The sequence below is a fragment of the Centrocercus urophasianus genome, unplaced genomic scaffold (assembly GCF_019232065.1).
Source record: "Centrocercus urophasianus isolate 14NV4802_14NV808 unplaced genomic scaffold, USGS_Curo_1.0 seq_9, whole genome shotgun sequence".
NCBI classification, from domain to species: Eukaryota; Metazoa; Chordata; class Aves; order Galliformes; family Phasianidae; genus Centrocercus; species Centrocercus urophasianus.
The window spans coordinates 39,655,552-39,708,544 of NW_024885532.1; the positions used below are offsets into that span (position 1 = coordinate 39,655,552).

Sequence of the window (52,993 nt, forward strand, 5' to 3'; positions counted from 1 at the left end):
CACACAAGAAGAATCACACAAGAAGAATCACACAAGAAGAATCACACGGTTGGAAACGACCTATAAGATCATCCAGTCCAACCGTCTTCTCATCACCATTGCCACGACTAGTACTAAACCATATCACGCAGCACGTCATCCAGACGCGTCTTGAGCACTGCCAGGGACGGCGACTCCACCACCTCCCTGGGCAGCCATTCCAGTGCCTGACTACTCTCTGAGAGAAGAAGTTCTTCCTTATGTCCAACCTGAACCTCCTCTGATACAACTTGCAGCCATTATCCCGTGTCCTGCTCGTTGCCTGGGAGAAGAGGCCAGATCCCTCTTCACCACAACCTCCCTTCATGAAGTTGCAGAGTGCAATGAGGTCTCCCCTGAGCCTCCTCTTCTCCAGACTAAACAATCCCAGCTCCCTCAGCCGCTCCTCATAAGGTTTGTGCTCCAGACCCCTCACCAGTTTTGTTGCCCTTCTCTGAACACGCTCCAGGATCTCAACATCTTTCCTGTAGTGAGGGGCCCAAAACTGAACACAATACTTGAGGTACAGCTTCACCAGTGCTGAGTACAGGGGGATGATCACCTCCCTGCTCCTGCTGGCCACACCATTTCTAATACAGGCCAGGATGCCGTTGGCCCTCTTGGCCACCTGAGCACACTGTCGGCTCATGTTCAGCTGAGCATCAACCAACACCCCCAGGTCCTTCTCTTCTTCACACTCACCCAGCCACTCATCCCCAAGCCTGTAACGCTGCATGGGGTTGTTATGGCCAAAATGGAGGACCCGACACTTGGCCTTGTTGAACCTCATCCCATTCACCTCAGCCCAGCGGTTCAGCCTGTCTAAATCCCTCTGAAGGGCCTCCCTACCCTCAGGCAGATCAACACCACCTCCCAGCTTGGTATCATCTGCAAACTTGCTGAGGGTGCACTCACTCCCCTCATCTAGGTCATCAATAAAGATATTAAACAAGATCGGCCCCAGTACCGACCCCTAGGGGACAACACTTGAAACGGGTTGCCAACTGGACTTCACTCCATTCACCACGACCCGCTGGGCACGGTCCTGTAGCCAGTTCCTTACCCAAAGAAGTGTCTATCTGTTCAGACCACGGGCAGCCAGTTTCCCCAGAAGAAGCCTGTGAGGGACCGTGTCAAAGGCTTTGCTGAAGTCTAGGAAGACTACATCAACAGCCCTTCCCTCATCTATCAGACTAGTCACCCAGTCGTAGAAAGAGATGAGGTTGGTCAAGCACGACCTGCCTTTCACAAACCCGTGCTGGCTGGGTCTGATCCCCTGGACACTGCGTACATGCTGTGCAATCTCATTCAAGATGATTTGCTCCATAACCTTCCCTGGTACTGAGGTAAGGCTGACAGGCCTATAGTTCCCCGGATCCTCCCTGCGGCCCTTCTTGAAGATGGGAGTCACATCAGCAAGCCTCCAATCCTCTGGGACCTCTCCAGTTAACCAGGAGAGTTGATAGATGGCCGAGAGGGGCTCAGCAATCACCCCTGCCAGCTCCCTCAGCACCCGAGGGTGCAGCCCATCCGGTCCCATGGACTTGTGACAGTCCAGACAGAGGAGGAGCTCTCTGACTGTCTCCACTGGAATTGCTGGGGGCATATTCTGTGCTGTGTCCCAGACTTCCAGATCGGAGCATAAAAAGCCCAGAGGATAACTGATCTGGCTATTAAAGGCAGATGTAAAGAAGGCATTGAGGATCTCAGCCTTCTCCTTGTCCTCAGTGACCACGTTCCCTGCTGCATCAAGTATAGGATGAGAATTATCCTTGATTCTTCTTTTCCCATTGATATATTTATAAAAGGATTTTTTGTTGTCTTTTACTGCAGAGGCCAACCTGAGCTCAAGTTGGGCTTTTGCCCTCCTAACTTCTTCCCTGCATACCTTAGCTACTTCTTTGTAATCTCCCCGAGCAGCCTGTCCCTTCTTCCAGAGGATGTAGACTCTCTTTTTCTCCTTGAGTCTCAACAGTAATTCCTGGCTCATCCACACCGGACGCCTTCCCCTGCGGCTCGCCTTACGGCACTGAGCACAGCCTGTTCTTGTGCCTTCAAGATTTCGGTCTTGAGGAGCGTCCAGGCTTCCTATGCCCCTTTACCCTTGAGAAGCAACTCCCAAGGGACCCGCGCTACAAGCTCCCTGAACAGATCAAAGTCTGCCCTCTGGAAGTTCAAGAAGGTAGTTCTGCTGACCACTCTTTTGACATCTGGTCTACCAGTTGCATAAGGAAGCAATCTTCCACGCAGTCTAGAAACCTTCTGGACTGCTTCCTCTGCGCTATATTATATTTCCAACATATGTCAGGGAAGTTGAAGTCTCCCATCAGAACAAGTGCTGGCAATCGCGTGACTTCTGCGAGCTGCTCATAGAATGCCTCATCCAACTCTTCATCCTGACTAGGCGGTCTATAACAGACCCAACTACGATGTCTCCCCTACAGGCCTTCCCCCTGATCCTTACCCACAGACACTCCACTCCATCATTCCCAACCCCAAGCTCTTCTGCATCAAACCAGTCTTTAATATAAAGGGCCACACCACCACCCTTCTTTCCTCGTCTATCCCTTCTGAAGAGCTTGTAACCATCTATCTCAGCACTTCAATCGTGGGAGTGGTCCCACCATGTTTCGGAAATAGCAACAAGGTCATAATTAGCCCGACTCACAATCATTTCCAACTCTTCCTGCTTGTTGCTCATGCTGCATGCATTGGTACAGATACATTTCAGACTAGTCGTCTGCCTCATTCCCTGCTCGAGCATCTTTCCCCTAGGCTCATCTCTTGAGAGGCCTTTTTTGTCCCCTTCCCCCTTCATAGCTAGTTTAAAGCTCTTTCAATAAGCCCCGCTAGTTCCTGTGCCAGTATTCGCTGCCCCCTTCAAGATAGGTGGGTTCCACAGGCAGACAGCAGGCCAGGGGCCGAGTAAACTGCCCCATGATCAAAGAACCCAAAGTTTCTGGCTTGACACCAGCCTCCTAGCCAATTATTCATCGCTTGTGCCTTTCTATCCCGCTCAGAGTCCCTCACTGGCCCTGAAGGTATAGAGCAGGACATCACTTGAGCTCCCGCTCCGTGGACTAAACGCCCTAAATCCCTGAAATCTTTTTTCATCATGCGTAGGCTTGTCTGAGTGATTTCATCACTACCCACCTGAACTACGAGTAGCGGGAAATAGTCAGTTGACCTGACCAGCTTTGGGAGTTGCCTGGTTACATCCCTGACCCGAGCTCCAGGAAGGCAGCACACTTCCCAACGGACCGGGTCAGGTCTGCATACGGGGCCCTCCGTTCCTCTGAGGAGGGAGTCACCCACCACGACCACCTTTCTGTCTTTACTATTGGAGGCAGTCTCAAGGCGTGGGGGTGACCTCCTTGCCCTGGGCTCTCTCCTAGGCTGATCCTGCAGCGCCTCTCCAGTCACTTCCTCTTCAACTTCCAGCATCTGGAACCTGTTATGGAATCATTAAGGATAGAAAAGATCTCCAAGATCATCTAGTCCAGCCATCCAACTACCACCAACACTGCCACTAAATCATGTCCCTCAGCGCCACATCTACACTTTTTCACATCTAGGTGCAGTGACTCCACCTCCACCCCAGGCAGCCTGTTCCTATGCCTGACCACTCTTTCAGACAAATCAGTTTTTCATTTTTCCTAATACCCAACCTGAATCTCCCCTGGAGCAACTTGAGCTATTTAACTTGTCCTGTCACTGTTACCTGCAAGAGGCTGAACCCCACTTCACCACAGCCTTATCACAGAACCACAGAATTGTAGGGGTTGGAAGGGACCTCCAGAGATCATCGAGTCCAACCCCCTGTCAAAGCAGGTTCCCTACAGCAGGTCGCACAGGCAGGCATCCAGGCAGGTCTTGAACATCTCCAGAGAAGGAGACTCCACCACCTCCCTGGGCAGCCTGTTCCAGTGCTCCGTCACCTCACTGTAAAGAAGTTCTTGCGCACATTTGTGCAGAACTTCCTATGCTGCAGTTTCCGGCCGTTTCCCCTTGTCCTGTCTCCACTCACCACTGAAAAGAGTCCAGCCTCGCCATTCTGCCCCCCACACCTTAGATATTTATAGACCTGGATCAGGTCCCCTCTCAGTCTTCTTTTCTCAAGGCTGAACAGACCCAGTTCACTCAGCCTTTCCTCATAGGAGAGATGCTCCAGGCCCTTCACCATCTTCGTGGCCCTCCACTGGACTCTTTCCAAGAGATCCCTGTCTTTTCTGTACTGGGGAGCCCAGAACTGGACGCAGTACTCCAGATGAGGCCTTCCCAGGGCAGAGTAGAGGGGGAGGATCTCCTCCCTCGACCTGCTGGCCACGCTCTTTTTAATGCGCCCCAGGATGCCATTGGCCCTCTTGGCCACAAGGGCACACTGCTGGCTCATGGCCAACCTGTCATCCACCAGGACACCCAGGTCCCTCTCCGCAGAGCTCCCCTCCAGTAGGTCATCCCCCATCCTGTACTGGTGCATGGAATTATTCCTCCCCAGATGCAAGACTCTACACTTGCTTTTGTTGAACCTTACCTGGTTTCTTACTGCCCAGCTCTCCAGCCTATCCAGGTCTTGCTGAATGGCAGCACAGCCTTCAGGCGTGTCAGCCAATCCTCCCAACTTCGTATCACCAGCAAACTTGCTGAGGGTGGCCACTATCCCCTCATCAAGGTCATTGATGAAGATGTTGAACAAGACCGGACCCAGCACAGACCCCTGGGGGACACCGCTGGTTACAGGCCTCCAACCAGACTCTGCACCGCCAACGACGACCCTCTGCGCTCTGCCAGTCAGCCAGTTCTCAACCCACCTCACTGTCCACTCATCTATCCCACACTTCCTCAGCTTTGTCAACAGGATGTCGTGGGGGACAATATTAAACGGCTTGCTGAAATCAAGGTAAACTACATCCACTGCTCTCCCCCCACCCACCCAGCCAGAGACAACATCATAGAAGGCTACCAGGTTGGTCAAGCATGACCTCCCCCTGGTGAACCCGTGCTGACCACTCTTGATAACCTCCTTTTCTTCCAGTTGTCTGGAGATGACATCCAGCACCAGCTGTTCCATCACCTTTCCAGGGACAGAGGTAAGGCTGACTGGCCTGTAATTGCCTGGATCTTCCTTCTTGCCCTTTTTGAAGGCCGGAGTGACATCGGCTATCCTCCAGGCACCTCCCCCATCCTCCAAGACCTCTCAAAGATGACAGAGAGCAGTTCAGCAATCACCTCTGCCAGCTCCCTCAGCTCCCGTGGATGCATCCCAGCGGGTCCCAACATACTTAATATATTTTAAAAAGCCTTTTTTACTTTCCTTTATCCCCTTCGCCAGATTTAATTCCAGGCAGGCTTTAGCTTTCCTCATTGCATCCTTGCAGGCCCTGACAACATTCCTGTATTCTTCCCAAGTAGTCAGACCCTTTTTCCACATTTCATGGGCCTTTTTCTTTCCTTTGAGTTTGTGCATGAGCTCCTTGCTCATCCACACAGGTCCCCTGCCAAATAAGCCCAGGCAGCTTTCTAGAGATGTCTATGACCCGTGCCCCAGGGAGGCAGCACACTTCCCTCTGGGTGGGGGCAGGTTGACATATTGGGCCATCAGTTCCTTGTAGAAGGGAATCGCCTACAATTATCACCCTCCTTTCTTTACCGGAAGAGGCAGTCTTCAAGCATGGAGCTGACTGCCTCTCCTTAGCAAAGCTCAGAGGCTGTTCCACCACCTCATTCTCAGCCTCCTCACCCTCCAGTTCCAGGGTTTCAAACCTATTACTTAGAGGCACCCGAGGAACCGGGGTAGGTCGGGAAGGGCGCCGCCTGCGTCGCTGAGGTGGGACCTGCTGCCATTCCTCCTCTCCTCTCAAGTCAGCTCTCAGTTTGACCACAGCAAGGGAGAGAGTCCACTACAGGCTGGGGGTTGCAATCTCTGCTTGTTTCTCGCAGAGAGTTACACCACCCATCTATCTCCCTCTCACAGTCTCTAATGGATCTTAACCTCTCCACCTCCTCCCTAAGCTCCACCACGAGGCTGAGCAGCTCATCCACCTGCTCGCACCTCACGCAGGTGACATCCCTCCCATCGTCCCCCCAGCAGACTCAGGCACTCCCTGCAGCCAGAGACTTGAACCGCCGCAGTTCTGGGCAGTCCCTCCATCTGGGTCACCACAGTCTTCTTGGAGCAAGCCCGCCGTCTGCTAGAGACCATGTTTGAACTTACAGCCTCTGGGTCAGCAAGTGGGAGAGCGGTCACCTGAGCAAGGACAAGAACACTGACGCGTCCTGCCGCAAGACCCACCTCCCACACCTACTGGTGCAGCAATGGGCAGCTCACACACTGCCTGCCCTCCCTGTCAGCAGTGGGCAGCAACACCCTTTTTTCACCGGGCACGTTAGGTGGGCAGGAGCTTATTTCAGGGAGTAATAGAATCACCAAGGATGGAAAAGACCTCAAAGATCACCCAGTCCAACCATCCAACTACCACCAATATTTCCCCACTAAACCATGTCCCTCAGTACAACATCTGTATGGTTGCTGAGCACCTCCAGGGACTCTACCAATTCACCGGGCAGCCCCTTCCAGCACCTGACTACATTTTCAAAGACATTTTTCCTGACATCCAACATGAACCCCCCTCCTTCACCCTCAGCACAACCTGAGGCCATTCCCTCTAGTCCTACCTCTACTTATGTGAAAGATGCCAACCCCCATCTTGCCACAATCTCCTTTCAGGAAGCTGAGAGAGCAACAAGGTCTCTCCTCAACCTTTTCTCCCCAGGAGGAAACAATCCCAGTTCCTTCAGCCTCTCCCCATAAACCTTGTGCTTCAGATTCTTCGCAGCTTCGTTGCCCTTCTCTGGACACACTCCAAGGCCTCAATGTCTTTCTTGTAGCGAGGGACCCAAATGTAAGCACAGCACTGAGATGCAGCCTCATCAGAGCTGATGATCACCCCCCTGCTCCTGCTGGCTGCACTGTTTCTGATACAAGCAAAGATACCACTGGCCTTCTTAGCCAGCTGGCACACTGCTGGCTTGCATTCAGCTGAGTGTGGACCAACACCTTCATTTTCTCCATGCAGCTTTTCAGCCACTCTGCCCCAGGCCCGTAGCACTGCACAGGTTTGTTGTGATGAAAATACAGGACCCAGCCCTTGGTCTTGTTGAACTTCATCCCACTGTCCTCAGCCCAGTGATCCAGCAACTCATAATTCTCCTGCCTCACAACAGCCCCAAGCTCCTCCTTCCTGCTGCCCTCCCTTCTCCGTACTGGTGTGGACACAATCCAGCTGGGCTATCAGTCTCGCACCTAACTCTGACATGCTGCTCCTAACCTCATCTCTAAGGGGAATGGAGGTAAGACCAAGAAGCTCCTTCAAACTTAGTTGAAAGCCCCCTCAATGAGCACTGCCAACTCCTGGGCTGGAATCCTTTCCCCCCGTTGAGACATCTGTCACCAGTAGGCCTTGTTCTGTATAAACTGCCCTCATGATCAAAGAAAAAAAATCCACTGATGACACAAACCTCTTAGACACATGTTGAACAGTTGTGGTTTCCTGTTATCATCTTTCCTTGCTTCTGAAGGGATCAAGGAAGACACCACCTCAGCTCTCACTCCTCCAGCTAGTTGTCCTAGTACCTTAAAATCCCTTGAAACCCTCAGACCTCTCTGCACCATCACTGCTGACTTAAACAACTAAAAGCTGGTCCTTGGATTATTACCTCACAAGACCAGGGAGGTTCCAAGTGGCCTTTTCCCTGGGGAGGGTCCAGTCAGTATATTGGGCCCTCTGTTCCCCTCAGAAGGGAGTTGCCTATGACAACTACCCTTCTTTTGTTCCCACAATTCATTCAACAGGCGAGCTGGCTTTATTATTTTTCAACTGTATAAACAGATAACCTGGTCTTCTATGCATTAATAGGAAATTCTTTACATTATTAACATAATAAATAACATTTACTCAGCTGTGTGAGCACACTACTACCAAAATAGACCTCTCATTAAAGCATGTATTTCAAGTTAAAAGCAAGATGCCAGGACCAAATAGCATGACTTGGCATTTGCAGTTTAAAACATGTTTCATCTCCCTCCCTTACCACCCAAAGCCATGGGCAAGACGAGGGGATACTAACACCACATCCTATAGCCTTTTCATTAAATATGAGCTCTGAAGAAATACCTCACCCTTCAGAATCAAAGCAATCCCATCATTAAAGCAAAAGCATCTGTCAAGTCACTTCTGCATACTCAAGCATCCATTGCCATTCATGCTGACTAATGGATGTGCAGGACTAGGAACACTTTTTGAGGAGAACTACAGAAAAACACTTCTGAAGGAGTTTACCTGTTCTCCTTTTTACAATCATAGCTTAAATAATTGCAGCTGGGCACACGACACAACAGACAGAAGCCCTGAAGACTTAAGGACCTGCTGTTGTTTTCAAGAGGACGCATCTGAAGCCTCCTAAAGCACAGGAGTTCCACAACACTGTGATATCACAGTGGCATTTCACACAAGCCAACCCACATACACAGGGGAGTTTGGTATGCAGACCAAAGAGAGAAAAAGGGAGGGACTGGTGGAATTCTAACACAAAGGGAAATGGCAGAAACCCACGCTTAGATCCAGTGGTCAGATACCTTAAAAACGTGGAATGAGTTTTAAACCAAACCATACAATCACCCACAGACGGAAGAATTAAGGATCTCCGTTTCAAAACCACACTTAGCATACAGTAGTCTCTCACATGGCAAGAATGGCAGCTGCTTTATATCCAGAATGTGACTGGGATGGTTTCAGAAACATCTTGTGCACAACAGTCAGTAGTCCCAGCTGATATCATCCTTCTGTAGTGAGGTTTGTATAGTCTGCATGTCTCTCAGCAACTGAAGGTTTTTACGGCTCTTCTCTCCAGGTTTCACTTTGATGGGACCAGCATCCTTTCCTTTGGTGGTTACAGTTGTTGTTACTTTAACCTCACTCACAGGGAACTTGCTGTCTTTCCTGTGCTTAGCAGAAGCCTTTTTGGACTTGCATTCTCTTTTAAGTCTCTCAAGCTGAAAGTAAAGCCCAAATGAGAACATTAATCACTGACATTGTTTTGGTTTTTTGGCAATTCTTCCAGACAACTGGGAAATCCCACCACTCAGCTCGGTCAGCTACACAAACAGCTTCTGCACTGCCCTGAATAAGCAGCATCTTATTTTCCTTACATGGCACTGCTATATTCACATCTTCAGAGCAGTGTTCAGATTATAGTCTGAACTATAAGGTTCACTCTTTAAAAATCAAAAAGTTGATTATGGTTTTATGGGGAATGCCTCCACCATGAACAAAAAAGACAAAGTATTGATTTTTATAATCCAGTGATTAAAAAACAGACAAAGGATTTTCCATATATGTACTTCTGATCTTAGCAGCTTGTCACTGCCAGAGGATAGAGCTTCAGGGAAAATACCAAGACACCACTTAGACAAAGAACTGGTATCCACACAGCTCTACAAATCACAGGCATTCTCAGCAACAGTTAGCACAAGGTTGTATGGCAACTGGACAGTCCAAGGTGCAGACACATTCACACCTAACTGCAGAACGAGCTGTATCCTTAGCTCCCCCACATTAGATAGAGGTCACCTCCCCCCACCCAATTTATAATAATCCACATTGAGGAGAGTCAGTGAAAGCCCATGGGAATCAGCTGAGCTTATCAGAAGTTTAGAGTTTTCTTCAATGCAAAGAAAGAGCATTGCATGAGGCCACATGCAGCTGGTTGTCACTATGATCCTCACACAAAACAGTTGCTGTGCTGAGATGTATGCTGAGAGTGAGAGTGGGACTGATCCAAACATGCAGCTACCTGGTGTGCCAGAAATACCTCCCAGACTGAACACTGAGGTCCAGCACCTCTCCCATTCCATTCCCACTCCATACGCTCAACTTGCAGACCATTCACCCAGTTTACATGTGAGACTTAGAGACTTTAGAGACTTAACAGCTGTGAAAACTTGCTATTGTACTGCAGGTGATCTTTTCCCTGTTGTGCAGATGAGAGGAGTATAAAAAGTCATGTAAGATCAGATGCAAAACTCTGCCCAGGACAGAATGGAGAGCGGGCAGATGGGTAACATGGTAAGGCAGAAAGCATCTTCTGCAGGATCGGGGACCTGATCCAGGTCTACAAATATCTGAGGTGTGGGGGCAGAATGGCGAGGCTGGACTCTTTTCAGTGGTGAGTGGAGACAGGACAAGGGGAAACGGCCGGAAACTGCAGCATAGGAAGTTCTGCACAAATGTGCACAAGAACTTCTTTACAGTGAGGTGACGGAGCACTGGAACAGGCTGCCCAGGGAGGTGGTGGAGTCTCCTTCTCTGGAGATGTTCAAGACCTGCCTGGATGCCTACCTGTGCGACCTGCTGTAGGGAACCTGCTTTGGCAGGGGGTTGGACTCGATATCTCTGGAGGTCCCTTCCAATCCCTACAATTCTGTGATTCTGTGAATACTGGAATAGAAAGATAGCAGCATGCAGACTGACTTCGGGATGCGAAGCTAAGGCTAGGTGCTATGCTATAATAGTTATTTCTGCTTCACACTATGGCTGCTACATTAGAATGTACAATACAGTTATAAAGATGCAAATTCACAGAAGCATGATCATAGGCAAGTAACTCACCTGCAGCCAATGCCTTCGGACTTTGCTGATCTGATCTGCCTTTGCCTCCATCTTTCCCACTAGTGCCTCCAGTTCCCTTTCCAGATCTTCCCTTACTGCAATGGTTGGAGCTTCCTGGACAAGCTTAGACAGCTGCTGGTGATCACTAACACAGAATACAGACAGATCAAAGCTTGCATTAGACTTAGTGCTGGTGTACACAGCCACAGTAGCAGCAGCCCAACAAGTTCTGCATGCCATAATGAACCAATAAGAACAGTTTCGTGAGTAGCATCATTAATTTTGCACGCCCTGGCAGCAGGCTGCTGCAAGATGAAGCTGTCAATAACCAACAGTTTCAAACTTCTACATGCACATTTAAAATTAAAATTAATGACCCCTTAAGAAAGAGAACTCAGCACTTGTTCAGTTACTACTTTACACATTTATTTCTACTGCTGCTGGGATGTCAAACAATTCATAGTCTGTTAGCCAGGATGAGCAAGAGAGCTGGTAAAGCTGTCTTTCCGTGAAATGTTTGTCCAATGCATTGGGGGCTGTTATACTTCTCCCCAACCCCTCAAAAACATGATACCACTGCACATAAACACGCATCTGGAGTCCCAAGATTACCAGAATCAATCTGTAACTGCAGAAAGAAAGGAAAGCCTCTGCAGCTACAAGAACAAATAGATTATATGCCACAGACTTCCAAACAAATGCTTTCCCCAGCAAGACTTTCCAACTTCAAAGCAAAAATATAGAACATATGCATTTGTTGTCTGTAGGGTCAAATATATCAAACTTACAAACTCATCTGCCCAAACTCATCCTGTAAAGTCAGCAGAACTTCTGAGAGCTCTTCTTGTGATGAAGAATAGTTCTTTGGCAGAGGTGGCTTTCTGCTTCTGCTGGCAGGACGACCAGCAGTGATGGATTTTGCTAGTGGAGTATCATTCACCACACGATTGTTGCACAAAGCTTTTGTGTGATGCTTCATGAGGTGTAGGACGTGTTGTACATTGGCACCAACTGAATGGCTGGGACTTGTAGACTAGAAGGAAAATACCTCTTTTAAGTGACATTGTCATCAACCTACTTATCTTAATGAAAAACACAAATTAGGATTTATTTGCTGCCAATGTACTTTTAACTTTGAGTGCATACGCATAACAGGAATAGCCTGACCAGCAAGCAGCACAGAAGACCCATGTTAGGAAATAGCAGTTCAGCAAGCTTTTTGAAGATAAACTGGAATAAAAGAGCCAAAAGAAAACAAGATCTGACCACTGGGTGTCAGGAGTGCACCATGCCAAAGCCATTGAAGGAGCTGCAGCTACTGAGCATTAAGCTTTGGAATTCGGCAGCTCACCTTCCCAGCTACAAAGGGTACATCACCCAGACACAGTCTGTAATGGGGCTGCGTAGTGAGATGGCTTGTAAGAGAGCATTTCTGAAAGGAAAGAAGAGAGAAATGTTTATCAAAGATGACACTACAGCAAACCCACTGTTCCTCAGCTTTCTGATAAAAGAGGCAGCCTACTTTCTGACTGCATGCACACATTTATTTCACTTCTCAGTAAACACCCTTCTCTTTCCCATTACCTTCTCTGGCTGCTTAGTTTTCTTCCTGGGTTTTCTTGCTTTTGGAGAAAGCAGTGGTGATGCTGCTTGAATCAACAGTCTGTTGGTTTCCAGGCCTGTCTGAAGCTGCAATTGAGGGAAATGATTAAAATTATATTAACAGATTATCAGAGAGGAGGTGCTCAGATTGGCAACACAGCAGCTTTTAAAACACAAGCTCTTTGAAAGCAAGGGCTGCAAGTGCGTAGATGCTTCTGCAGCCTAATCTAAACATCAGACATCACTTCCTTCAGTATCACTTCTCATCAATAATCCCAGTAAGTTAAATAATCAGTCGTGCTGAATAACTCCCAAGGATGCAGGTGTCAAAACAACAGCTGTTTTATACTTAACAAAATACTAAGGAATTCAAGTGACCAGCCCTCCTCCACTGATTTTGTGGCATATATGCTCTGCTGCTACTTACAGCCTTAGAAATCATCTCCCAAGCAATCTCAACTAGAAGCAGTAACAAAACATTTATGATTAACTTGAGCTCACCACTTACTGGAAAGGTTACAGACAGAGCCTGCCATGTTACTGAAATACTTTTTCAGCATACAACTGATGAGTATGTAACGACCACAGAAGAAGGCCAGTGTCCTCCTTTACAGATTCACAATCTCTCTTTTTGCCTCCTTATGCAGTGTTTCTAGTTAAAATTATAAAAGGAAGCACACTTCTTGACCTTGATCTATTTAAAGCAGATATCTTCATACACCTTGGCTACAAATTAGTCTGAATTTCTTTTCCAACTAGCTTCTTTTATTAAAAAAACAAAAACAAAAACAAAAACAAAGCTTAAGTGCATAGATGCTGCTAGAAAAAGGTTTGCAAGGCACTCAGATGAACATCAGGTGAGAGGATGGTGTGAAGAGTACATCTGCAATCTGTATGTAGCAGACATTATCAGCAAATTTAGTTGAGAAGTTGATGAATTAGGAAGAACTAATTACAGTGCACAGCAGTACAGAAGAATTTTCCTGCTGTTACCTCAGCTGCTTTTTCCTGAACAAGCTTCCTTGCGTGTTCCTCCTCCTGAAGTTTCAGTTCCAGCTCTTTCATTTTTTTCTAGTCAAAGTTGAATGAAAACAAAGGCATTACTACAAAGCAAATTCTTTCTTCATGAAGTGCACAATACTGAGAGGTTCAGCAGAAGTTTATCAGCTCAACTTGCAATGTTAAGACTTTAAAACTAAAATCGCTGTAGCAGTGTCACCTATATAGACATAAATACAACACTGTAGTGGTTACACTTCAGATTGAAATAGTTTTTCTATTTTTTACTTCCAGAATTGGTATATAAATTTTAGTTGCAGTCTATAGGAAGAGTAATACATGAGGTTGAACTCCAATGATGTTTTTGACCATACAGTCACCTTTTTAATAAAGATTAGAATGGAAAGGCAACTTAACGTCACCCACTCATGACAATGTGTCAGTTTTTGATTCCCACATGGACAGTTGCACAAAGATTTCTGTTTAACCTGCTGCATGTGACAGTTTTAATACACAAATGCTGAAGCAAATCTTTTATTTGAACTGAAGACTGACAGGAAGTCAAACCAGTGCTTTCACACAGAAATGGACCAAGCACCCACTTGGTCAGTTGTCTCAGCTGGAGGGTACAGCTCAAGTTGTGCAGCAAGAATGCATCTCACTACATCTTCAGTGAGAGACCACTGTGCAAATTCTGTCACACTCCCAAAGTATTTTTTTTTCTTCCCTACAGTCAAACAGTATTCTGAAATCCACCTTCCAGGCTCAGCTCTCACAACAGTTACATCCCACAGGCAGTGTAGAATCCTGGTCTATGACCAAGAAGTAAGCAAGCCAGTGGCCTGGCTAGTGGAAACACAGACCTTCCCTGACCACATTTCCCATTGCGTAAGGTAACAGGACTACAAGCTGGCACCAAACTGATTAAAATGCTCTGCTCAGTCACTGCTAACCATTAAAAAAAAAAAATCCACATGTAAAAATAGGAATTATTTTAACATGTTTTTGTCCATTTTTGAAGTTAACTGAAATTTCATGTGACCACCATACACACACAGTCACTGAAGTCAGTCTCAAAGGACTTGAAATGGAAAGGTATGAGAGCTCAATGATACAGGATGCCTTCACTCCCTAGTAGTTGGCTGCTAAGACAAACACCCAGCCATATCTACCAGACAAAAAACACCCGTGGTGTGAAAGCAGCTCCCACCTCTGTGCTTCACTGCCCTGCAAATCAGCATTTGCTTGGCAGCTGAGCAGCCAGCACGTGCATAGCTCCAGCAGGACAGCTGCTGCTTCTCACCACCTGGCAATTAAGGGAAATAAGAAAAGCAGGAGGAATAGGTAGCACGTAGCCACAACACGATGCTCATTACTTCTGCTGTCCATTCACAGAACAGCATTCTGGTTTTGTCTCACGGTTAGCATTAAGACGACTAGCAACAATTCTTCAAAGCATATGACTTGCACATATATTCAAATTCTAGCTGACATGCAGAAAACCAGAGCCCTTGCCATGCTTGTAGCCTCCACCATCAGACACAGGCATGCTCAGATCCTCTCAGTCAGCTGTCCAGGCACTGCAGGACTACTGTTACACCGTTCTTACACCACACACTTTTGAGTTAAGGACTCTGATGAGGAGAACATCAGATGAATGCGAATCTCAGTATCTCCTTTTTACAAGCAGTAACAACATCTTCATGTGGCTTGAAAGCAATACTAGGTAACAGCTCTACAAATCTTGGTGATTAAAAACCACACAACTTCTGCTCTGTCAGAGTCTGAAATTAGAGGCAGGGAAATCATTGCTCACTCAGAACCTCCCCAATTTCATCCTCTTCAGTACACCATGTATGGAAATAGCCCCTACTTCTCACATCAAACGAAGTTTGCAGATGTTTTTGTGGTCTTGCCACAACTAAAGCAGAAACAACAGCTGCAACTGTTAAGATAACACTTGCACAGCAAGGTTAAAGCAGAAACATGGCTGACAAGCAGAAGCAGTCCAAGCTGCTGATCTGGGAACAATCCATGACAGCAAGAGGATCACAAGGAAAATGACCTTCAGAGCTAAACCCAGATTTCTCTGTTCCAAGAACTGATTACTGTGTGAATTTAGCATCTTTGATCCAAGAGAAATAACTAAATTTAATGCTGAAATTCTGTTCAGCAGCCAGTTGCAAGATAACAAATAACCCCACCAAACTTCAGCTGCTCCCAGTCCAACGCTTGGTAAATGCTCATTAGAAGCAATTCCTGTTGTTGAACCTCTTATTTCAACCTTGACTCTGGAGGAACCTACACAGGAATACTAAATATGGGCAAGAATGCCTGGAAGACACTCATAGTTTGACCTGGGTAAAGAATAGACTTCTTTTTATTCTATAGAAGGAGCTCACAATGGGGTGTCAAGATCTTGACCAACTTCCTACAGCTGCCTTGGAACAGAGTCTGTCAGGAAGAGCTGTGCTGTCTAAAGATCCGTAGAATCTTCAGCTGGATGATTTGCTATCTTACACACTTGGAAAAGCACTATATCAGCACCTGGTGAGGGCTGCACGCAGGTGGCAAGCTTACAAATTTGCTGGAGTCCAGAACTATCCCCAGTACCACATCCCAACAACATCCTGTCTGCTCTTGAAGGGGACAGAACGTCAGTGGTTGGAAGCCTCTCCCTCGTTAAAGCCTTCTGTAGTTCCCATACTTCAGCCTTGTGGTGTCTCTCCAGCAGCAGAAAGGATGCAGATTGGATTTCAGGAGCCAACAGCAGGGATGGTACACAGAAAAAGATACGACGGAACATGGCCATACTGAACTTTTAAAAGCTATTGGTTCAAACTGTATCTTGAAAAAGCAGATTAAATGCATTGACAACCAGCCAGGGCTGGAGGGCAGGCAATGCCAGACTGCAACAGGCAATGCCAGAATTCTGCCCACAAAATAATTGCATTTCTTAAGACAAAGGTCAAGTGGCAAAACAAAAAACAAACAAACAAAAAAAAAAACAAACAAACCAAAAAAACCCAACAAAACGAAACCACCAACAACCCCAAACCAACTAAAACCAAAACTAACAAAAAGCCAACCACACTACACCCTCAAGTCAAATCAGCTAACATCCAGTAGGGTGCAAGGTACCTCAAGGAAGTCAAGAGTTCACAAACATCCACAATCCTACATGCCAACCAAACACAAAAGAAAAATACCAACAGATATGGTGAAGTCTAAACAAAACCCCAAGTGCTGCAGGGTGCAGTGACCTACAGCCTGACTGACCATGAAGACTTCCATTTTTACAAAGATCTTTACCTGTTCTTTTTCACTACAGGACATTCTATTACTCAAGTTCTGTTATTGTTATATAGCTACGAAGTGCTGCATACAATAAGCAAGATTTATCTGTTACAGCACACACAACAGACCTCTGCTATGGACTGCATTGTAGTAAGCCTGGTGTATTCTTTCTCCAACATATCCAGCTTCTCCAGTTTCAACTGAACATGTGACTGATCAAGCCGTTCTCTCTCCAATGAATCCTTGAAGGGAGAAGTAAAAAGGAGAATGATTATAAGCACAGCAAAACAAGCACATACATAGCAAGCTTTATGCATGCAACATGAAGAAGGACCACAAAAGAACTACTTCATCTGTCTGATTTTAAGTGGTGCAACAACTAAGGAGCAAATAAGCATTGTTGGCACACCTGGGAACTCTGTCCGTGCTGGGACCTCAAACCCAGCCAGAATGAGAAAAATTCTGCAGCCTCCCTTCCATTCCATTCCAAATAGGACAAAAAAACTCCATTTTATTAGTCAGTAATTAGAGGCAATTTTCTTTATTTCTTCAGTAAACGTTTAATAGTCTGAAATAGGGGAGCCACAGAAGCCAGTGAACAGAGAGCCCTAGGTGATCCACATACCTACAAAAGAAAGTTTAAGCTCATTTCTGACATAGGGCAAATCCCCACAATAACTGATGATAGGAAAAACAATTCACCATCATTTCTACAGAATTAATATTTCAGATCCAGTTTCTTTCAATTAGTACTTTCCCTGATAAAATCTCAATAGATTTGAAGACCAATCACAAAAGGGAAGGTTTGTCCACTGACAGTCAGTTATACTCCAAGGCATACGGATGAGCTTAGGCAAGTGAGAATTACTTGCTGGTATGTGACTCACTAATACCAGAGCCTTTAGTATTGCCACAGAGACAGATGCACAAAGGTTAAAAAAATAAAATACCAGGGTCCTAATAATACTGAAAACGATATAAAGGCCAGCTCAAACAGACACCAGTGCTTGAAGGCATTAACTCTAAGAAGTCATGACACAGTTCATACAATTATGTTTCTCCCACATTTAATCCTGAGAACACACCTGTTTCTCCAAGAGCTGTGTCTTCTCCCTTTCTGCATGCTGGATCATTTTTCTCATGTAGTCCAGCTGTTTCTCTAACAGGCTGTACCGAGACTCAGCAGCTGCCAGCTGAGAAGCCAGTTCTGAAGGTAACAGAAGGCCAAAAAGTGAAATTAAAGTGCTGCTCGTAGGGGCTGTTTTGGGACATTTTCAGGACACTTCAAAAACAAGCAAGGAAAGGCTCATCTAAAACTCAGACGAAGCTGAATCAACTCATACACGCAGCAAACCCCCAGAACAAAGTTTGCTTTTAAAACAACTGCTTCAAAACTCCATGCTTCACTACAAAGTAAAGAGACTGAACAAAGTCAGCTAGAACAGCTTCACGCTCTGGTGAAGCCCGGATTTCATCCACATCAGTGTTCAGTGTTACCTACAGCAACCAACCTTGATTTTTCTTTGACACTTCAGTTCTGTCACGCTCTCTGTGCTGCATTTGCTCACTCAGTACTTTCTTGTAGTCTGCTGTTTCTCTGCTGAGGTGTTTGACATTCTCCTCTGCCTGAAGCCGTTCCAACTCCAGCCGACGAATTTTTTCCTGAAGATTCTTCAGAGCAGAAAATATTGCTGTAATTGAGTGAGCATCTTTTGTTAGTTGCTTTTACAAGCACAATTCAAGTTTGATGTTACCTTGAAAAATGTGCTGCGCAAGAAAGCCAGAGCTCCTTCCCACCAGCCAGGACTCCCTCCATGAATTATTGCTCAGGTAAATATTCTGCAGATTAAGTGCAAACAGTGCCCCTTCTGACTTCTGTCAGCTGGAAATTTAAAGTGACAGCTGAACTATTAAAGCAGTGGCAACTTCTCCATACGTTTGTTATGCCTCCACAAGCACACGCAGAAAACATTCCTATTAGTGACCACAGAGGAGTATAAAGGTCAGAAAGTAAGAGTTGTTTATTTCTCCAAGCAGGAGCTAACCTGTTATACCTCTGCTATACCTTTATACCCCTCATGCCCACAACACACGTACCCTCTCTGTGCTAACCAGCTTCCCCTTTTCTGTTCCCTTCCCTACTCCAACAATTGCTTAAAGCCCTTCTACACTCATCACAGAAAAAAAAGCAGCTGTAACATAACTCTCACCACCTTGCCATCACACCACCTGTCTGTTAGCTGTATTATTTCATTCTGCAAAGGGAACCACAAACATAAGCTCCTTTCCCTACACAGTCCTACTGAAGTATAACATGAGAACACCAGCACAGACAGCTGATAGAGCAGATGTGATTCATGTTAGCCCACTCCCTTGTGCTTAAACCTGCCCTAGAGAAAGGAGGCATGAACACAGGAAAAAAACTGAAACTGCATTTTTGGTTGGGCATCACATAACAAGAAAGGAAAAAAAAAAAAAAAAAAAAAAAAAAAAAAAAAAAAAAAATAGGATGTGTTTTCCAAAGTGAAAAATGCATCAAAGCTTGAAATGCAGAGAACTGAGCAACCAGCCTGCTTGCTATAAGGCAGTTTAAATGGTTCAGAAGGGAATGACAGCAGTTACAGCTAAGGAGAAAGTTGTAGATGACCTAATCCAATTTGCAGGACCAGAATCACCAACTATACCCTCTTCTCTTGATATTACCATTAACAGGCCTCAGGTGAAACTGGCATAGCTGGAGCTATCAACAACTGTTACATAATCCCAAGGGCTAAATTAAAACCTCGAGTATTTACAGTAACTAGAAGCAAAATAGATCAGTGAAGCAATTTGAGCAATGAATGGATAAAGGTGGAATCCTACAGGATGCCAAGTATCACTTCAGAACAAAGAAATATCCAAGGAACAGTTACTTTGTACCAGCCTTCCCGATCAGAGTATGAAAACAACCACCTACCCTGAAACAAACACAGAGCCCTAATCAAAACAAGCAGAATTTACTCTGCATAGTTTCCAGGTTTCAAATACGAATTTTTAGAACAGGGAGGCAGGAGCAGTAAGGAAACTTAAGAACAACCAGATCTATCCTCCCATTTGAAATTAACTCCCAAATCTTTATCCTTTCTAGAATATATACTCACAGAAATGTTAGGCCTTGTAAAGTCTACACAGACAAAAAAAGTAAGATATTTGAGAAACTGCCTGTTTGATTTTATTATTTTCTATATGCACTCCTATTTACATATATACACATTTAATAAACCATATCCCTTTTTATAAGTTGTCCCCCTACCTGCATTTGTTTCCAGAGTTGCAGATTACTTGCTTGAGAAAAGTTGGAAGTAAAAACTTAAGCACCAAAAACTGATCAATACGAAATACCATGTACAAAAACACACCTGCATCACTTACAAGTAAGCTCTTTGCTGCACATCCAGTTTTTGTGTCATACAAGTCCTTCAGCTGAGCCAGCAGCCCTCTCAAACTGACTGCATTCTGCATGTCAGAGCATATACTACCTTTGATCCAATAGATCATTAACATCCAGGTCTCTAAACTCCGAAATGAATTACAACATTGGAACAAGTACTTGAGCCTATCATGACTTTATTTTCATAAACTAACTTAAGGTTCATCCTAAATCTCATTCCCTTTTCCCTTCACAGGGAAGAAAACAGCAGATCTGTCACAGCCTCTGTGCAATGCCAGTCTCCAGGGGGTGTTTTCTCAAGGAGCCTGTGCCAGGCAGCTCACATAGAATCATAAAATGGCTTGGGTTGGAAGGCACCTCAAGGATCATCAAGCTCCAAACCCCTGTCACAGGCAAGGTCACCAACCACCATATCTAATAGTAGACCAGGCTTCCCAAGGCCCCATACAACCTGGTCTTGAATACTTCCAAGGTTGGGGCATCCACAACCTCTCTGTGCAGCTGTTCCAGCCAGGCTGAATGTGGCTCTGGGCAGCCTGGTCTGATGGTTGGTGACCCTGCAAACAGCAGGGAGGTTGAAAGGAGATAATCGTGCTCCTTTTCAAGCCAGGCTATTCTATGACTCTATGATTCTTACCTCTGCTGTTGCTCTCAGGATAAGGAACCACAGGTTTGTGCGGGGAGCGCAGCAGATCGGAATTGATGAAGGGCTTGTGCTTTGGGTAGTCCAGGTAGGAAGCTGCAGAGAGTCTGTCTGTGGCCGATGCAGACTTCGGAGCTCTGCACAGCTCACCCTGCGAACAAGAAAGAGCCGTTACGGCACGCGGGTGTCTGTTCCTCGGTGACAAAGAAGGCAGACCGAGATGATGAAGCGCGGAGAAGCCCCGCCACAGCACATGGCAGCGGCTCCAAGGCTGCATTCCTCCCCTGGCAGCCTCGGGCTGCATTAATTACACACCGCAGCCTCCTTCCTGCCAAAAAACAAACACCTCGAAGATTAAGTTCTTCAAGCTAGCTTTTAATTCCTGCTTTTGCGCCGCAGTATTGCTTACAGCGGAGCCCCGATCCAGAATCAGCCGGGCGCGCGTTACAGGCACGGACATCAGCGCAGGAAAAGGGAAACGGACTGAGCGAGGGGACAGAAACGTACAACGGCCGCTCGGAAGCGACAAGTACCAAGGCGCAGCCCCAGCCTCAGTCCCCGCGGTGCCCCGCCGGCCTCACCGTGCGCTGCAGCCCCCGGGCCGCCGCCATGTCCACCGGAGCTGCGCGCGCTCAAGCACGGCCTTTTCGCGCACAGCCCTTTGAGACCGCGGCGATGGCGCCGCCCGCTCTTGTCACGTGACGCTTGAGCGGCGGGGCGGCTCGCCAATGAGAAAGGAAGAGCGGAGGTGAGCACCGCCCCCGAATGCTCGCCGCGTAGCGTCACGCATTCAGATTTGAGTGACGTGCCGATCATCCAATAAAAAAGAAAAACAACGCTTCTCAGCCAATCGAAGGACACGAGGCTGTCGAGGGGGCGCGGACTCTCTTCACCAATCGCGTGAGCCGAGAGAACGAAACCGGGAGGGGCGAGCGGCCGCGGGATTTGTGTGCTGCACGAGAAGCTCTCTGCGCACGCGCAGCGGGCAGGTAGCGGAAGAGGACGGTCTTTGTCAAAGTGAGCCCCTAAACGTCGGCCAATCAGAAAGCAAGAATCCCCCAGGCGGGACCTATCAGTGCCGCGAGCCGCGGGCCATCCAATCGGCGGACAGCGCAGGGCGGCGCGTCCGCGTCCGGATTGGCGGCTCCGAGCGGCGCGGGGGCGGCGATTGGGCGGCGAGTTTTGAAGGCCGGTTTGGCGCGAGGCGGTGATTGGCTGCCGCGGGAGCTCCGAGTCCGGGGTGGAGGGAAGGGCGGGGGGCGCGGGGTGACGCCGACACCGACACAAGGGGGAGGCGGCGCGGCGGCGGCGACGGCGCGCGGGGCCTAGGGCGGCGCGGGGCGGCGCGGGACGGGCAGGAGCGCTCCCGGGCACGGCGGCGGGAGGGGAACGGGGGGCGCGGGCGGCACCTCGGCTCCGGGCCTCGCCCCGCACCTCCCTCATCCCCTCCCTCGGGCCCGCCCGCGACCGCCCCGCCGGCAGCGGCGCGGATGGCGGCGGCGGCAGCCCCGGCTCTGTACGCCTGCACCAAGTGCAACCAGCGGTACCCGTTCGAGGAGCTCTCGCAGGGGCAGCAGCTGTGCAAGGTGCCGGGGAGCGGCGGGAGGGGCGGGGGGCGGGCGGGCGAATCCGCGTCGGGAGGCGCCGCTGCACGAGGGGCGCCGCGGGCGGGACGTGACCGCTGTTCTCCCCCAGGAGTGCCGTATCGCCCATCCCATCGTCAAGTGCACCTACTGCCGCTCCGAGTTCCAGCAGGAGAGGTAGGGCGGCGGCCGGGCCCTCTGGGGCTGGAGGGTGGGCGCTGAGACCGACTGCCCGCACGCCCGAACGCGGAGGCGGCGCTGCATTCGGGGGGTGCTGGCGCGGAGCCCCACTGACGCTGGTCTTGTCTTTAGCAAAACGAACACCATCTGCAAGAAGTGCGCCCAGAACGTGAAGCAGTTCGGAACGGTGAGCGGCGCCGAGAGCACGGGGAGGGGGGGGGGAGTTGGGAAAGGCGGTAAGGAATTTTGGAAAGGTGTGGAGGGAGGTGGATCTGACCCTGTGACCTGCCGTGCTGAGCTCACATCTATAGTGCTCCGTCTGGGCTCCCCAGTTTGGGGGGGGCTGTGTAGATGATGATGGGCCTGGAGCATCTGTGTGAAGAAAGGCAGAGGGACCTGGGGCTGTTCTGCCTGGAGAAGAGAAGGCTGAGAGGGGATCTCATCGCTGTTCATAAGTGTCTGAAGCGTGGCAGTCAAATGGATGGGGCTGGGTTCTTTTCAGTGGTGTGCAGCAACCAGTGAAGGGGTAGTGGACACAAACTGGTACACAGAAAGCTCCATGCAAGCACAAGGAACAACTGCTCTTCTGTGAGCATGACAGAGCACTGCAACAGGCTGCCCAGAGAGGCTGCAGAGCCTCTTTTTCTGGAGATATTAAAAACACACCTGGATGCTTTCCTGAGCAACCTTCTGTAGGGAACCTGCTTTAGCAGGGAGGTTGGGTTCAATGGTCTCTGGAGATCCCTTCCACCCTCTGTGATTCTATGATTCGAAGGTGAGAAAGGTTACTGATAGATTTCCTTCCTGGCTTCCAGTTTGTTTTGTTTGCTTTTAAGTCCCTTGTGGTTAAATGCAGCTTAACAGTCATTTATAATTGCGGTATAGTTAGAAAAAAACAATGTTAATTCACTTCGTGCATGTAAAGAAAGTCTTTGCCTGTTCTCACGAACACACGCTGACAGCAGAAGGGCCGTTAGCTGCCTGGGTTGTTTATGAGTGCTAAATGTGTCAGTCTAGTCACACTGCGTTGTGTAAGTCTGAAAATTGCTGTGTTAATCATATTAAGCTACTAAGTAGGACAGATTTTGAGTGTTAGCTGTATTCGTGTTACTTTAGGTTTACTTGTTTTAAATGTCAGCTCCAGTTCTGCTAGAGAAGTTAAACTTTTTAATAGGTGAATGCACACACTGCATCTGTGTGCCCTGCAGACACAAGTTCATGGAAGGTATCAGGATAATCTCGTTTGTGAAACAAAACCTCATAACTTCATCTACTGTAGATGAAATTTAGCTTATTGGAGAAATGTATCAGCTGTTGGCATGTAGGCAGGCGTTTAGTGAATGTAAATGTAAGCCAAACAAAGCACAGTATTTGAAAAGCTTGAGATGTAGCATGGTAAAGTACAGTGCAGATCCAACGTTTGTACCTGGGTTTTCATGGCAATTCCAGGATGGTTTTTGACCTTTGAAGGATTATCTTTGTTGAGAAAAAAGTAAGTACTGGAGAGAGAGATGGTTGGAAGAAAGGTTTAAGATGCATCATATGGAGCCACTGGAGTTTGGAAGCGTCCTCATCCTGTGATTTGAATTAACTGTGCTAATGCTTCACAGTTTCTTCAATGAACTAACCTCCATTCAATTTGTCTGTTTTTCAGCCCAAGCCTTGTCAGTATTGTAATATTATTGCAGCATTTATCGGCACAAAATGTCAGCGCTGCACCAACTCGGAAAAGAAGTATGGCCCACCTCAAACATGTGAGCAGTGCAAACAGCAGTGTGCTTTTGATCGAAAAGAGGAGGGAAGAAGGAAGGTAAGCTTTGTTCTGGAGCTGTCATGGCTTAGGTTGACAACAGATGTTCCCATTTCATATGAGACATCTTAATTGTGTGCGATGGGTTGAGAGAGGTTACATGTTGTCTAAGCTGAGAATGATTTGCCCCCTAGAAAATGTATTAACTGTATTAACTCTTCTGTGACGTAGAGTTTGTCCCATATTTGCTAAGACTGCCTTCTGGCATAATTCCCTATTACACAAAAGAAGTGGAGTAAGATTCGCTTTACTTGTACGTACTGTAGTGCTGTTTTATACTGAAGAGATGTTTGGATTTTTCCTAAAGATAACATGAGTTGAAACTTTTCTTTTTTTTGCAAGTATTAAAATATATATTTATAATGCAAGTGTAATTGGGAGAAAGAACTCTTATGAATTATTTCCCAAAAGGTCGATGGAAAGTTGCTGTGTTGGCTCTGCACTCTGTCCTACAAACGAGTGCTACAGAAGACAAAAGAACAGAGGAAGAGTCTAGGATCTTCACATTCAAACTCCTCAGCTTCATCTCTTACTGAGAAAGACCAGCACCATTCAAAACACCACCACCATCACCACCACCACCACCGTCACAGCAGTGGTCACCATAAGTAAGTATTTCAAGAAATAGAGTGGTTGGAGGTACGTTTTCCAATTGTGTGCTGTCAGGACTGAGGTGAAATGGAAGGAAATAAGAAAGGCTGCTTAACGTATGTCATCAGAAGTAGGAGCAGAATGTTTTTCTCCCATTGTCTGTGGAAATCTTTGTATTCCAACAATTTGGGTGAAGAGAGGACAGGGAGATGCAGAAATTCTCAGCAACCGTCAAACTGCTTGATGTTAAAATTGATAACAGAGAAAAGATACCCACAGGATGGCCACAGAAAAAGAAGTTACTTAGGGATAAACATGGATTTCTAAGCAGTAATTACCGTGTGCCAACTGCTATTTTGCATGCATTTACCATGGGCTAAAAGGTGTATGTTAGCAGATTATTATTACAGTAACTGCTTCGCTCAAAATCCCCACTCTAACTTACTTAACTGTGCCTCATTTGTGTGCTCATAGTTGTGAAATGGAGAAGCAGAAGTAAAGGTATGAGATCACCATCAGCCTAGGACCAGCGTGCATCTCTTTGCTAGTGATAATCAAATCCTGCAGGATTTCATTATGCAGGCATAGGAAAATAGCACTCAGTTCAGTTACACAGAGAACAGCTCACATGGTTCTTCCCATCTCCTGCAACATTTTTCTGTACACCATCTCTGGCTGTGGTAGAAGCAGCATGCAGCCTTTAATTTAGATACTCAGCTTAACAAATCACAAATTCCAAGATTGATTTGTTTCTCGTACTGTGGTAATAGTGGCCATGATTTTTATTTTCATTGATAGGCTTTGGGCACACTTCAGAACTGCTTGATTTATCTTTGTGTCAGATAACAGCTAGTATGGCAGCAGTGGTGATGACCCCATCACAAGAACAAACTTCCATTCTAAGCTTTGCTTTCCCTTTTTGACTGAAACTTGTTTGGTTAAGTATGGCTTAAAAAAAAAAAAAAAAGAACTGCAGTGGTATTGAGAAATGTAAATATGCCCAGTTAAAAAAAATAATCTGGATTTCTTTAGAAACCTGAAGAAAATTCTTCTTTTCCTTCAGAGAATTACTGTAGTGTTTTCTCTAATCTGTGAAAGCCAAGTTGCAGCAAGCTAAACCTAATGTAATGCATGAGGTACAGTAAGAGTTTTATAAAGTTAGCTCTTTGTAGTATGGAGCTTCTAATGTTCTCAAGAGTTAACAAAATGAGCATATTTCTATACAGGTCGTAATGTTGCTTGTTTGGCACCTTTTTTCTGTAGGCTGCCCTGGGTCCATTGCTTCTGGTCCAATAAATAAGACTTTTCCTATCCGTTTCAGTTATTGTTGAGGTGAGAGAATAACACAAGGTAGAAATGAAAAATCATTGAACTATTTGATTCAACGTGGTCTTCTCAGTTTTACTGTTCCTCTGTCAGTGGCATTAAGTGAAGTTACTTTTCAAATGATTGAAGACAGACGTTTAGACTTGAAAGATAGATGTTTTCAGGGATCTAAAATTGAAGGCTGCTCATATGCCATCATTAAGCACCATTTTAGGCTATGCTCACTTTAGAGTATGGGAATTCCGAGACAGACTGGTGTTTTAGACCAGCTTGCTGAACACAAGATTAGCCATAGAATGTACACAGAAATTGGGAAATACGAGGAAAAAAAACATCAGTCATGAAATCTTGCATGTTGTAGTAATGTAAATATTTAGACAAAAAAAAATTTCAGCATCTTGACATTATAAAGAGGGGTCATGAATGGGACAGGTAATGCTGTCCAGCTGAATATTTAAAATAGGTAATTTTTTATTTAAAGAAAAAAAAAAAGGTTGGGGGTGACTTTTGTTAAGTACAGATATGATTTATATAAACTTAGAAATAATGGTACTTTTGGTCAGTTATACCAAGGATGTTTTGTTTATTTCAGAATCAGCAGTCTGAGTCCAGAACAAGATCAGGGACTATGGAAACAGAGGTAAATATGGTATTATTTGTTGATTTCTTCTTAATTTATCTTGCCATTTTTACTTAAAGGACTTTTTTTTCCTTGCCTTTCTGGCTAGTCTCTAGCATTACAGCAAGGAGCATGAGTTAGTGATATTACATGTACCAAATGGTGAATTAGAGGGTTATGTAGCACGAGGCTTTAGGTTTACATTTTGTTTGATTTCAGCCATAAATCCTCTGCAGCTATTCAGAATGAAACTCCAAAGAAAAAGCCCAAACTGGAATCCAAGCCATCAAATGGAGATAGGTAAAGTTACATTTTTGTAAAGCTGAGGTGTTTCAACCAAATAGAGCACTGATTTGTTGCCAGCTGCTTCCTTTTTTTTTTTTTTTGCTGTCTGAAGAGTGAGGGAGGTGCACCTTGTCCAGCCACACAGATTGCTGGGTGGCATCTGAGTGCTGTCTGTCAGAAAACTGGCACTGCCTTCCTACTTTTAAGCTGCTTGGGACAACATTAAATAAAGGTGAAATAATGAGGCATTGGTTACCAATTAAATGCTATTCCCTGACCTTTTTTGGATTAGATGCAGGGTTGAACCTGTTGCTTAATGCTGAGCTAGTATCCAGAGAAGCCTTTTGGGCCTTAAGGTGTGAGACTGAATCGTTGTTCTGTTTCTGACCAAACAGTTGGGATAAATGTAAAAGGGGCTGCTTCAATCAAAAGGTATTTCTCCCCCTCAGAGCTAATACTGAATTATATTTCTGCAGGTGTATGTAATGTGTGCCATTAGTAAGGTAATTTGCCAGTTGCATCCAATTCTGTCAGGTACATACTTTTTTTGCATCAGTTCTTAAGGATGTTTGTAGAATTATTAATTGTCCAATTTGAACTTTGAAAAAAAATGTACTGCTTCTTTTTTCTATTGATGTCATAATTAACTTTTTCTGTTTTTAGTAGCTCTATAAATCAGTCAGCAGACAGTGGGGGAACTGACAACTTTGTCCTCATAAGCCAGCTGAAAGAAGAAGTAATGTCACTTAAACGCCTTCTGCAGCAAAGAGATCAGACTATCCTAGAGAAAGATAAAAAGGTAAAAATTGCATTTGCTTAACGAGAACTGCATCACTCTGTTGTCTGTTTTGTGGGCTCCTACTTGTGTGAGAAAACAAAAATTAGTTGCAGGTTTTTTATATAGTAACCAGATCTTACCTTTTCAAGGACAAGTCTGGGACTTCTGTCTCATGAATTCCTCTTTGACTCAGAGCCAAATTATATTAATCTTACCTAAACTGCCAGCGGTTTGTGTGTTTTACATGTTTGAAATTGAATCATAGCAGAGGTCCCAAATGATCTGTGTGGGCTGATGGGCACACGAGATAAGAGGAGGAATACGAGTAGTAAGTATTTCAAGCTTAGCATAACCTTAGTTTTAAATTAAAGCTACTATGCCATAATTCATGAGATGATACACAAATTTACATGTACAGTTTATGTAAAGCACATGTTTGGATTTTAAAATACTGGTAGTATGTGTGTTGTGCAGGTTATCAGGTCTTGGTCTGTGGTCGATGATGTGGATAAGCTTGATGATAAGCTTGGATTAGGTGCCTGGCAGTCAGGAAAAGTTAAGTGAAATACAGTTAGGCTCAAATGACTGCAGTCAAAACTCATAAAAGAGATTCAGCTTTCAAAAACAAAAAAATATGTACTGTGATTATCCTTTATTTGAGCTTATTTCTTTGCCATCTGATTAATTAGAATCAGAAATGGCTTGGGTTGAAAAGGACCACAATGATCATCCAGTTTCAACCCCCTGCTATGTGCAGGATTGCCAACCACCAGACCAGGCTGCCCAGAGCCACATCCAGCCTGGCCTTGAATGCCTGCAGGCATGGGGCATCCACAGCCTCCTTGGGCAACCTGTTCCAGTGTGTCACCACCCTCTGAGTGAAAAACTTCCTCCTAATATCTAACCTAAACCTCCCCCGTCACAGTTTAAGACCATTCCCCCTTGTCCTGTCACTGCCCACCCTCACAAACAGCCATTCCCCCTGCTGTTTATACGCTCCCTTCAAGTACTGAAGGCCACACTGAGGTCTCCCTGCAGCCTTTTCTTCTCCAAGCTAAACAAGCCCAGTTCCCTCAACCTTTCTTCATAACTAGGTGCTGTTAAGACACTGACAGTGGTTCTAGATTATTCAGTGTTGAGGAGGTTATGGAATTGTATTGAAAATAATTTACATTTGTAATATTTTTCAATTCAGAATTGATTATAGGTATGCATGGTGGTTTATCAAAAGTTTAATGGTTAAGACCGGCTCGCTGATCCTGGAAGAAAATCATTTCCAGTTTTAAACCATCTGCAGTACCTGCATTTCTACACTTGAATCTACTGTGTGAGGGATATTGAAACTCTTCATTTTGTACTGCTCTTACAACATGCCTCGTGTTACTGCTGTTGGAAATACTTGCAATTTCAAACCTTTAAGTGCTTAATGTGAATGAGCTGGGTAGCCTGTCATGAAGGGCGTAGGTAGTTTCTTCAGAGGACAAGCATTAAGCCCTTACCTCTCTCTTATAAAACCTTTAGAAGGTGATGAGTCAGGAGGAAATGCATTACCTATTTTTAAATTTCATCTACTGGGTAAAGCTATCAAAAACTTTGGGTAAGTAAATGTCATCAAACTTCTGTATAGTGACTTGTTTTATGCTGTTTCCATAGGGAGAGCATCTAATAGTGTTAATATCCCCATTGCTAAAACTGACATAATCGTGAGACATACCTGGAGATTGCAGTTGTAAATAAATACCGTAGTTCCTGAGATTCCAAAAGATTCCATAAAGATTTCACAGGCTGATTAGAAGACGTACTGCAGCAGTCCAGGGAATCTTCATGGAATTTATGTTTTCAGTTGACAGAACTGAAAGCAGACTTCCAGTACCAGGAATCAAACTTGAGGACAAAGATGAACAGCATGGAAAAAGCTCACAAAGAAACTGTGGAACAGTTGCAGGTAAGTGGCTGCTTATTGGTGCTAGAGAAGGGCTCGAAAAGGAATTTTTTTCTGTTCTCTGGTATTTCATCAGTTGTGAGCGAGCTGCTGGTCTGATTTAACAGTTGAGTGTAACACGACCAACTGTTAAGCATATTGGGTTAAACTACATGCCTACTGTTAAGCAGGAAAAAGTCCTCGGAGAGCTGTCTTATTAACCACAGAATGAAGAACTATTCAGTACAGTGACTCCAGTCCTGCCTTTTGCTGTTCAGGAAATGGTCTGGTATTGAATGTGGAGGTTGGTGGCCCTGCACGTGGCAGGGGTGTTGGAGATTCACGATCCTTGAGGTCCCTTCCAACCCTGGCCATTCTGTGATTCTGTGAAAAGTGGTTGCCTTTTGTTGGAAGGTGGAACATACATGTTGAGGCTCTGGAAACAATCATTATCTTTGAGCTTTCTCAACATACGCATTTGGAAAATCTGTTTCCTAAATGCAGTGAGGAGTTAGCACGTTCCAATACGGTCTGAGGCTTCTGCTCATTGATAGCACTTCTTTTGTCTGTATTGCAGGCCAAAAACAGAGAGCTGCTCAAGCAGGTCGCAGCACTGTCCAAGGGTAAGAAGTTTGATAAGAGCGGCAGTATACTGACGTCTCCTTGAGGAGGTGGTGATTCGTGGCTCTGCTCAATGGGAGTTGAGTAATTCTGCGAAGCCCTTAAAATCCTGTGTAGTGGAAGAACTATTTTTGCACACCAGATGAGTTGGCATGTTTCCTACACGTTTTTATAATTAATGTGCAGCTTTTTTTAGTTACCGTTCGGATAGAACACTTCAACTGGCTTGAAGAATGTTTTTTATTTTTTTTATATTGGAAACTTTTTGCCAGCAATAGTATTAAAAAAATGTGTAGAGAACGTAGCAGTGTTCTCTCTAAAAGGACAACATGCAATAACAAACTAGGTGTACTTTTTACGAAGCAGCAACGGATGTTTTTAAGCTATAGTGATGTCAGCCAAATGTTTATGAGTCTCCAGTTACAATGAATGCTGGTTTCTGGCAACTGTTCTTTTACTTTGTATCAAAAAATAAATTTAGGGCGGAAATCATGGTGCTCAAGTGAAACTAAAAAAAGGCTTATATGTATTTGTAAATACAGCTGTAACGGTTATATTCTTAGTTATAACAGTTAATTAGTGTTTTACATTCTTGTGATAGGGATTTACAGAAAGACTATCTATTGTACAGTAACAGAGGCAGTGTGGTTTTTGTAAGATTTACTGTAGATTTTTCTTGCAAGTGCCTTTCTCCAACTGTTTATTTATAGGAATGTTGGTATTTTGTACATAAGGTTTTTATGTTTTAAAATCATGTTTAATAAATGTTTTATGTAAATATAAATGTGTGTACAGAGGAGTCGGAATCAAAGATCAAAGTGCAGCGCTTGGAGCAGCAGTGAAATTAGCTCATAGACAGGCAGTGAGTCTTGGCTTTAGATAACCTTTGTAGCTTGGTCTGTGAGGTGTGGAGTTTTGGTAGTGCTGCTCATGCCAAACACTTCCCAAACAAACAAACAAAGAAATGCTTTTTTGCCACACCGAAGTTTGGTGGTTTGTTTGTATATTTTTCCATTTGACACAGCACTGGTTTTAAGTCCTTAGCAGACGTTGCACCCCCTATGTTGCAGCCTTCATTAGTGAGACACACTCAAATTTAAAGTAAATATACTTGTGTGCATTCACCATTGTCTGAATTAATTAGTTACTTAGTTGTCACTTTTGATTACTCTTAATGAATTGCGAGGTTCTCATCCCCTGGTAAAGATGCACAGCGTGAAAAGAGCAGCCAAAATGAATGGCCTTGAAGTTAAGGGAGTGGATATGGTGTCAGAAGGAGGGTTTGGGGTAGATTTTGGTTCTAAATGACATCAGTTTAGGTTTAGCTTTGCTCTTAATGGACATCAGTCATGTTCAGGAATTTCTATTCAATGTAGCCTCGTATGCCCTGCTGTCTCTGGTCAGGAAGGTGAGCTACAGCTCAGCATAAAGTGCAGTAGGCTTAGGTGAGTGAAGGCTTAGCTCAGCTCTGGGTACAGCTTGGTACAGGGTAACTGCTTGTATTCCAGTAGGCTTCATTGTGTACAATAAACTACAGGCTTCCAAATAAATGAACCAAAATGTAACCTTACTTGGCTGTCCACCTGCCTGTGAAACCTCTCAGTCATTGGAGCAAGTTCCAGCAGTGACAGACTACTGAATAATTTGAAAAACTGTGCTAGCTTGTTTCATACGGTGTGTGTTTTTATACATTTGTACATTGATATCAACTTTGTATGTTTAGAAATGCTCCTTCATTAAAATTGTTAAACTAGGGTAGAGAATTCTGCTATCCTTTTGGGATACTTGTCTTTTCTCCTTTGTAAGATACAAATTTATGACTTTCACTAATTCAGAGTAATATTTTGATACTGTTGTTTTTTTTCCCCACTTGAATGGTGACCCATATTCAGTGAAATTGGTTTTAAAACACAACCACACAGAAGTTCTAAAAAAGCTCCAAAATGCCCACTGAATCCCAGAACATCCTGTCCTGAAGCTGTGGATTATTAACAGAGTAAACTGATGTTGTTTAAATGTGGATCTGCAAGGAGATTGTTGTAACATATTATGGTTTCCAGCCTGTTCCCAGATGCTGATTATCACTGACCAGTAATGGCCATTTTGGATCAAACTGTTGATATCTTTCAAGCCTGCAAATATTGCAGCCCCCTCTTGGATGCTGCATCTGAATACATGCTCTGCAGTGAAGCTATTCAGCTGTCCTCATGTATAGACCATTAAAACACTGTACTGGCACACATCTGACTGCTGACATTTTGTACCTTTTCTAAATCCAATGTTTCACAATAAAATCTTGTCAAAACGTGAATTTGTCATTTTAAAATTACTCTTAAATCTGTATTTCTCGTGTCTTAAATTCAGTCAAAAAAAAAAAGGATTTAACTGCTATCTTATGGAATTTAACATTTTTTAAAACAGGTTTTCTATCTTAAAATGAGGAGGTAAGATAAGCACTCGTATTCAGTAGTGCCTGAATTTCTGACTTTGCTAACTATAAGGTTGTTCTTTCTCTACATGCACACAAGTCAGGTGATTCTGAGACTGGAAGTGAAGCTGAGAGTTTCTGCACCCATTTCAAGGAGGGAGGCACCCATAACAACGTGCTGCACTCTGCATTGGTTAAGTCCTGGTCTTTGGATTTTATGTGCTGCAATTCATGGAACTTGTTCTTGTGTTTCTCTCGGGTATAGAAGCATAGCATCCTTTGAGTTTGGAATGGACCTCTGAGGGCCGTCTAGTCCAACTGCCCTGCAATGAACAGGGACACCACAACTAGATCAGGTTGCCCAGGGCCTGATCCAGCCTCACCTTGAAAGCCTCCAGGGATGGAGCATCAACCACATCACTGGGCAGCCTGTTGCAGTGCCTCACCACCCTCACTGTGGAGATTTTTTCTTTATATCTAACCTAAATCTACCCTCCCTGAGCTTGAAGCCATTTCCCCTTGTTCTGTCACCACAGATGTGGTGATGTGCAGTTCCTGCTGCTTTCCTCATGGAAAAAGTAAAATGACTTCTGTTGTCTCACACAGAAGAAGTAGGGGAAACCAGGCAAGGGGTTCATTGGGGTAGGAGGCAGAGAGGTTTGATGTGTTCCTGCAAAAACAAGATAAGGACGAACGGTAAGAGGCATCTCTGAGGTGTTACCCATTTAAGTGCTGTGCTGAATGAGGGCTAGTTTTCTTCAAGCCAGCTGTTATCTGTGTGTGCTAAAATGGCAGTTCCTTAAGGTAAAATGTGGAGCTGCTTACGGTGTTTTGGTTTTGTTCTTCTTTTCACAGTAGGAGAATAAAATTCAAGAATTAAGCAGAAGGAATGAGCTTAAAATAGAAGGATGTATGATGTAGAGCACATAGGAGGTTAGCTGGTACTGTGCAGGCCTAGAAAAAATAGGTGAAACAGTAACGGAGTACTGTCAGAAACATGGAGACGTGGCACTGAGGGATGTGGCTCAGTGGGCACCGGGGGGTTGGGTTGGCAGCTGGACTAGAGGACCTGAGAGGTCTTTTCCAACCACAATGATTCTGTGATTGCTGTAACTGTCATGGTAGAAGATTCAAAGTATAGCTTGAACTCATTTTGTCTGATCTGACATATTGGACAGAAACAATCCTCAAACACAACGGTAAATGAATCAGTGATGTTTTCCCTTGCTTTAACCCAAACAGAGAAAACAAGCCTGGATTTGCAGCTTTTCCTGTTTAAAAAAAATAAAAATTCATTATGGTATGTTGGCACTGCTCCAAATGACCTTCTTTCTCCTGGGAATTTCTCTTTGGTGTCTCTCCTTTTGGTGAGTAAAAGCAGTTTTGCATTGTGACTGAATGGATGCTGATGTACTAAACAAGCCAAGTGGAAGCAGGTTTTGTTTTTTTCTGCTGGTAAGACTTCCTGACTTTAGGAGCGCTTAGATAAGTGCCTTTAATTTTAGTTTGCAATTAGAAGAGCAACCTTCCAACTTCTCAAAGATACTAATGACTGAAGATAAACCTGCATCATCTTTACATGTTTAAGGGTTGGTATTGGAGGCATCAGCAGAAGATGACTTTTATGGTGATGGGTTTTGATTGCAGAATGCTTGTGGACAAACAAAAGTGAATGGAACAAATATGTCCAAACAGCTTTGAGCCTTGTGATCGTATTATGGGTTGGTTCGCAGAAATTTGGAGCATTCCTACTGTGGCTTTTACAGGTATTAGAATTTGCAGCCTAAGCTGATGCTTAGCTCCAGATGTAATTCCTTTTTCAGTAGCTCACATAGCAATTTATTAACTGAATGCTGAAAACCTGGAGACACTTTCCTTTACTTGAATTAACAAATAAATGTTTTACTTTATTTTAACAAAAGAAAAGCAGAACGTTCACAATTTGCCCTTCATTATTTACATCAGTTAATGTCTTTTCCCCTTCGTCTTATGGACATTTTGGGGGTGAGTTGTATTTATAAATTGAGAAACTTTTAAAACTTTTTTTAGACTACTCCTTATTGCTGCACGCTTGCAGAATTGTGTGCTGATTTCCTTCTATATCTGTATGCTCAAAATTTTGTTGCAACATAACTGATAAAATTATTTCCTGGGATGTTTTTGTCCAGCTGTGGTCTGCTCTTGAAAGTTTTATATGCCTACATTGATTGGAGCTTAACATAATTTACTATGATAGAATCACATTTTGGGTTGGAAAGGACCTTTAAGATCATGTAGTTCCAACCCCCTGCTATAGACCAGGTTGCTCACAGCAACTGGCCTTGAATGCTTCCAGCTCTGCTGTGTTAGAGCATAAAAACAAAACAAAACCTTCCAAAAGAGGAATACTTATAAGGCTGTGTTTGCTAGAATAACATAAACCATTGTAGAATGGCAAGTCTGTCAATCTAGCTGACATTTCACTAGAGCAATTTAGGAACTCTCAAGCAGCATACAGTGCTGTAGTTGCATAATATCTTACTGAGTGCAGCTGGTAACAGTAATTTCAGTCATTCCTTCAGGATCTGCAAGAAGTTGCTTGCTGGTGACTTGCCTGACTCAGGGTGTATTATTCATAGAAGTTACCTTGGTGCAAGTTATCTTTGTATCTTACAACAATACCATCCACAAAATATTGAGAGTGAGTACTGGATTCTTATTCTTCCTGGAAAAGCATGAGGTTGTTTGGGTTTAAATAGAAGGAAAAGTGGCCTTGGAAGAGACAGTTGAAACTTTTTTCTCATATTCCTCAGTTTAAGATCCTTCAGTCTTTCTTCCTGTAATAACTGTGCCGGTTTCTTAGGGTGTTCCTTTTGTTTTGCATTAAAGGTAATTATATTTAAGATTTTTGTTTTAATGCAAACACACCTTTGGATCTTGTTCATAACAAGGAGTGAACCTCTTTCCTTTCTTCCTAAATACCACACTTATGGACTGAATCTAGAGCTGAATAGGAATGACTGCCTACATAAGAGTAACCACTAGATGCTGCTTAAACCACAGTTTCTCAGAAGTATATGGCTGTAAATGCTTTTTGCATGCAATCTGGCAGTTAAAATGGATGGCTCTTCCTGTCCAAATGCAAACTGGTGCCATTTGAACTACTAAAGTGGTTGCATTTTGGAATATGTTTTAGCAAATATGAAGCATATTAAGAATACTTAATTTCATTAGGTATAAATATATACGTAATTGGAACTATGTTGTGATTTTTCTGACTGATTTACCTTAAGAAAAAAGCACCCCCATTTTATAGGTGAGGAGGCTGTTCCATGGAATGCCTCTTGACTGCTGTCCCACAAAAGACAGTGTTAGAATGCTCCAGGACATCCAAATACTGTGGAGACTGGATATGCTTTTCCTTTGAGAAAAGAACTGCTCTGGGTAAGTTAAAGTCTTACTTAGTCAATGTAGATGCTTAATATATCCATAGTGTTGGCTGACTTAGCATCTGAGTCTTAAGGTCATTCGTGTAAATGATTTATTTGTACTGCAGTAAGCATACAAAAGTGAGAAAGATATACTTTTGACTTGGAATAATGAGATTTTAACTATACTGTTTTCCTCTTTCTCTGAGCCTGACACACTGCTGATGCACATTTTTCCCAAGTCTGATGCACTTGAAATCTTGCAACTTTGTAGTGAAAAGAGAGAGGTCACTTCATCATTTAAAAATTCAAGCTGTCTTGGATTCATAAAGATCTAACTAGTGAAGGGAAAAAGGGTTTTAATTTGTCCACTCCATGGGCATTCTTTTCATTGTATTTATTCATTCTATAAGCAGTAAGGCCGCTTAAGAAGGAAGATCCAGGGAACTGCAGGCTGGCAGTCAGCCTCACCTTGATCCCTGAGAAGGTGATGGAGCAGTGATTCTGCAAGGCATTTCCAGGACAAGAAAATCACCAGTAGTCATCATCCAGAATTCAGCAGAGAGAGGCTATGCTTGTCCCACCTTCTTGACCCAAGTTTCTGCAGTGAAATGAACAACCTGATGAATGAGGGAGAGCAGTGCAGAGGTCTGCCTGGACTTCAGTAAGGCCTTTGACTGTCTTCCAAGAGGTCTGAACAAATAGTAAGCTGTTGTTTGGACTGCAGTGAGGAGGACTGAAAACTCACTGAGTGCTGGAGATCTGAGAGATTACCTGCACAGAATGTTGTTGGAGGCTGTTGGAGGTAACTAACTGTACCTCAGGGATTAGTGCTGGTTCCAATCCTATTTAACATCTTCGTTAATGATCTAGATGATGTGGAATAGTGTACCCTCAGCAAGTTTGCTGATGACAGAAAACTGAGAAGAGTGGCTGAGAAGTGGGCCGTGCTGTCAGCAGGCTGGAGAGGTGGGCTGGAAAGAGTCTCATTAAGTTCAACAAGATGTGCAGTCGTGCAACTGGGTAGGCTGAACCCCTGGCACCAGTATATGCTAGGGATCATCCAGCTGGAAAGCAGCTCTGCAGAGAAAAACCTGGAGGTTCTGGACACCAAGCTGAACATGAACCAGCAGTGACAACACTGGCAGGGGTTGCCCAGATAGGCTGTGGAGTCTCCTCCTTGGAGTTTTCCAAAGCAGCCTGACATGGCCCTGGGCACCCTGTCTGGGTGTCCTTGCTGGAGCACGGCTTGGAGCAGGTGACCTCGAGAGGTCCTTTCCAACCATTCTATGATTCTTTGATCATGAAATCCAAACAGGGTAAACATATTTTTCTTCATCTAAACTCTTAAAATACATGCCTTTGATGGGGGAAGAATGGATAAGTCATTTTTTCATGTTCTCATTTTTCATTGTGTTCAGTTTAATAGAATTATAAAAAAAAAAAAAAATCACCTGTTGTGTAGTGGAGTGTTGTGTAGTGAAATATTTTAAGTCAATGATTGTTTTGAGATCACCAAGATAGTTTGCTGAGCTTGTAAAATAAATAGTTTTGCATGAAGAGGCATTTCTGTAAGTTATTTTGGGAAACCAATTTCAAGTAAACAGAGCAGGGAACAGTAACTTCCCATCTATTTGTTTCCTGTTAGCCTGTTGCCAGCATGATATACTGAATTTAGAGCACGCTCTTTACTATGAGAGTGGTGAGGTGCTGGAACAGCTGCCCAGAGGGGCTGTGGATGCCCCATCCCTGCAGGTGTTCGAGGCCAGGTTGGATGGGGCCCTGGGCAGCCTGGTCTGGTATAAAATGGGGAGGTTGGTGGCCCTGCATGTGGCAGGGGGCTGGAGATTCATGATCCTTGAGGTCCCTTCCAACCCTGGCCATTCTGTGATTCATGTTAATTATTTTTTTCTTTAAATTAGAAAAAATCTGAAAAAAATGGAGTTCCAAAGAATACTCACCTTACTGCCCAAATCTTTCCATTGATTTTTGTTGTTAATAGCATAAGTTTGGTATGTAGACTGCACGGCGTTAAGAATATGTACCATTTTGTGATGTTTTCCCTCTTTCCTTAGTCACATTTCTTATCTTTAATTAAACATGTATGTTTTAATGTAGAGTTGCTTGTGAAATGTTGATACATGACAGCATATACTTTTTGAACACCGTGGTTTAAGAGCATTTAGTGTGTTTTCCCTGTCCTTTTAAAAGGGGTTTTTTTTCCATTTATTCAGGACATTTTTTGATCAGGCCTTGTGTGTTAATTTAAATATAGTTTGCTTATTCATCAAAATGATGGGTCAAACCATCTGAAAATGCAGTATTTTGGAGCTAATGAATTTTACATATTCGTTTTATTCTATACGTTCTATACATAAAAACAAAGTCAAAGTACAGAGCATTTCCTTGCTTCTTTCTTTGTAGCAGGAGAGTAGAGTCCTGGAGTTCAATGTTGAATGTAGTTTTCCCAATAATCAGTTGCTTTGGTAGGAAAAAGATGCACTTTTTTCCCAAAAAGTGTCTCTGCAATAGCATAGAGAATATTGTTCCTGTGTGAAAGTGCAGACAAGTGGAAGCCACAGCAAAATAAATAAATAAATCTTAATCCATTTATAATAATGTCTTACTTGCCATTAAGTTGAGTAAACAAATTGATAGTGGGAAAAATACTAATCCAGATCATTTTGAAAGCAGTAAATAGAAATTTTATGGTGATTCAGAGTGTGTTCATCAAGTTGATTCTGCTGTCATGATTGCTATCAGGCTGATAACCATCTGATCTCTTAAAAACAAACAAAAAAATGACCATGTTCTACAAAACTGCATGACAACACGTTTTCTGTACTTGAACTATAGTTGGGAGCATAGATACTGATATATTATTTACTGGATTATGGTCAGAGCTTGTAACAACAGTAACTTGTGTAGTCCAGAAACATTTCAGTAGAAGGTGAAACATTTTTCTTAATGAATGGGGGATGTCCCTGTCTGTGGCAGGGGGATGGAGCTGGATGGTCTTTAAGGTCTCTTCCAACCCAAACCATTCTATGATTCTGTCTTCAATCTTCTTGACTCTTCTACTGCTCTTAAAAGATGTGTGGTTTTGGGTGCTGGAGCTAATGAAAGAATTGGTCTGCCTCTCTGTGGAAGTGACTTCAGCTCTCAAGTTCCTCATCTCACCCTCTGGGCTGACTGAGGTCTGTGAATCAGAGCGGCGCAGCCTTTGGCAGTTCTCCAGCAGGCTGGCAGATGTGCAGACCAAGCAGCCACAGGTTAGTGTGTGATTGAGCACAAGTGAGGGGAGAGCGGTGAGCAGGGACCCAGGTGTAATGAAGGAGGAGCACAGACTTTGGTGTCTGTGTTTATTTAGTGGGGAGAAGATGCTCTACAGTAGTGGTTCCCCACGTAAATTCTGGAGGCCTGTTGGAGGGCAAAGAGGCAACACAGGTGGTAGAACCATGAGGGAGAGAGCAGCCTGCTCTAGCTGCGACCTCATTAGCCTCTCATCAATGGAGACTTTTTAATGTCCCACTCGAACCTCAGTGGGCTGAACAATTTTAGCACGTTCTTGAGGCCTTCATGCTGCCCACATGAGGAAGACAGTCGGTCCAGGTTTCCCAATGAGCTATCTGATACTTCTAGTGAGCAGTTTAGGGTAAAAAAGAAAAAATAGTCCTCTGGATAAGCCTATTTTGCATTAGTGTGCGTGTATCCCAATTTCTTAATGCACAAAGTGTTAACTCCCAGAGTAGCTTTTCCAATAGGCCTCAGTTTGACATATTAAAGTAGAGCTCCAGGTTTAAATTCTGGCCAGAATATGCCAGTGTATAATTCCTCCTGTATTCCTGCAGGAAATCCTTCTTTCTTGTCACTTTTCCAGTCTTTCAAGACGTGATTGCACTCACTGATGCAATTTCCAGGCTTAAAGGCAGAATTCTGTGCCCTGCTGACCCTGCATTAAGGCTGTTGAACAGATCTTAGCAGAAAAGGAAAAGAGAAAGGAATGGAAAAAAGAAAACAACTGAGTAGCTTTGATTTATGGATATATTGAGAATGTCTGGTTGCCTGTCTTTTTTCTCACCCAAAGCAAAGCTGTTGGAATCAGTATCATGGCTCTTAGTCCTGCATTCTGTTCCTTGTAGGGTTGTTTTCTTTTGTAGTCAGGATGACTCTTTCCACTCAGCTCACCTCGGATCAGTCTTTGGTTTGAAACTTACGTAGGTGGAATAGGGAGTGGGGAGTAGTTTGGTTTTGAAGTTGTTTTCCTGCAAACCTCTCCTTTCCATTTATGAACTGGTCATCCAGTGAAAAATCTCCACGTTATTCCATGTAGACAGGGAGGGACTGGGACCCGGTTGTTACTCTGTCATCTCCGACAAGCATCGCACTGATGACAGTTTCAACACTTCCAAAGCAAACTGTGATAAGCCTCCTGCAGGACACCTCCCCAGTTAAGATGCGAATGGATGAGTGCTGTGAGTGCTGATCTCTCAGTGCACAGGAGATTGCTTAGATAAAAGAGAAAAGTACACGTGTAAAGCCTACCTAAAAGCATCAATACACCTCAGATTAATATTTTACAGTCAGCAGTCGTGTTTAATAAGCCCAACCCAATATCAGAGCTGAAGCATAGCAAAAACTTGATAAGGTAACCCCAAATTGAGAAGGAGGACAGGCTAGCCATGGTGGGGAATGTAGTTAAGAGTTCTCATTTCCTGTATGTCCCAAGCATCCTCTCTCATTGTTAACTCGTAGAATAGAATCATAGAATTGTTGGAGTTGGAGGGGACAATTAAGGGCCATCCAGTCCAACTCCCCTGCAGCGAACAGGGACACCTACAGCTCCATCAGGTGTTCAGAGCTCCATTCAGCCTGACTTTGAATGTCTCCAGGGACAAGGCATCCACCACCTCTCTGGGCAACCTGACTTGCACCCTTATTGTAATATCTTCTTCCTTATCTCCAGTCTAAATCTTCCCTCTTTGAAAGAATTTCTCCTTGTCCTCATACTTACATTTTCAGTCAAGCTGTTATTGGATATGATTCACTGAAAAGTTTTCCTTTGGTGCATTCCTCTTATCTGTGCACAATCTTCATGATAATATTCTTAACTTCTTTTCAATTGAAAACAAAGAAGTGAGCAACCTTTTATTGCTGATCTGCAGCTGCTGCGTCTGATGCTGTGGTTCTAAATACCACAAATTCAGCATCATTGTATCAGTTGGTCATGAGCTTGTGTACTTTAAAGCATTTCTGCTTTCTGCTCTGGGATACTAAACATCATATGTGTTTTGCAGTAGTAGCATATTTCCAGCCATCTGTAATTGCCTCCTACTTGCATATGCTTAGTCACTGCATACAAACATACACCTTCTGCTGAACTTTATAATTATGCTCCCCTCCAGTAAAGCTCATTATGCTTTTAGCCGTATGGTATTCTACAAAGCCTCTTTTGACAATATTAGAGCCCAGTAATCCAGATTTACCACCAAGGAGGCGACAGGAGATAATTTAACCAGCACATTATTTTAAGTACTTATTTTCTCATGTGATCTGGTGACATTCTGACAGTTTTGTTGTTGTCAATTTTGCCAAGCAGCGAAAAAAATAAACAGAAAAAGAAAAGAAGCTAGCAGGGTAGAGCTGAAACAACATCACAGGAATACTTTAAAACAGTGCAACTTAATTACTGTTTTACTTCTTGTCTATGAATCTTTTTTTTTTTTCTTTGTTTTTTTTCTAAGTGGGTTTTTAGGAGGAAGATTTGCCCACCTCTGAAAATATGAGGCTCATAACTACCCAGATTTCTTCCAGTAGTAATTTTTTAAGTTCATTAGCAAGTCTACTGTCCAAGGAAATCTGCCTCCTCCCAACCCAGGGAGGTGGTGCAGTCACCTTCCCTGGAGGTGTTCAAGAACTGAGCAGATGTGGCACTGAGGGATGTGGTGAGTGGGCATGGTGGGGGTGGTTGACTGTTAGACAGGTGATCTTAGAGGTCTTTTCCAACTTTAATGATTCTATGATACCCAATATTTGATTATTTAGCCAAGTCATAGGTTAATGTACTTTGTACTTTGGAAAGTCTGTCTTTCAAGCAGATGGCTTTCTGGGATTTGGACCAACACTTAGAAGTGGGCAGTTTCATCCCAAAGCAGGAGTGAGCGTGCAGAGCTGGGGATGAGGGCAAGGTATGCTCAGCCTCTCCATCAGCACTGCTAAAATAGATTTGCTTGTTCTTTTGATGAAACCATGCTCACAAGCTCTCCCACTTTACTCCAAGCATATGGGGATAATAGCTCTGCACAACAAAAATGTGTTAAGTAAAAAAAGATGGTAAAAAACAAAAGTAATAGGCAATACAAAAGTACCTAAATGGACAGCTAGAGAAGGTTGGAGTTAAGATCCAGTTTTTATGTTGATATTTATGTGAAGTGTTGTAATTATGTTGTGACTTGATCAAACCGCGAGCTTTTCAGAAAGAAAAAGAATAAAACACAGTGTCTCTGCACTGAGACTGTAGAAATAATTCTTAAGATGACGAAGAATAAGCACTCTTTATAATGCAAGAATATGATTAGCTGGCTAAAATAATGAGCTCTTTTTTGAAATTAGAAAGGCATAAAGCAATTCTAAGGAAATAAGAGCATTAAGAGAAATAAATGCCATGCAAGACAGCACCAGACAGAATTTCAGGTTATCCTTCTCTAGGTTTGTATTCATGAGACACACCACTATTAATTTTGTCTGTGGACACACAGTTTTGTTTTCACTTTTACAGAGTAAGACTAAAAATATACATGTATTTTTAGGCAAAGAAGTACATTAAGTACAGTTACACTAATAAAAAATAGGTACCTAGACTTCATTGGTATATGGACTGAGAAACGTAGGAAAAAAACCAAACAGATCTCAGTAAATACTTGACATGGTTCTCCCTTCGTTTTACTGCATTCACCAGTGCAGAAGGAAAACCCTCAACTTTGACATTTGACATCTGCAATGCATTTGGAGAAAAAAGGATTTTCAAAGCTCAGATTAAATCAGATGAGTACACTGATAGCAATAAGATTAACTGCTACTGATAAAGGTAGGAAGTAAGAGGGATTTTTGACATTTTTGTTACTTTAAAATCTAGCTAAGCTACCTGCTGGCTGCTAAATATTAGAGAAATATTGAATATCTGTTGTATTAAATGTAAAGCATTGGAAGAAAGAACTAAAGATGCTCACACTTTTGGTTTGCTTCTCTTTGTTGTACAAAGGCAGAGGAGGATATGGGAGGTGGTGTTTCCAAGAAGCCCCTGAGCACGGGGTTGTAGGTGTAGATTGAAGGGTGCTATGGAGAAGGTGGACGGATCAGATGATACAAAGGGACTGAAGTAGAAAGAAGAGATGGTGCAGAAGCAATCTTGTGTTTTCCAGAATGTCAGCAACTTCATGGCAGTGAAAGTCTGAGAGAGTTATTGATGGTTCTCTGCTCTTTCTCTCTTTTTCATGTGCTCAAACTTCTCAGTGTATACTATACTACACCTCACTCCTCACATCCTGACTCTCATCCTAGCTCAACTTGACATGAATGTTTGGGAAATTGGATCCATGGTTCTATTTCCCTATTTAGTTTTCCTAAAAGGATTAGTTGGCTCGGCTTTGTCTACTTGTCTAATTATAGCCATGAATTGTTAGGTTTTGATACAGGGATGGCTAACATTATAATATGGAGTCTATTCCGTAGAGCTAAGATTTACATGTGTGAAATATCTTTCTTGGTTTTATTGTCTACGTATTTGCAGATGTTGGTATTTGTCACTTTCTGATGGTGATGTGAGAGTATTTTGTGGATCTTGTTTGTGTCCCACTAGAGAAAGGAATACCAGCTTACATTTCAAGTGAGCTTACCTGGTGTTTAAGATTCATTTACCTATTGCACAATGGAATTGATGTAATCTTGGATCTCCAGGTTCCAAAGCACTGGCATTACTTATGTTAATGCAGGTGTATATATTGCAAGGAATCATAGAGTTATAAAGGTTGGAAAAGACCTCTAGGATCATCCAGTCCGACCATCAGCCCAACACCACCATGCCCACTGAACTTCCAGGGATGGTGACTCCACCACCTCCCTGAGCGGCCTTTTCCAGTGCATGATCGCTTTTTCTGAGAATAAACTTTTCCTAATATCCAACCTGAAACTGCAGTAGCACAGCTTAATAATAGCCATGTTTTTGTATCTTACACTGGTATACAGTAAGAAGATGTAGAAGGCTGACAATAAGGTTAGAAGAAAATGGAGGCACCAGCAGTTTCATCTCACACACTTTTCTTCCTCTTAAAGGGCTCATCATTTGCTTATATTCTTTGTACCATTTCTTACCATTCTCTGCAAAGCAGCTATTTGACACTGCCTTGCACCAAAAAGTGTGCGGAGTTGATTTACCTTGGGTATTAATATTTTGAGCCCATGCTACTGGCTTACATTACCTGTATCTACTGCAACACCACAAACAGCTCATAGTTCCCATCACTTCAGTGACTACTCTTGGGATATTTGTGTTCCAGATAAGACAAGGATGTAGGTGTTTCCATGGCTTCTGGACTCTTGAAGCTCTCACATACAACCTAGAAAGAAAGTAAATATAAACCCACCAAACTGCATTAAATTTCTGACCTAGAATCTTATTTTAAAAATCACAACAATCCTTATTGATCTCAGCCCCAGATTTTCTTGCTCCCAATATTCTCTTTATTCTTCTAGTCACTACAGTAAGCACAGTAGACTGAATTCAGCCCGCTGAGAGGAGCCATCATAAGACTTCTGCATTATGTATGTTTCACATGAGTCTTCAAGAACTGCCCTTTTCTACAGAGGTGAATTTTGCCTCACTGCCAAACTATCAGTTTCTTGTACAGCCAGGTCCCTGTGACAATGTTTATAATATCTTTCACATTTACTTTTTCAAACAGTATAGTAGTTTGATCTCCATGTTCTTTTGGGTTGCTGTCCCCTCTGCTCAATTAGCTGTATACTGCTGAATAAATTGGACACATCAGTGTCCAACCTCAGTACCACTGGCAACCACAGTGGTTGGCGTTGAAGAGAGTGACCTGTTAAGCTCTGCCCAGATGTTGCTGTCTTGCCTGGCAAACATTTCTGCTTTGGCCTTGAAGTCATTTGCTGTTCAGTTTTGGCAAAGGCAAGGTTCATGCTTCTTCATCCTTGCTTTTCATTTTCCGTGGATTCTCTGGAAGTGTCTAATACATGTACGATACAGAGATCAACTTTTCCCTCATATCTCAAAATTGGTTTTAATCACATTAATGTGTATGGAAGATTACAGCAGTTTCTATTGCAGGACTTTGAGTCATCCATGCTTCTTCCAGTATTTAGTTTATTGTTCTTTTTTTCTGGTTTCCTGTTTTCCTTGAACTTGAAATCTGATCTTAAATCTTCCAAAATCTTTTCATCTCCAAGATAATAGATTTTGCAATTAGTCATTGCATTGCCAGCGTAATGCACTTACTGGAACTCTCTGGAAATTGTTTTGCTATTTCAGTGTTTTCCTTATGAGTATCCGAAAGGGTACCATATGCTGATCTCAATTATACCTGTTTAAAGACTATGCTGAAGGCAGAGAATACACCCCTCTGTTAAGTTCATGTGTTTAGGATAAGAATCTGGGCCCACCTCATTTTTACTTTAGCCTTCATTTTTTGGAGTGGGAGAATTCACTCTCATATGCAGTAAGTCTTGCATTCCGAAACAGAAAACACATTTGAACAAAAGTGAATAGCTCTTGCTATTAAGCTTTTTCAGAGTGATAGTTTGTCTCAGATTCATTTCTTTATGACAGCAAATCTCTGTCAGGGGAGCCATCATAGCAGGAACTTTGTTACTGTACAATAGCACAATGAGATGCTGATATTTACTTAGCACTTTGGTTTCATGCTAATAAATGGTTGCCTTCCACTACAAACCTGCATTCTGAGCTTTGTGTAAAAGAGAATGTTTCTTTCCTTGGAAAAATGCACTGAAAATGAAAACACAGTTAATTGCTTTCTTTTTGAAATTACCTATTAGAAGGTGCAGAAAAAATTTAAGTCTATTATCTTGACTCCTCAAGGTTTATAGAATCGTACAGTGGTTTGAGACGTCCATCTTTTATTTGGAACATACTTCAAAAACTGTTCTGATAATAGCATTTCAGGCTAGGTTGGTAGTTTAAAGAATCAGTCTCAAGCAATGGATAGAAGACCTCAATTTAAAAATACACGTTTATGGAAATAGAGCAAAATGCCTGTCCACAGATTTCCATGGATGAGGTAGAGATGGTGCTCAGTGTGTTGGGTGGAGGGAATAAGCTGTGGAGCTTGAGATAGACTTGCCCTGCTCACTGCTAGGATGGCAGCAGATGTACATCAGACCATACTTATTGCAGGTTAAATCAGAAGCTTTACTTGTGGTTAATTATTCTTAGATACTTACTATTTCATTCTCTAACACTTTTCCAGTGTTCTCCCGCTCCAACCATGTCTCACATTTCTTTGCAAAGTCCCACTGGCATCAGCTTTCACATGTCATATGCTACTGTCTTCCAAATACCACCTTTGTCTTGGCCTACACTCTTCCAATCCAAATGGCCTCTGCCTATTTTCCAAGGATGTCCTTCCATGCTTATAGGCTGATAATGACAAGGCTGTAGCTAAGCCATGACTGGTAAAATAATTTTATTTTTTATTTAAATTCACACCTCATTATGTCACTAAGACCATGTATTATCTGGAACAGAGGTAGTCATCATGTAATTTCAAGGTTGCTTTTCCTTTTCTCAGCCCTGCACTTCCTTGTCTGTCTGTCTGCACTTATTAGGGTACCAGATCTCACTGTGTAACACACAGGTCCCAGGCCAGCAAAGTACTTGACCGTATGACTAACTTAAAGCATTTAGTAAGGCATATGCTTATGCAGTTTGATGAGTGCTCTGCCAAGTAATTTCTGTGTCTTGCTGGGAAAAGTAAAACGATAATATGCCAAGAGTTTGAAATGACTATGAGATGGTCATTAATGAATACACTGACATGGAATATTTACTTTTCCAAATAGGCTTTCACTGTGCCTTCTCTTTAGTGCATGGAATTTCAGAGCAGGGATTGAGCTCTTTAGCTGATGAATAACTGTGCAGCTTAGCTACGTTAGCTAGTAATCATGTGAAAGATCTCTTTATTATTGCAAGGGGATGGATTGGAGAGAAGGAGAATCAAACATGGAGCAGTAACACAGTGAGCAAGATGACTATTTGTCTTTAGTGGACATCAGTAGAGTGGAATTCTGCCAGTGCCAAACCAGTAACTAAGGAGAATCCAAGCAGTGCTATTTAGAGGATTGCAGTCCAAGATGGATTAAGGTACAGATTTTGTTTGAGCAAGGATTATTGCTAAAGATGCCAAAATTCCAACAAGAAGAGAGCATGTGAGACTGCAGAGAAAGGGGACAAAGTTGTAACCTTATCTCAGTGTCTTCCCATCCATAAAGGAGCAGCTACATTTCATTTCTCTCTCTCTGGGTTGTCCATGGGGCTGGGCTTATGAGAGCATTGTGCTCTCTGAGAGCCATTGCTGCAGAGGAGCTGTGTCCTGATTTTCCCCAGCCCTGGTGCATTCTCTTCTGTATGAGGAGCCCTGGTGGAGCTCTCTCCCCTGCTCCTGTGAATCAGCCTCCGAACAAAGCTATGACAATGAATGGGTCACTTAATTTCTTTTAGTCTGAACTAGTTGCAGCTTGCTACCATGGTGGGACAGAGGAGAAGCAAGAATTATTGTGGCACACTGAAGAATCTTGTGCCACAGTGCCTGGACTATTCCTGAGTCAGTGCAGTTTAGGCTACTTTTCTGGCACCTTGCAGAGACACAATTATTTCTGTCTATTATTGACCTTCAACAACAAATGCTCTAAGGAACAGCATATGCAAAATGATCATCCTAGGATTACCTTATCCCCAGTGCGTAGGCAAGGAATTGATAGAAGGAAGTAGTGCAGTAGCATTGAGAATACTCAACTCCACTGGGATAACAGGTTGAAAAGGGATCATCCAGAGCACACAAACCTCATGAGTTATTAAGGTGAATGCAAACCTTAAATGAAGGAGAAAAAAATAAGAAAAAATGTGTCTTCATGATACAGTTAGCCTCCATAGTGCCCCATCCCTGGAGGTGCTCAAGGCCAGGTTAGATGGGGCCTGGACAGCCCAGTTGGGTGAGGACAACCAGCCCATGGCAGGGGTTGGGGCTGGATGAGCTTTGAGGTCCCTTCCAACTCAAACCTTGCTATTACTCTATTAGAGTCACAGGTAGCACTGGGATAGTAGGGGCGGCGGTGCTTGGTTACCAGTTCTTAAATGCCAGTGTATTTCTTGCTACTAAGAATGCCTGCAGACCCTAAATTGAATCTGTGGGTAAAAAGCAAACTACTGGATTTCTATATCATGTTAGTTAGAATTCATCACTTTCCCCTCAACTTCTTTAAAAATGCTTTTTTTTTTTTTTGTATAAAATGAGAAGGAGCTTGTTCCTCTGCTCTTAAGCAGCTGTATTTAGAAAAATGTTTTCTAAAACTCAGAATAAGAGCAATGTCTTTTCTGGGGCCCTCTTCTTGTATTTGCCTACATAGTTTTTGCTCACTACAACCTCCTTTTCTTTTTCATTTTGTCTTCTTGCACCTGTAGGTCACAATTTTATTTGGGAGATGCTCAGCACCAGCAGTACATCACCAAACGCGTTTTCTCTACACCTTGTTTGGATGTTGGCAGACATCTGGAAACTCTCAGTGCCCGGAAACCACGGCAGTGTGCTGAAGAGCCCTGCATTCAGGAGTATGGGTAAGGCCTACATCAGAGGACAGCAGCTCCTGGAAGCTTCCTTGCCTGTGTGCTTCCTCCGGCCAGAAGCGCTCCAGTTTTTTTCACAAAAACTCTCTTTGATCTAATCCTTTCCAGATGTCTCCTTTACACCACAGTTTGTGCAGCTGCATAAATGACCAGAATCATAGAATCGTTAATGTTGGAAAAGATTGCAAAGATCATCAAGTCCAACCATCAACCCATCACCACCATGCCCACTAAGCACGTCCCTCAGTCCCGTGTCCCTCAGTGTCAGTTCTGTGTATTTCCAGGAGGCTGCAGGACCAGTGTCACACAACAAACGTGAGATTTCCACAGTTTACTTCACCTCATGCTCTTCTAGGACTAGACTTAATGATTTTGCAACTGGGATCTGAGATGTGAACCCAAGTATCTAATGTAGGTTTCTCAGCAGTTGTCTCAATAAATGAGTTAGGTAGATGGTAATCTGTGTGGATGAGTGCTGGCAGAGCCAATTCTGTGCCTCTTGTGATGATTCCTAATGGTGGAGCCATTATAATGAGAAACATAAAGAGTCAGCTTTCTTCCAAAGAAAAGGTATCTTAGGAGGAAAGAGTATCAGTGCTTACAAACATAGCTGTGGTCCAGGAAGAATAGGGTCTGGAGAGAAAAAAAAGCTCACTGAAGTTAGTAGAAGTCTTCATTTTTCTTAGTACAATTACTAATACCCTGGGAAAAAGCTTTATTGACAGTGAGCACTGGGTGAAGATCATACATCTAAGTGATGCCTTTGCAGGCGTATCTACACCACCCATCCTATGATTGGATCAGCCCTGTGTTCTTAAGCCCCAGCAACTTGTATACAGCTTTCACTTCAGCATTTACAGGATCAAGGAAAATATTTTCACTCCCATACTTAAAAAAAAATAAAAAATGAGCATACTTAGGAGAAAGGTGAAGCCTTGGAGTTATGCCTTTAAGGAAAACCAAACTTGGCTGCTGATGATAACTGTGTAAATCTACTTGAATGAGAAAACAGTAAAGGAACTTTATTTCCCTTTCATAACAGAATGCTTGGGCACAAAACCTAGTAATTTCCAAACAAGTCATTAGAAAATGGGCAGAAAATTAGGGCAGGTTTCAAAGGAACCACTATGAAGTTTGCAGCAGGTGAACCCAGCCAAAAAGTGAGATATGGTTGAGGCATTTCACGTTCATAGCTCAGTCAATAACTCCATTCCAGTCAGTTCTTGCACATATTGTGTTGGTGTGGGAGTCTGTAAAATATTGTGGGTTTTTATGGAGTTAAAAACTAGCAGTCACAACCTCAACAACAACACATAGACTCTAAGTCTCTCAGCTCATCATTTAACTTGGTCTTCAAAGATATTTCTCCTTAAAAGCCAATAGTCATACTGGTTTAGTCAAAATATGCAGTGCAAGTCTGCACAAATTTAAGCAAAAAATAAATAGCATTATTTTTTATATTTTTGAGTTGCACACTGAAAGCAAAGAAGTGCAGTAGATTCTTCATCCTTCCGTTATTGCAAATTGGATATGTCCCTAAAATAAATTCCCTGAATACTCCAATGAGGATTTATATGACAGTATACTGCTAAAGCCCTTTGCCATGTGCTGATCTCCAGCCCAGACTTGCTAACTTTCGCTTTCAAAATCTGTATTCTGCACAGCAGATTTAGATTTCTCAGTATGCACTGAATTGTCAAGCAATGACAGACTGACTCCAAATCTTACTGAAATCATAGAACCATAGAACTATTTGTCTTGGAAAGGACCTTTAAAGATCATCTAGTCCAATTCCCCTGCAGTGAACAGGGACACCTACAGCTAGATCAGGGTGTTCCAGAGTGCCTTGAGAAACTTGTGGCCTCATGTCTACCTGTGAAAGGGCTCTGGGAAGGAAAGGGCTCTGGGAAGCACTGCACTGTGCCCAGCTGAAAGTGGCTGCTAACAGCATCACCAGCCTGTGGATGACTAATGAAAGTTGAAGTCCAACTGTGTGGTGATTAGACTGCTGGCTCTTTTTTGAAGTATTTCATGTGAGCGGTGTTAAAGAATCATAGGATCATTAAGGTTGGAAAAGACCTCTAAGATTACCTAGACCAATCCCAACCCATGCCTGCTAACCATGTCCCTCAGTGCCACACCCCCAGGGTTTTTGAACACCTCCAAAGAAAGTGACTCCAGTGCCTCCCTGGGTAGCCAGTTCCAAAGGAAGTCATTTTTAATCTCCATACCAAAAGCTAACCACCAAGAGCAGAAAGCTGCACCAACAAAACATCTTACTGTTACCAACAAGGGCGGCCAGGTTTTCCCTTTCTTCCTTGTTATCATAGAATCATAGAATCATAGAATCACCAAGGTTGGAAAAGACCTAAAAGATCATCCAGTCCAACCGTTCACCTATTCCCAATAGCTCCTACTAAACCATGTCCCTCAACACAACATCCAGTCTTTCCTTGAACACCCCCAGGGTCGGTGACTTGTTCTTGGCATCTGTGGCACTGTGACCCTGAAATGGGCCAATTCAACTTGCTGGCCCCTTCAAAAAAAATCCACTGCATATTGCTAGATCAGTCCTCTACTTGTTTACCAAGATGAATTAGTTCATGGAGATTTTGTATGAATGCTCACAGAGGAGATGGGGTTGCGTGTATTGCGCATAAGATTTAGGAGTGCATCAGTCCAATTTCAGAGCGAGGAGAAAGGTCTCATGCTTGAAGCTTCTCTTTTTCTGAGGATATTGATGAGTCTAATATTAGCTCATATCTCTGCCTATAAACTTTCCTGCTTTATCCTTAGACCATCACAGCTCCAATATTACTCTTCAATAATGCATGCAGCGATCCCTTTAGTCATTAAAGGAAATCCCCAGGAGACATTCTGTGTTGAATAACCTCTGTGAAGACCTTCACAAAAGCGAGTTATTATGTGGAGTGGACAATAAAGGGAAATGAGGTTTACATTTGCTTATCCAAAAGGCCAGAGAGAGTTCATAGATTATTCTTTGCACAGATAAGCTAGACCTAATGTAAACACTCCTTGCTGGAAAGTATCTGCTGTTTGTTTTCCTAACTTTAACCATGTGGCTAGCACAAGCAGAATAAATGAAATGAAAGACAGGCACTTCAATAATACAAAAACAGTGTCTTTGAAAACTCATGTTATTGGCCCTGCAAAAAGTTAAAGTGATCTTTTCTACTCACCGCATGAAACATATGTTGATGTGGCTACAAAGCTTTCCTGTGCAAGAAAATTGATAGGATTTAGATTAGAATTGATAAACCCATGCCATCAGATATCCTTCATCATTACATCAGAGCTAGGCAGCCTTCTTACTTTATTTAAAACTCTGCTTCTGTACTTTTTACTTGGGCAACTGATGTTACATATGTTATGTCAGGTTTTCAGTGTAATTAATGGGACATTTATCCAAGTGAGGTTTAGAGAACTGCAAGGGAAGGCTTTAAAGATTTCCAATTCTACTATAGAAAATTAAGACAAAATGAACAAAGAAACAAAGAAACAAACAAACAAACAAAAAAACAACCACAGACTTTGGTGAATGTAAACCAGCTGAGTACGGCTCTTAAAAATCTCTCCCACTACCCATCTGTATCTTCAGGTTAGCAAATATTTGGGGAAAAGTCTAACTTCTCTATCAGAACTATTTACAGATTATATCAAATCAATCTATGATTGTTTGCTCTTCACTGTCTTATTTAAATATGACTAAACAACTTATACCACTGAAATCTCAACTCTCCACAGAATGCTGTCTGACTGTGCCGAGGTATTCCAGAGCTAACAAGCAAGCATGGCTTTACAATTCTTACTGAGAAAACTTTCTACTCATGTAAATAAAGCTTTTCCTTCCTTCCTTCCTTCCTTCCTTCCTTCCTTCCTTCCTTCCTTCC

General features: G+C 43.4%; 2 protein-coding genes across 3 annotated transcripts; one reads left to right on the top strand and one right to left on the bottom strand.

Annotated features, from left to right (window-relative positions):
- Positions 1–8,008: 8,008 nt before the first annotated feature.
- Positions 8,009–21,316, bottom strand: CEP57 (centrosomal protein 57). 2 transcript variants are annotated; one of them, XM_042838823.1, is made up of 11 exons: positions 21,238–21,316; positions 20,651–20,807; positions 18,095–18,274; positions 17,669–17,790; positions 16,712–16,825; positions 13,281–13,358; positions 12,270–12,374; positions 12,037–12,117; positions 11,474–11,718; positions 10,686–10,830; positions 8,009–9,070 (listed from the first exon to the last, which is right to left on the bottom strand). In XM_042838823.1, the coding sequence occupies exons 1-11, from the start codon at positions 21,265–21,267 to the stop codon at positions 8,834–8,836; spliced, it is 1,494 nt and encodes a 497-aa protein (XP_042694757.1). In that variant the 5' UTR covers positions 21,268–21,316; the 3' UTR covers positions 8,009–8,833. The 2 variants fall into 2 exon arrangements, with proteins under 2 accessions (XP_042694757.1, XP_042694756.1); XM_042838822.1 differs by lacking the exon at positions 21,238–21,316 and adding an exon at positions 21,066–21,168.
- Positions 21,317–22,146: 830 nt separating this feature from the next.
- On the top strand, positions 22,147–32,681 carry FAM76B (family with sequence similarity 76 member B). Its single transcript, XM_042839212.1, has 10 exons — positions 22,147–22,242; positions 22,352–22,416; positions 22,552–22,606; positions 24,074–24,229; positions 24,641–24,837; positions 26,739–26,786; positions 26,985–27,065; positions 27,714–27,849; positions 29,672–29,773; positions 30,327–32,681. Exons 1-10 carry the CDS (start codon positions 22,147–22,149, stop codon positions 30,414–30,416), a joined length of 1,026 nt encoding a protein of 341 aa, XP_042695146.1. The 3' UTR covers positions 30,417–32,681.
- Positions 32,682–52,993: the final 20,312 nt, after the last annotated feature.

What these genes read in the sequence shown, in the direction of transcription:
- FAM76B (XM_042839212.1), top strand. Translation starts at nt 22,147, where the DNA reads ATGGCGGCGGCGGCAGCCCCGGCTCTGTACGCCTGCACCAAGTGCAAC. An exon ending in ACGTGAAGCAGTTCGGAACG is followed by an intron (nt 22,607 to 24,073) that starts GTGAGCGGCGCC and finishes TCTGTTTTTCAG; the next exon opens with CCCAAGCCTTGTCAGTATTG. An exon ending in CACAGCAGTGGTCACCATAA is followed by an intron (nt 24,838 to 26,738) that starts GTAAGTATTTCA and finishes TGTTTATTTCAG; the next exon opens with AATCAGCAGTCTGAGTCCAG.
- CEP57 (XM_042838822.1), bottom strand. Translation starts at nt 21,116, where the DNA reads ATGTCCGTGCCTGTAACGCGCGCCCGGCTGATTCTGGATCGGGGCTCC. An exon ending in TTCAGGAAAAAGCAGCTGAG is followed by an intron (nt 12,375 to 13,280) that starts GTAACAGCAGGA and finishes CCTCAATTGCAG; the next exon opens with CTTCAGACAGGCCTGGAAAC. An exon ending in TCCGAAGGCATTGGCTGCAG is followed by an intron (nt 9,071 to 10,685) that starts GTGAGTTACTTG and finishes CTTTACTTTCAG; the next exon opens with CTTGAGAGACTTAAAAGAGA.